Source organism: Magnolia sinica, chromosome 4 (assembly GCF_029962835.1).
Source record: "Magnolia sinica isolate HGM2019 chromosome 4, MsV1, whole genome shotgun sequence".
Classification (NCBI taxonomy): domain Eukaryota; kingdom Viridiplantae; phylum Streptophyta; class Magnoliopsida; order Magnoliales; family Magnoliaceae; genus Magnolia; species Magnolia sinica.
In genome coordinates, this window is record NC_080576.1 from 70,344,231 (window position 1) to 70,416,319 (window position 72,089).

The window sequence follows — 72,089 nt, forward strand, 5'->3', positions numbered from 1 at the left end:
ATGTTCAAATCACTTCCAGAAAATAATCTTTTGTGTAAACAAGTATGAATGAGTTCAATCCAAAGAAGCAAGGGTGAAAATTTGAAGGCCTAGGGCCAAAATAAATGAGTAATTAATCAAATAAGCTCTTCATCAATCACTTAAGAGCATAAGTTCATACATCAAGTTTTTTTAACATGCTTAGTAGGTTTTAACTTACTTTTCATAAAAATGCTATTATTTCATAATGTTAGCCATGCTCATCACTTTAGGATTAATTGAATAATCAAGTACTGATTTCGAACTTATCCCTTTTTTCTTCTTTTTCTAGTTTTTGATTTTATATTGACGGTCCTTTTTATTTATTCATTCTTTTTTGACTTTTCATTCTTTTCCAGTCTTTTCATCATTCATGACCTTTTTGTCGATCTTACTGTTTTTAACTGGTTCTTTTTATTTTTTTAAGGTGGATAAAATTCTTCAGACTTAATTCTCAACATTTTTTAATGATTCAAATACTAACAATCAAAAATTCTAATACAATTCACAGAAAGCAATTTAAATATGGCTTGTGACTTAGATTAACATGATATTCAAACTTCCTCTTAATTAATTAAATGCAAGAACTTAGACGATAGTCTACTCGGCTGATCAAAATCCAACAATTCAAAGTTCAATCTCCATCTTGTCATTATTCTCAAGGCATTTTTAATTAACAAACTATCATTTTATTAGCATATTTTTAATTTGTAAAATTGAAAAATTTTAGAATTTTTGTTCAAAGACTAAGAAAATATTGATTAGTTTACCTAATACACACCCCAATCTAAAATCTACATTGTCCTCAATGTAAAAGATATAAGCATGCAATGCACATAAGACAACGAAAAGAAAGGAGAAGTGATGGAAAGGTAGTACCTAAAGAAGGAGAATTGAAGCTTTTCCAAAGTTCTCAACATCAAATGTGTTAGCATGAAGACTAAACAAACTGAAAGCAAACTATCCTAATAATAAATTCTATGAAAGCAATAAACCTAACTACACATCCATCAGATTAAGAGGTCAATCCTGATACATAGGATCAATCAGAGGTATGAACATATCCTCTGAAACAAACTTCTCAATAAATGGCTTTAGACGATGTCCATTCACTTTTAAAACATTGCCATTTGTCAGATTCTTTATATTGATGGCCCCATGAGGATAGATATTAGTAACAGTCAAAAGGGCTGGTCCAACAAAATTGAAATTTTTCTGAAAAGGATGTGACCTAGAATTGTACAGAAGGACTTTTTAACCAGTTATGAATGATTTTCGAAGGATATTCCTGTCATAGAACTCATTCATCCCGTCCTTGTATATTCTCGAGTTCCTATAAGCATCGTTCCAAATTTCCTCAAGTTCATTTAGTTAAAGTTTGCACAACAAGCCAGCGTTGTATAAGTTAAAGTTTCAATTTTTGATAGCCTAGTAGGCTTTATGCTCTAACTCTACAAGCAAGTGGTAGGTTTCCCATAGACAGTATAAAGGGAGACATTCCAATAGGGGTCTTAAAAGCTGTACGGTAAGCCCAAAGAGCATCAATCAAATGGATTCACCAATCCTTATAGTCAAGGTTAACCATTTTTTCCATAATTTGTAGAGATTCCCTGTTGGAAATCTCAGCTTGCCTGCTTGTATGCGGGTGGTATGGAGTGCTCACCTTATAAGAGATGCCATATTTCTTCATTAAGTTCTCAAATGGCCTATTATAAAAGTGTGAACCTCCATCTCTAATGATGGCCCGAGGCGTTCCGAAGAGAGAAAGGATATTTTCTTTTAAGAATCTAATCACTATTTTGATGATCATTATTTAGGCTCGGGATCACTTCGACCTATTTAGTGATATAGTCTACTCCCAACAATATATAAACATTTCCAAATGATTGGGGGAATGGTCCCATGAAATTGATGCCCGAGCAATCGAATGCTTCAATAATAATAATTGAGTTTAGTGGCATCATATTTCGATGGGACAATCCTCCCAATTTTTTACAATGCTCACAAGCTTTGTAAAACTCATGAGTATCTGTGAACATAGTGGGCTAGTATAAGCCACATTGTATAATTTTGACCATATTTTTTTAGCAGAAAAGTGACCACCACAGGCCTGAGAGTGACAAAAGGAAATAGCACTCTGATGTTCATTATCTGGCACACATCTCTTTAGAATTTGGTCTGGGCAATATTTAAATAGATAAGGGTCATCCAAAAAAAACTTATGTACCTCAACGAAGATTTTTTTTCTTATCTTATGCAGTCCAATATGTCGGTGTAAAACATGTGGCAAGATAATTCGCAATGTTAGCAAACCAAGGTAATTAGGAGAGTTTAAACAATTGTTTGTCAAGGAACATATCATTTATCGGTGTCAGCTAAAGGGAATCAGGGAGGTTAAGTCTCGAAATATGGTCAGCCACCACATTCTCTACTCCCTTTTTTGCTCGTATTTCCATATCGAATTCTTGGAATAGAAGGATCCATCTTATCAAACAAGGCTTGGTATCCTTCTTAGAAAGAATATACTTCGTGCCGCATGATCAATGTAAATGATGATCTTGGATCCAATCAAGTAGGACCTAAATTTGTCTAAAGAGATCACTAGGGCAAAGAGTTCCTTCTCTATAGTAGAGTAGTTTAATTGGGCCGAATTCAGAGTTCTACTTGCATAATGAATCACATGGGGCTTCTTTTCTTTTCTCTAGCCTAATACCACCCCAATAGCATAGTTAGATGCATCGCACATAATCTCAAAATGTATGCTCCAATTGGGTGGCTGCATAATAGGTGCGGTAGTCAACATGCCTTTGAGCTTAGTGAAGTCTTCTTGACATTGCTTACTCCACTTGTATGGTGCATCCTTTTGAAGTAGATTACATAAAAGGGAAGAGAAGTGGCTATAGTCCTTTATGTATCGTCTATAAACTTCAGCGTGTCCTAGAAAGGATCGCACATCACGTACACTCTTGGGTGGAGGTAGGTTAGAGATAAGATCAATTTTTGCCTTATCTACCTTAATTCCCTTGGACGAAATTATATGTCCAAGCACAATTCACTTGGGAACCATGAAATGACATTTCTCCCAATTCAGAACTAAATTCTTTTCTCCGCATCGCTTCAGCACATTTTTAAAAAATTTCAAATTCTTTAAAAGGATGGACTAAAAATAGAGAAGTCATCCATGAAGACCTCTGAATATTGTCCAACCATGTTAGAAAATATACTCAACATGCATCGTTGAAAGGTGGCAGGGGCATTACATAGTCCGAATGGCATCCTTCGGTAAGCAAAGGTGCCATAGGTGCATGTTAACATTGTCTTCTCCTGATCTTCAAGAGATATCTCTATTTGATTGTAGCCTAAATACCCGTCAAGGAAGCAGTAGTAATAATGACCAGCTAGCCTTTTCAAAATTTGATCAATAAAGGACAAAGGAAAGTGGTCCTTCCTTGTGACGGTATTCAATTTTCAATAGTCAATGCACATTCTTCAACCAATATTAACTCTAGTTGACACGAGTTCATTGTCAGCATTGGCTACGATGGTGATTTCAGACTTCTCGGGAACCATCTAAGCTAGACTCACCCATCAACTATCGAATATAGGGTATATGATACATACATCCAGCAACTTAAGACTTCTCCCTTAACCACCTCTTTCATGTTTGGATTTAATTGACATTGTGGTTGTCGGGTGGTTTTTGCATCATCCTTTAGATGAATGCGGTGAGTACAAATCAAAGGATCAGTTCCCTTGAAATCCGCAATCGACAATCTAAGGGCTCCTTTATGATCAATGAGAGTAGAAATAAGTATACTCTCTTGTTCTTTGTCAAGGTGGGAAGAAATCACCACCAAGTATGTCTCATCTTGACCTAAGTAGACATATTTGAGATCAATGGGCAAGGGTTTTAGGTCAATCTTCGACACTTTGAGGCTAGACGGTAGAGGCACTACATTAGTTTGGGGTATGGTTTCAAATTATGGCCTCTACTGGTTAACTTCAAGTACATGCATAACATCTAGTAAGGTATCCATCTTGCTAACCGTGTCATCATCCAAATTGGGGGAGTGGGCCAAGCATGTCTCTAAAGGGTCCAAGAATAGAGTCATCAATGATCTATCTTCCGCGAAAGAAGCTATGAAGTTAATGTCGTGGATATTATGATCTTCTGACTGTTTGCCCATGTTGAAAAAGATATTGAGCTCCAACGTCATATTTCTAAAAGAAAATTTCATTACTCCATTCCTACAGTTGATGATAGCATTGGATGTAGTAAGGAATGGGCGACAAAGGATGACGAGAATCTGAGTGCTGACATCTATGATGGGTTGAGTATCTAGAATAATAAAATCTATTGGATAGTAGAATTTATTAACCTGGACCAACACATCCTCAATCATCCCACTCGGTACACAAATCGAACAATCAGCAAGTTGTAATGTGGTCCAAATGAGTTTTATTAATTCACCTAGACCCAATTGTTCATATACCGAGAAAGGAATCAAATTAACGTTTGATCTCAAGTTAAAAAGTGCATGCTCAATCTGGTGATTCCCGATTATACAGGTAATAGTTGGGTTATCAAGGTCTTTATATTTTTGTGGCACATCTTGCTTGAGGATGGCAGTCACCTTTTCTGTCAGAAAATTTTTCTTTTGAATACCCTATCATCTCTTGGTTGTACATAAATCTTTCAGAAAATTGGCATAAGAGGGGATTTGTTTCACAGCGTCCAGCAGAGGGATGTTGACTTCACTTGTTTCAGCACCTCTAGAATATCTCGTGAGTTAGCTAGAGGTTTTAGTGTAATCAACTGTTAGGGGAATGACGTAATCAGCTTACTAACTTTTTTCGGTTCTTTCTCCTGTGGGGCATTGCTTGGTCTATCATTCTCAGTTTCTTCTAGGTCCTTAGGCTTTTCAGCCCTCACCAAAATAGTTTTGTTAATGATCTTCTCACTCTTAAGAGTGGTGATAAACTTAGCCAACTCCATTTGACTTGAAGAGCTTGGGTCACTTATTTCATATTACGGTTTTGGGTTGGGGAGAGGCTAAGCCAGAAAGATCCCTTTTTACCCAATCGATTTTTTTTTCTCAAGCCCTTGTATGGCCTTTATAAGGTTTTAAAAGGCTTACAATATGCCCTGATTAAAAAGTTCTTGGTTTTGTATATATTTTAAGATCGGATCCTCTTGAGGTTTCCTTTAATCCAGAAATTGGTTAAGGATCCCTTGAGGAGTAGTGGTTTGTCCATTCCTCCAACTAAAATTTGGATGGTTCATCCAACTTGAGTTATATGTATTTGAGGTGGGTCCACTGAAAGGTCTTTGGTAGTTATTTACGACATTTGATTGCTCATTCAATACCTCTTGAAAAGCAGGAATTGTTGGAAAATTTTAAGTTATATGTATGTTGTAAGTACAAATACCACAAACAACTTCAACAACCTTGTCGTATTTGATAGGTACTGCCTTCTTAAGTTTCATGGCCTCAATTTGCCTTGTGAGATTCCCACTTTAACATTTATAACATCTTCCTCTTTCAAAAAATATATTTCGCCCCTCCTTTGATTGAGTAGGCTTAGAAGTGGTGTTAGGTCTTGGGGAGATGTCCTATGATTGTGCATTTTCAGCAAGTTTGTCAAAGTAATCCCACACATCATCGACATTCTTATTCATGAATTCCCTATTACATATTATGTCAACCAATTGGCGTATAGGAGATGTCAGTCCATCATAAAACAAGTTTGTTGTGCGCCATGTTTCAAATCCATGTTGTGGGCATGAATTGACAAGATCCTTAAACCTTTCCCAACATTGGAAGAAAGTCTCATCTTTCTTTTAGGTGAATTTCATGATTGACTTCCTTATGGTGTTCATCTTATGGTATAGGAAGAATTTCTTTATGAACTCCCTTGTCATGTCGTTCCCTATGCCAATGGATCGTGGACGTAGTGAGTGCAACCACATCTTAGCCTTCTCTTTTAAGGAGAAGGAAAAGAGTTTCAGCCTGATCGTGTCCTCAGACACGTTAGGAAAGTGTAAAGTGGCTATTATCTCATCAAAATCTTTCATGTGTAGGTATGGACTTTCAAATTCAAGTCCATGGAACTTTGGAAGGAGTTGGATCACTTCTGGTTTAATATCCATATTTCCTGCATTGTCGAGAAAAATCGTGCAGGAAGGTGTGCTCAGCCCCACCAATTTTAAATAATCTCATAGAGTACGAGGCAGGGGTGCATGATGCACCTCATTCTCATCTTGGGCTTCCTTAACTGAGTGTTGAGGTTGATATGCAGTCATCACTTTTATTGACTTAGAGAGTCTCAACTGGTGCTTAATCCTGTGATGGATAGGCAACCCTTTGACTAATTCTCCTTCACTCAAAAGACGTACAGTGTTATCACGAACCCACTTAGGTATGAAACACTCACGGCCTTCTAACAACTAAACAACTAAAACATTAAAAAAAAACTACAGAAAAAATAAAGCAAATAATAAATCTAGAAAAGATGAGACATTTTTACAATAAAATTACCATATAAGAGTTGCTATGTTAGGATCCTACAAAATAAAAAACAATGTTAGTTTCTAAAAATAATCTTAGAAAAATCCTAACCTAAAAACAAAAACTTAGCCATTATCCTAAACTAATTCCAAATACTAATTAATCTCAGAAAAACGTAGACGTAGTCCTCGGCAATGGCGCTAAAACCTTATTCACAACCCCAATTGTAGGGTCGCGATGTAGCAATAACTAGGTGAGACTGAGGTCGAATCCATAGGAACTAAACTTGTACATAATATGAAAATAACTGGAACTAGGACTGGAAAGAGACCTAAATTGAATTCTGGAATAGTTGAGAGAATTGTGAATAAAGTATCAATAATCAAAAGGAAACTAAAGCGCCAATGATCCACTTGTAACTATCAGGATGTTACCTTACTTGATTCAATAAACACAACTAGAATCAGAGTCCTATCCTATCCAATTGGAAGATGAAGCAATTAAATCAAATCTCTGAACTTTTCATTGATCTAGTCCTCAATGAAGGAGTATTGTGATGATTGTGTTTCGAACAAGAAATAAATGCATTCGATTTGGGAGATTATCTTAATCAAATGTAACAGAGAAAGAGTTCATCAAGAACGATCATCATATTATTAACACTAAGTTCATTTACATCTTAGGTTATCCCTTGATTCTAAGATAGATTATTCAGAATACAAAAAATTGACAAAGTTCAAATGTCCAAGCTGGATGTCAAATTCGGCAGCACTTTGACTCATGATTCGATCATCTCTTTTAAGAGGAACGTTGTGCGGATCTGACCAGCTGATTTCTCTCCTTGAAGCTTGAACAAAAGAGGATCTGGAGCTTAATCATTTCGGTAGCATTTTGGCTTAATTATCATTATAGATTACATGGCAACCTGGTTACGTGGACCCGCACAACCAACATGGTTTGCGCGGGTCTGCGCAAGCCACGGGCTTCTCTTTAGTCCTACCTTCGATCTTCTCTGTTGCTCTGCACTTCCTTTAAAATCTTCGATCCCCAAATGAGAGAGGGAGGGGGGTATTTATAGGCCTCCACACGTGTGAAATCTCGATCTTGGTGCCATGGGACCCACCTTTCATCAATCTTGATTATCCACAGAGAACAAGTTCTGAAGTCGGATGTACGAACCTGCACAACTAATATTTGAGTTGCGCAGACCCGTTCAATCAACATCGTTTGCGTGGACCCACGCAATCCTCCTGTAAAAATACTTATTCTTCTTCATTTTTTATTTCCCTCCCTTTATTTTTTACCTTTCAATCTTCTTTTCCTCAATTCTTTGTTCTCATTTTTATGCCTTAATAGATGCCCCCTTGATCCTTTCTTTGTTTCTCCAACAATCAAAGAATCAGGATCAATTTTACTCTGAAGAAAGGGATTTGCGCAGACCCGCACAACTGACGGCCATGTACCACACTCGGCCATACACACTATAAATACTGCAAACTTCATTCACTCTGCACTTGCTTCAGCTTGTAACAACCCTCTGCCTCTCCACCAAATCCCCGCGCAACCGACTCTAATTATGTGAACCCGCATAACAAGTCTCTTGTTTACGCAAGACTCCAGCTGTTGCACTGGCCCACACAGAGAACTTCATTTGTGTGACCATACGCAACCAATCTTGCTTCAGACTTCCTTGACTTAGAAACTTTCGAACTCTAGGACTCTTTTCGCCTTAGCATCCCTTGGACTTTGACACTCTTTTCGTAAATCCAATTCTTTCCACCATGCATCGCTCTCAAGCCGCTTTTCCAAAAAGAAAGAGTCATCCATCCTCTTCAAAATCCGAACAACCTCTTCACCACTTTTGGAAATATGTAGAAATTCACAAAGAAATTTTGGATCTTCATAACCCCTTTACTAGCGATCAAACTATTATTCCTATCAATCTGCAACGTCGTTGGTCAATTCTACATAGTGAACCTTTTGATCGTCAAAACATCTTTGTCTCTATAGACAATTGGGTCAGGAAAGAACCCAGAATCTTAACAGGATATTTAGAAGGAAACAGACACTACTAAAGAGCAGGCAGAATTCATAAGATGAGATTTTTACACCCATATCATGATCCTCAACAACCTTTCCCCATCCATTATTTTGAGATAGCTCAACAACTGTTCCTCTCTAAGAGATTGCCTTGGAACACGGGGAACTACTTAGCTATAGGACTCCCGTGTCTTCGTGATTTCTATAGTGCCTGGGCCTGTGCTGTTGTTCAGAAGCATACTGCCATTCTAGAGCAGATTCTCTTTCTGATTAAATCATAGCCACATCTGAACATTTTCATGCGGATGCTTCCATCTTCAGATGCTTTCTCAATCATTGGTCTCCGATTACCAATTCATTTCATCTTCCTTTGGGTGAAATGAGCATTACTCTATGGAATCTTCTTTGCATAGCGGGTCTTCCCGTCATGGGTAACGTTTTTTATGCATATGTGCCTTCTAATGGAGAACTTGCTCTAGCATTTGTGGGAGGAAATGCATCCAGAATTTCCAGAACCACCCTTGAACTTTTTAGTGCATTGGCCAGCTTCCCTCATCCTGATCGTGTTACTTCCCTCGAATGGTGGGCTTATTTTTCTCGAAAATTGTGGTATGTCATTCCCCTTTCGATTTCTATTTCCTTAATTTTAATATTAAATGATTTTAGCCTAATCATCATATCTTCATCTTGGCAGCTTTGCAGATCATAACCATCCAGAGCTCAAGGCCATTCGTAAGAACTTTAAGCACACTGCAGAATATAGTTCTTCTTGCGAACTAGCCGCCTTCTTAGCTTATTGGTTAAGCTTGCTGATATTCTCGGATTCTGATCAAATAGACATCATCAGACCTTCCTTCTTTGTGGTTGCAGGTGCAATGGAAGGTAAAAAAATATTTGTTAGCTGCTTCAGGTTTATGTTCCCTTTATCACGCATTCGAAAATGTCATTCTTGGTCCAAAGGATCCGGTCTCTAAATCTTTTCTTGCTTGCACTCCATGGCATTTCTTCATAAGCTAGCTAGGGGTATACTTCCCTTGGACATTTGCTGATTCTGGAAGAGCATATTCGAACCCTAACCGACTTCCTCTTCAACACTATCAATTGAGAGATGATTAAAAAATCAAATGGATGGGTCTCTAGAAAAATAGAAAGCAACGATCCCGTTGACTTTCATCAATTTCCATTGTTTAGATATCCTGAAGATGTAGAAGCCATTGATGATGATTCCATCTCATCTGGTGAACATTCTTTCCTTATTTCCATCAGATCCAGTACCCTTCCTTTGAGGGAGAATAGCGTATTCTGGCGTGAACCATATTATCCTAATAGGTTTGCTTGCCAATTCAGATTTGATCAAACTGTACCCAAGACTTGTGATATTGTTACTAGAGTAATGAAAAGTTCTGGCGTTGGGCCATATAGTTAGGCCCTAATATGGAAGAAAATCTTAAATGTTCACACTGGATCACATTTCCTCATTCTTGGTTACAATATCCAGTTAGTGCTTCTTACTGTTGGATGCGCTGGAGGGTCCATCAATATTACTTGGTAGACCAATGTTACCCAGTGAATCATGCTATATGGATCCCTCCTCCTCACCTGAAAGATTACCAAAAGGACCAAGGTATTGGCTATTTTAAAGAAATGGATCATGCCCCCTCTCCAAGCTAACTTTGCATAAGAATATCTTCAGACGATGACACTCATGAAGTAAAGCCTGTTGATGCCCTTGAAGGATGGATAGCTTTTGGCACTCCTTTAAAGGACACTCACAAATCACCTACAGAGAATGATGATTCCTTACAGTTTTACCCTAATATTACAAGATAATTCTCCTTTACTGTCAGAAAGGTAGAAAGTGGAAGGACATCGTTACCCACCTCAGAAAGATAAGCATATTGTTATTGAAGACTCGTCCTCTTTGGAAGGATAAGCATATTTTAAGACATTCGACTTAGTACAGAAAGTTTTGAGTATCAAACATTTTGATCAGACTTAATGTAATCATAGTCTATATTGTATGCTTATTTGTTCTAAAACATGAAATTTTCATGATTTTTGTCATTATATCAAACAATCGACATATTTGGGAACACTCCATATAGTCATGTATCCTTGTAGTATCTCAATGTCTTGAGATAGTTTTTTTTTATTATAAATTTTCTGGTAATGATTTATTGCAAGCATATTTATTTACCCACATATGAAATATTCTGAAAGCATTGTGAGATATCTTAATATTTAATGAAACATAACAAATAAAAATATCAACATATTATAATCATTAGTATAGAGTTTCCTATGTGATTTTGGTTTTAATAGGCGGTACTAGGTTTCAATTCAGTTAGATGATCACACACAGTTTAAGCTCTTGAGTAGTGGAGCAACCCAGTTTTTTAGAGTCTTGAGTAGTGGAGTTGGGTCTCATGTGATAGTCTCTGTAACTCTCATGAGTTCACTGAACTTCTCGCAACCTGGTGAGTTCACAAATCGCAATCCATCAAAGAGGCCTAGTGAAGCTACCGGGACCATGAACTCGGTTGGTTTTATGCACAAGGTTGATCGCTGTAACTTTTTAAAGTTCATGGGGCACACAAGGTGACCTTTGGGGTACCAAATCCAGGGCCGCCAGTCCATCGATGAGTAGGTTTAGGCCCTTCCTCATGAGTTACTACTAAAATCAAGCCAAGGATCTGGGGGTCCTTATGCACGGTTGGCCTATCTATGGACAATGGCCAAAGAGCGCACACTGCAGCCCGTGTTTTCTTCATCTACAAGGTCGAGCCCATTCATGGGAGGAAAATTTCATCCGTTCCCCGTGACGCTGCCGGAAAGCTATATAGACGACATGGGTATTATGCGTGATTAGCCATTGAGGACTTTTTGGCCTTTTAGGGATTTCAGTCCCTAACTTCATCCGCTGCCCGCATGGGTATGTGTACGATGGCCTTCATGGGCTTTTTAGGGCCACTGGCTTCTCACCGCTGCCCGAATGGTGATGGAGATAAGCTTTAAACGTAGTTGGCCGGATATATAGGGCTTGGCTATGTTGCTTTAAGAAGTAAGCTTTCATCACGTCATTAACTTTATATGTGGTTGGCTATATAGTTCGTTCCACTACCAGAACTGTTGAATCAATAATTGATATTTTGCCGTCGCAGACAATGTTCTGAGAACATTCATATTATGTTTAAAATAGTGTGTCAGCTTGGCGATGATAGCAATTTTGATAAAATGAGCTTATATGAGCAATTGATAATGACAGCGATAATTGCTAATTTTAGCGATAATCATCGATGATTGGAGAATTTGACGATAATCATCGATGTCGGCGACAATCATCAATGCTTAGTAGAAATCATCAATACTTGGGCAGCAATCATCAACGGTACCGATCATCAATGCTTCTGATACGTTTGAGAGGCTACTTCTGATACATTTGAGAGGCTGTACTTGAAAATTCATGCTTTTATTCATTCACATGAGGAGAGTAGATAACTTTGTCTTTCGCAGCCCTTTTGCCCTTCCACTTATCATGCCCCCTTTTGATGTAGAAGCATTATGACAATAATCTTTTAGATCAAAATCAGAACCTTCTTCAGGGATGATACTTCTTGATGAAGCGCGTATTGATTGGCATATTAACACCCCGGCCATCTTGATCAACCACTCTATATGCTCCATTTGAATATACTTCTTTTATAATGTATAACCCATCCCATTTAGGCTCAAACTTGCCCCTCGTTCTGCGGGTCACCACTATTGGTCTTTTCAACATTAGCACCATATCCCCTTTCTTGAAAAAGTGATATTTCACTTGTTTATCAAAGGCAGTCGATATTCTTGCTTGATACGACTGTAATCGCTGCTGAGCTGCCAAACGCTTCTCATTGAGTAAGTCCAATTCTTTCAGCCTTATCTTTGCATTTTCATCAACTATATTGATTGATGCACTACTATTCTGAGTGACGCGACTTGTGCTTCAATTGGAATGACCGCCTTTGCACCATAAACTAGCGAATAGGGTGTTGCACTTATCGCCATTTGGTGAGTAGTTCTATATGCCCCATAATGCCTCTTACAACCAGTCATCCCAGTCACGCTTATTTCCAGTCACCGTCTTCTTCGGTATCTTCACAATCATTTTATTAAACGCCTCTGCTAACCCATTTTCCCGTGGATAGTAAGGTGTTGAAAACGAATGGTAAATACCAAAATTTTGACACAACTTCTCCATGCCTCTATTCTTAAAGGGGGTACCATTATCGATAACAATTTTCTTTGGGATGCCATGGTGATATATTATCACATGTCGAATGAAATTGACTACATCTTTCTCTTTGACATTACGTAACGTGATCACTTCTATCCATTTAGAGAAATAGTCCTTGCTGCCAGAATATATTGTTTTCCCTTGGATGAAGGTGAATTTATGAGTCTAATGACATTGAGTCCCCAAGCGGTGAAAGGCCAAGAAGTAACCATTTGATGGAGAACTTCAGGGGGAACATGCACGACATCTCCGTGAATTTGACATTCATGGCACCTTTTTGCATAATCTATCGAATCTTTAAACATCATAGGCCAGTAATACCCCATTCGATGTACTCGATGAAATAAATTTTGTCCAGCCTGGTGTGCCCCACATTCTCCGAAATGAGCTTCTCGTAGCATTTGACCGGCTTCTTGTTTGTCAAGACAACGTAGCAGCATCCTATTGTAAGATTTTCTGTAAAGCACCTCACTACAAATGATGAATCTTCTTACTTGATGTTTGATTTGCTGCCTTTGCGCTGGATCTTCTGGCAAGATATCATATTTGAGGTAATCTACAAATGGCCATCTCCAATCATCCATTGTCACTTCTAAACATGATATAGGAAGTGTTTCAAAATTTTCATTGACAACTTCGGGAGAGGGTAGAAATCTTCTTTCTTCTATAGTCACTTAGAGCGGGCTTCGGTTTGAACAGGACAGGGCTGCAGCCAAACTAGTTAGAGCATCTGCCTTTGCATTTTTAGATCGAGGTATATATTTGATTTCAACATGGTAGAATTGCTCTAGCAACCGCGGGGCTTTTCTACAATATGGCAAGAGTTCTTGCTTTCTTATTTCAAACTCGGTCGTTAGCTGATTTATAATCAGCTTGGAATCTCCAAAAATCTACAACATCTTTATTTTCATCTCATGGGCGATTTTCATTCCAATGATGAGAGCTTGATATTCGGCTTCTTTATTCGTACAAGCGATGCCCAATGTAAAAGAATAGGGTAATAAATCACCCTGAGGTGTGATGAAAATAACTACTACCCCTGCTCCTGCCACTCGAGAAGCACCATCGAAATACATCTGCCATGGGCCTTGTGGTTTAGTCATCATTACTTGTTCATCGGGAAAATTGTCATAAACTGTCTCATTCTTTGTTACTAGATGTGCTGCCAAGAAATCTTCCACTGTTTGTCCTTTCACTACTTTTGCCGGCTCATAGGTAATTGTATATTCCAAAAGTTACAGCATCCATTTGGCCAATTTTCCTAACAACATCGGCCTTGCCATTAAAAACTTTATCGAATCTTTTCTTGAGATCGAAGTTGTGTCATTGGAGAGACAATAATCTCTCAATTTCTGTACTGCAAATATTAATGTCAAACACTCTTTCTCGATCAGAGAATAGTTACATTCCGCGCCCATCAGAGTTCGACTCAAATAATAAAGAGCAGTTTCTTTCTCATCTTCATTCACCTGTGCTAACAAGGCTCCCAGAGAGTTTTCAACCATAGATATGTACAAGTTAAGTGGTTTATCTTTTATAGGATTTGTCAATACCAGTGGCTGCTTCAACAATTCTTTTATTAAATCGAATGTGTTTTGACAGGCATTGTCCCACACGAATTTTGTTCCTTTCTTCATTAAATGGGAAAATGGCTAACATCTTCTTGCTAAATTTGAAATAAAGCGGCGTATATATGCTAGTTTCCCTTAAGCTCTTTAGTTCCTTTGATGTCTTCAGAGGCGGCATATCTTGAATGGCCTTGACTTTCCTTAGGTCGATTTCAATACCCCTGTGTCTGATGATAAAGCCAAGAAACTTTCCTAACAACACTCCAAAAGCACATTTGTCCGGGTTCATCTTTAGTTGCTTCTTTCTAAGCCAACAAAACATTGATGTTAAATGCTCGCGATGTTCCTGATGATTTCCCGATCTAACCACTAGGTCATCAACATAACATTCAATGTGCTTGTGCATCATATCTTGAAAGATATTCTACATCGCCCTTTGATATGTTGCCCCAACATTCTTAAGAAAACACGGAACAGCTGGGAATTGCTTGTTTCTTTTGGCATATGGCAATGGTACCATATAATTTGACTACAATATTTTCAACTTTTCCAACGATAGTAATGTTAAGGGCAGTTGCCCTGGCTGCCTTAGATGTCTTGGCACAAAATAGAACTTCTTCCTTGCTTCTGAAGTTTCGGATGATTCTGCCTTTTTGAAATCTCCTTTTATTGTTTTGCCACAAGCATTTTTCAGGATTTTGCTTTCATCATTCTCCTTTTCTTCCCCTCTGGCAAAACCGTCATAGTAACTAGCATCTGTGAAGAAGGCTTTGGCTTCTGTGTATGGTCTCGCATCGGCTGTTACCTTATACTGTATTCCATCCCTATAGTATTTGAAGCATTGATGAAGAGTGGAAGGTATAATAACGTACTGATGTATCCACAGCCTTCCCAGGAGAAGATTATATGTTGTGACTACATTGATCACGTGGCAAACAACATCGGTAGTTAAGTCTCGTATTTCCAATGTCACCATAATTTTGCTGAGTGCACGCTGCCCATCTTAATTAAAGCTTTGTATCATCATTCCACTAGGGCGCAGTTCGGAACGACAGTAACCTATTTTTTTCAACATTGTTAATGGTAACAGGTTTACTACAAATCCATTGTGGAGCATAATCCTTTTTACATCCTTACCGTGAATGTGGCCTACTATCATCAATGGCCTATTATATCCTACATCACAAGCTAGATCATCATCAGAGAAGGAGACTACTGGCATACAGTCTTCCCATTCTTTGCATCTTTCATGTTCCATTTCCACTAGCAATGTTTCTCTACCATTATGGTTGGATAACGCTTGAATTAAACTTTGCCTGAAATCTTCTGATAACTTTCATGCGTTGTAAATACTTAACTGAGCTGGTATACCCTTCAAATGATTCGCGACATCGTAAGCCACTTTCACTATTTCATTCTTCTCTTCTCTCTTGTCACATCATGTTGATCCTTAATGATCTTAGTTCTTGTCATACCGACTTTCTGCCTTGGGGGACTTGTCATCCTTTTTCCTGATCGTAGCGTAATCACCGCGACTTTCCTTGTCATCTAACAACTCTCTTTCTCTGTTATTTCATGAAAACTATCCCCAACTGTCAGTGCATTCACCATTGCCTTTGCATCTCTTTCTTTCTCTTTTCTAATCACTATTTCGCCCTTGTTTATCATTCTTTGTATTATGCATTTTAATGTATAGCAATTTTCTGTCGAATGCCCTACCAAATGATGGTAGCGGCAGGAATCTTTTTCTCTTGATTTTCCTACATCTTCATGGTGCTTGGACACGGGTAATTCTATTGTCCCAGCTTTCAACAACCAGTTCATCATATGAAGAGCAACTTCTTTATCAAATGCAAATCCTTCGTGAGAAGCAATCTGGGCCTTTTTCCCATGAATCTACTTCTAGGGCGGTTTGATTCTTCCTTTCGTTCTGTCCCTTTTTCTCTTGAATCCCTTATTTCCTGACTTCTTTTATCATGGTCCACAGTACTTGCAATTAACCTAGTGGATCCCCTTCTGGCCGTTTCATAGTGAAATGTTGGTATCTTTCGGGTCATCAGTTCTAGAGCATGGGCTTTAGTGGCTAGATCACGGAAAGTCCTAATATCGGTGCTAGAAAGACCGAATGCAATTCCCGTTTTCATGGAATTTAAACACATCTTGACCTATTTTTTTTTCTTTCGGTAACTTCCTGCACGAGGCCCCCAATGTCTATCATTTGTCTATAAACTTCTCCACTGATTCCTCTTCTCTTTGCCATATTGAAGCCAACTCTGTGATGCTAACATCACGCTCTGAAGAGAAGAAGTTTGACATAAAGGCATCCTGCATTTGTTCCCATGTGTGTATCGATCCCGAAGCCAGACTAATATACCATCGGAATGCTTTACTTGTCAAGGATGATCTGAACAAACGTAGGCAGTGTTGCGGTTTCATGGAGAAATTCCCCATGCTGGTAATAAAGTGCATCAAATGCTCTTCCGGTGACCCTTCCCCATTAAACTTTTGAAAATCCGGGTGCTTGAAGTTAACTGGGAATGGGACATCTTCTACTTCCCGTGGGTACAATGTTCTATATCTGAACCGACTGACATTTTCGTGTTCTCTTTCCACCCTGACAGCTTCCTCAACAACTTGTCATATTTCCTCTTGAGTTATAGTCCTTATTGCTAGAGCAGATCTGGGTGATCCTGTCCCCTTTGGCTGGAAACCTTCAGGTCAATATTCTTGTCTGTTAATTATGCCCGTCATCGAAGGAGCTGCTATTTGGGCTATGTTATGCGCAAGTGTTGCCAGAGCCTCTCTAAGATATCGCATTCTTCCATTAACATTCTTTGAGTCGGCGCCATTTCATTTATACGGTCCTCCGTGGTCGGCACAATCTCCTGATCTATTCCGTTCATGTGCACTGTAGCTTCCCCACTTTCTGATGAAGCTGTAGTTGGAGTGGGATAAGAGTACGTCGATGAAATGGGACTTACCAGGAGGGGAGTCCCGTTCAATTTTCCCATACTTCCGCTCCAGCTGATTGATTGCGATGATACAGAAGCAGGTGATCTCACGAGTAACACTTTTCCTTTTTGTTCTTTTGTCCATTGGGCTCTTGGAGCAATTAGAACCAAGAAGTCACGTGATGCTAATTGCAGAACCATATGCCCAGGATATATGGTAGGAGGGGCCAATTTAGGATTCTTTCTGGTAGCGTTCTGTGTTATCGATCCCCTGGTTCATGGTGAAGGCATACTCGTTCTAAAGCTTCTAGCATTTCGAGCCCTGCTTCTCCGACATGTCACGATAGTCCAATTCTCGCCATCTTCTAGTACTCGAGGTGAATTAGATACAACTCCAACCATTGATCGAGCTGAGTCATTTTTGCTTATAGGAAACTGAGTCTCGCACTTCGGTGGTTGGTCCAGTATAAATTCTACTCTGAATCCGGTTGTGGTGAAGTAAAAGTTCACCTTCATTGTTAGATTTGCCATTTGATCGTAATTCATAAATTTATCTTTTTACCTTTAAAATGAGACACAAAATTGTAATCATTATTTGGATAACAATATAATCTATTTAAGAAATGAAGGGGAGTATGTTTCCACTGAGAGTCGCCATTTTGGCGTCTTAGAATGAAAGTTCTATAACTATTTCAATGTTAACATTAAATAAGATAAATTCCCCAGTGGAGTCGCCATTTTGTTTCGAACAAGAAACAAATGCATTCGATTTGGGAGATTATCTTAATCAAATGTAACAGAGAGAGTTCATCAAGAACGATTATCATATTATTAACACTGAGTTCATTTACATCCTCGGTATCCCTTGATTCTAAGATAGATTATTTAGAATACAAAAAATTGACAAAGTTCAAATGTCCAAGCCAGATGTCAAATTCAGTAGCACTTCGATCTTTTAAGAGGAACATTGTGCGAATCTGATCAGCTGCTTTCTCTCCTTGAAGCTTGGACAGAGGGGGATCTGGAGCCTGATCATCTCACCAGCATTTCAGCTTAATCATCATCATAGACTGCATGGCAGTCTGGTTGTGCAGGCCCGGGTTCGCGCAAGCCACAGGCTTCTCTTCAGTCCTACCTTTGGTCTTCTCTGCTGCTCTGCACTTCCTCCAAAATCTTCGATCCCCCAAATGAGAGAGGGAGGGGGATATTTATAGGCCTCCGCATGTGTGAAACCTCAATCTTGGTGCCATGGGACCCACCTTTCATTAATCCTGATCGTCCACGGAGAACAAGTTCTGAACTCAGTTGTGCGGCGGACCCACGTAATCAACATCGTTTGCGTGGACCAGCACAAACCTCCTTTAAAAATACTTGTTCTTCTTCATTTTCTATTTCCCTTCATTTTTTACCTTTCAATCTTCTTTTCTTCCATTCTTTCTTCTCATTTTTATGCCTCAACAGATTGAAAGGGAATTCATGCATCTACCATGCCCAGGAGACGATGGTGAATCACAAGTTTTACCAACTCACAATCTCAAACTAGGAAACGAAGATATTCCAAACTATCACAGCTTCTATTGTAATTTGAGTCATAATAAATCATAGAAAACTGAAAATATTCCTTAAATTTAAACTAGAAATCAATGAAGTTCAATGTAAACAAGAATCAAAGCAAGATAAACATCCCAACACACTACAAGCTTCACCTCTTAGCCCTACCTAAAAGATTTAGTTCACCATAGACATGATTAAAACCAAATCTCTTAAACAAAACATGAAAAATAAATTAGGGAAGAAGAAAAACTCTTTGGTGGCTTCTCCACTCTTTTGCTATGCTCCTTGTAACCTTTCCAAACCCTAGAAGATGTTTTAATAGGGACTCCTATTTATAGTTGTGGAACTCCAGCTTTCACACCGAGTTAGAAAAATCCACAAACTGCCTCAAATTTGTGCACTCCACGTAAAATCTGCGTAACGCCTTCAATGCATCGAATAGCCTTTGATTGCACATTCAATGCCATCGAAAATAATCTAGAACTGTCCAGCATGTTTAGTTTGAAAAATTCTGAAATTCTCAATTGATCGAACTAGCTTCGATTGCAACTTTAATAGCACTTCGATTGAATCAAAGTCTGTTTTGGAATTACTTCAGAACTATGTTTTTCTGAAACCGAAATTTCAGAATATCTTTTTAAGGACAATTTTCAAGATTCCTTTTCTTCACTTCAAAGCTTCGATTCTCTTCATTCCTCACTTAGTTTTCTTAGATCTTTGGCATGTGAATTCATCATTAATGACTTCCAAATCTCTAATTCTTCATTATCTTCTTTTGGGCTCTAAATCCATCCTTTTAAGCACATATTTATTATAACCTTCTGAATCACCTCGCATGACAAAAACATATATAATTAAATCAAATTATCAATTAAATGCCCGAAAAACTAATGTAATTAAAGGGTTAAATATGCAATATTTGAGTCTCAACAGAAACTGCGTATAATTTTTGAACTACTGTTCAGAAAAGTAAAGTAGTGCAAATGCAAAAGCCTTAAATGTATTAACTTGTGCTCTATCGCCAGATTAAATCAAAAGAATCATTTTGTGCGATACAGCTAAACAAGCATGAGATATTCTCGAAGACACATGAACTACTACTGTATAAAAATGTAAAATCCAAATCCTCACAATTAGATTTGAGAAAATTCGTATGGAAGAAAATGAGTCATTTATGAACTTCTATACGAAACTAAGCAACATAGTAAGTTCCATATAGGGTCTTGGAGATAAAATCCCTGAAAAGTTTGCGCAAAAATACTACGATTACTTCCTGATAGGTTTAATTCAAAGGTTACTACTATACAGGAATTAAGGGATACAGATACTATGAGTGTTGAGGAGTTAGTTGGTTCTCTTCAAACTTAGGAGCTGAATTTCAAAGCTCCTAAAATAAAGTCCATTGCTCTTAAATCTTCTAAATCTATTCCAAAGGTTTCTAATGTAAATTATGGTTTTGAAGAAAACGAAGATCATATGGCTATGTTGGCAAATTTTTTTATAGAATTTTCAAAAATGAGAAAAGAACAGATTTTTAAAAACCATTTGATAAAAGAAAAGGAAATTCAAAATTTTGAAAATCTAAAACAAAAAATACTCAATGTTTCAACTGTTCTGAATATGGGCATTTGGCTTCTAAATGTCCTAGGAAGGATAAATTTAAAAGAAAAGTCATGATAACTACTTGGGAAGAATCATCAGAGTTTGAAACTAATTCTGAAATTGATGAATCAGACCTGGAAAATGAAAACGATTTGAAATGCTTTATGTTTATAACCAGAATCACTTCTTCAGATAACTGTGATATATCTTATTACAAAACTCCAAGAAGTGATTATGAAAATGAAGAAGATCTTCAAGATGCATATAATGCCCTATTTTAGAAAATTCAAAAAGAAAATTATGTTAAACTTAAATTATGTTAAATTGCAGCTAAATTGCAGCTAAATTGAAAATTCAAAAAGAAAATTATGTAAAACTTAAATTAGAACTTGAAAAAGCTATTTTAGAAAAATCTCATTTTTCCGATTGTTTTGAAAAGACTAAATTAGATTTGAGTTTTAAGTCTTATGAATTACAAAAATTTAAATCCGTAAATGAGAAACTAAAACTTGAAGTTTCTTCCCTTCAGAGTTCAAAGGACACTTGAAAATATACCCTTGGTGACCAGAAACTTGAAAAACTATTAACCTCATCCAGGCAATGTGGTGACAAGTGTGGACTAGGTTATATTAAAAATAACTTTGAAATTTAAGAATTCTGCTCCTATCTTTGTAAAAAGAAAATCTTGGAACTCTAAAGCAGAGACTCTAAAAGATTCAAACTATAAGAGAAATGACTTCAAAAATTCAAAATCTTTTCAAACCTCTAATAAGAAAAATAGTGCCAACTAATATAAACATCAAATGAGTAATAACAAAAATCCTTCTTTAGCTAAAAAATTGTGGACTTGCTTAAAGAGCTATTGAAATCCAACTCTGGTAAGACTGGAGTATTTAGAAAAAGGAGAAATCCTAACTCCTAAACACAGCCTAAAGTAAGAGATCCTCCTAAACCTAGAACCGTAATGAAATGGGTTACAAAGGTTAAGTGTCTTGTAATCCACATAGATTTCAAAGCAAGTAGTCATTCAAAATAGTACCTGGATAGTGGATGTTCGAGACACATGATAGGTGATAAGGATATACTCTCAAACATCAACCAAATAAATGACGGCTCAGTTACATTCGGAGATGGAAGCAACTGTAAGATTATTGGCCAATATAATGTACAACTTCCTAACTTACCTCTCTTTGAAAGTGTTTTATATATTGAAGGATTAAAACATAATCTTCTAAGCATATCTCAGATCTGTGATACTAAACATAATATAAAATTTTCAGATCATGGATGTGAGATAATAAATGAGAAAGGAATTTTTTTTAAGCGGGATAAAATGTAATAACACAAAAAAATTTCTCACACAAGTAGGTACATGAGTGCCCGTTCACATGCATAATCTAGTATAATTTTTCCTTTTTTTTTTTCTAATTAGAGAAAACACTCAAAGACATATGCTCATGTACATAGACTTATATACATATCATAGTTATCATCAAGCCCTCATAGATCATAATATACTCGATCAAACCAACTATTGAAATAACTATACATCACTTGGTGAAGATATTTATCCATTCACATCGTCTTTGGACCGTTCGATCATAGTAAACTAGCCATAGGATCATCATATCCATCCATGTATACACCCAACCAGGGTTCTCATCTATTCATCTCATCTGTTAACTGAGTCCAAGCTTAACCCACCATCAGAATACCGATATAATAATATTGCTCCCAAGTACATATATGCATCCACCCTTCTACACATCCTGAGCTTACATATCATTTCATACTTATTTTATCATCCATCTAAACTATTGGAATTACTCTTCGTAGACCAATTAAGCTATCTAACCATTCGATTATGACATGGGTTATTGCATCATCATAAAATTGATAATGATATAAGTGGAACCATTTATATCCGATCATCCATGATTCTGAACCTCTCATCCTTACCCTTATACAACATCATCATGCATCATCATAAAATCAACAAAGATCAAATATGAACCATTTATAGCTGATCATCCACGATTATGAATCTTTCATCCTTACCCTAATAAATTAAAGAGCATTTTACACGGTTAAAGGTCAAGTCTAATGGCTAAAAACACGCTATTAATCACCTAAAGTTTCCTATGTTGTACATAATGCTACCCTACACCATTCATAAGAAAACCTATTTGTTAAAGTTGGATCGCAATGAAACTTTATCAATATCGATCCAACCCACATGAACCATACATTATTAATCTTAGAGTCTAACTCAAAAGATCTACCGTGCATCAAAATTTCCATCATATTCATTGGATGACATGTTAAAAAATTAGACAGAGATTATCATCTCAATCCGCGGTTGATCCCCGACAAATCCATCGATTTATATTTCGTACCTAAACATGTCTAGACCTATTTTCAAAGTCCCCAAACCATATAGGAAGAATCATGTGGTTCTCCTTAACACCTTTAACACCTTGATTTATAAGGTCTGTCCATACGTTGGCACCTTAACACCTTTAAGAAACTTGCGAACCCTCTCAAAGTTCAAATCATGTGGTTCTCCTTAGACAGGAAACATAAGGATCCGAGCTAGCAACATCAAGAATTAGATTTCCACTATCGTAACAAACTTCAATCTTAAGGTGTTCTTAATGAGTGGCAGCTTCGATTTGACTGGGATGCCAGCTATATGTTCCTGGAGTCAGCTTCTCCTGCTTGTTCAAATTAAGTGGTGTTGATTTTCCCTATCTCCGGTGGAGTGCCTACACGCAACTTTAAAGATAAACGACTTTGTTCGTCACTCCCGTAACCCACGCGTGCGTGCCCCCTTGATTCACCTTCTTTCGAATTCTCTTTCTCAGATGTATGCTAGAGATGAGTAGCTACAAACTTTGAGTTTGGTGGAAGAGACCCAGGGCTCTCTCTTATCTATGGGATTTCATTTCGATTCCTACGGTAGAAATGAAATCTCATGAGGGTGCTCTGCCTTTTGGTGAAATTTTCCTATTATAATTAGGCTTCCTAACTTAAAGCTCAAGTTTCTTAAATCACGCGCATTGTATGCCCGTTTACACGTGTGCATATGGGCCACCAATCATGAGAGATGGTAATGGTGCGTCCATGTCTAGGTAGATCAGATCTTATCAATGTTTTGGATCCCTAGATATGGGCCCTATTGTCGTAGTTGATATCCCGCTGTGTATTGTCTTGCATCAGTCAACACGAACATATCAGATACATGGTGGCCAATACAGTATAAGGAAACCGATCTTCAGCCCTTTCCAAACACGTAAAGAAGCACTGTTACCGTAACATAATGAGAAAGAAGAGATTCGAATAGTGGAACAGGGCTGCATAAACAGAGGTACGAGTGCAGAATCTTACGCCGTATTGCATTATTCCTCCTCTCTCCATATATACACAGAGAATACTTCTTAGGTGAGAATTCGTCAGCACCTTTACACACTTATCATGCGCACAAAAAGTAAATGGTCCATGTAATGCGGTACTCATGAACCCTAAGGACTCAACTTTTAGTCTGATATGCAAATCAAGGGAGGAAATTATTTCCCTTTGCAATGACCTACTGGTGCTTTGGAGAATATGTCTTGGGAGTTTCAAGGGGTGACACATCACATGTACCATTGAGATTTTGTACCCATGACATGTGTGCAAAGGTGTTGAAGAGTTCTCGCCTAAGAAGGAGAAATTTAGGACTGTGGACCCCACCTTTTAGCCAGCCGTTTTTATGAAAGAAGACAAACCTTGTTTTGCAACTTGGACCTCCACGTGCGGATACTGAATTTCGGGATGAAAATACCCCTCCTTTTACGGAAACGGATCGGGTACTCCACCTGCCACCAGCCAACGGCAGATGGTCAGTGGTCTGTGGGCCCCAACATGATGTATGCTCTTCATCCATGCCGTCCATATATTTTTCCAGATCATTTTATGATACGAGACCAAAAATGAGTTATATCCTCATCTCAAATGTACCACATTACAGGAAACAATGTTGAATGAGCATTGACCATTAAAAACTTTTAGGGGCCCCACTGTGATGTTTGTGAGAAATCCTCCCTGTCTAAGTTCCTTCATAGGGTCACAAAGACCTGGATGAAGAGGAAAAAAATAATTTTCATAATGATCCAAAATTTCTGTAACCCCTAAAAGGGTTTCAATGGTAGACGTTCAATTCCCCACTGCCTTTTACAGTGTGGTCTACTTGATAGTTAGATCTATCTTATTTTTCGTCTCAAGCCTTAATATGATCTCTCCAAATAGATGGATGGTTTGGATATAATACAGACCTCATGATGGGACCCACAAAAGCAACACAGCAAAAAAAAAAAAAGACTGTTGCGGTGCAGCCTGGCTGCGGTTATAAATCCGTAGCTATAGTGTATCAAAAATTTCAGGATTTTTAGGCAAACACGCTGGACAGTTAATGGACCTTTTCGATAATATCGAAAGGTCGTCGATATATCGACGCCACCTATTGCTACGGTTATAATCCGTAGCCATAGGACTACGGTAATTACTCGAAATTAGTTATCGATACTATTGATCATGTCTCGATATTATCGATGACTTATGCTCGATATTATCGAACATATGTCGATAATATCAAAAATTTATCCATTTTTCAAGTTTTGTTGCTGGCCAATTTGGCATTCATCTTCGATATTATCGAAATATAGTCGATATTATCGACAATCTATGGCTACGGTTATAATCCGTAGCCATAGGTCTGTGGTCATTTTCTCCTTTCTTTTCCCCACAAGTACTATTACTTTATCAACTTTCTTCTTCACACCTGATGCAAAAATAAATAAATAAAGTAAAACCAAAAAAAAAAAGAAAGAAAGAAACAAAACATTAAGACACTGTAGAGAATGTAACCTTAAAAGGCAACGTAACCTTGAAAAAAATCTAAAAAATAAGGGAAGACTTGCCTATGAATGAGTGAATGAGAAATAAAACTATAAAAGAAAAGGGAATAAATGAAATGATCTTAATTGTTGAATCTTGATCTTCAATGGTTGAACGCTTCAACTTTAAACTTTAAATTTAAAGCTCGATCTTGGATACTCGAATGATGAATCTTCATCTTGGATGGTATTCTTGAATCTTGAATGGTCTTGGAAATGTTCAAATTTGTAAATGGGAAATGAAAAGTAATAGGGAGAAACTTGAAATAGTTGTAGAGAGATTAGAGTAAGAGAGAAAGAATGAGAGCTTTAGAGTCAAGAATAATGAAAATGGAGGGGATATGAGTGCCTATTTATAAGCAAAAGTGTCCCACATTGCAAAAAAAAATAAAAAAGATTGCTCCCAATGGTCATATTTCTGACTTTTGAGAAATATGTGATTGCATATGCAATATGCCATCACGTACTCACATATGTGATTGCATATTAGTTGCATATCAAAGTATGTCATGGCGTACTTGCTGAGATTGCATATGCCATGATGGTATTTGAGATCTGATCCATAGTATGCGCATATGTGATTGCATTTGACAATAATGGTTTTTCATTTTATAATGTCTAGAACAATTCCATTATTCTTGTCTTGTCAATCAAGTCCTTGTTAGAATTGGGTAAATTTTAATATAATTTCATTGTTTGTGCCTAAAATGAGTAGGGCAAACTGGAAATTCAGCGGGGTAACCTGGAAAATGAGTGGGGCAAACTGGAAATTGAGTAGGGCAAACATGAAATTCAGTGGGACAAACATTAAATCGAGCGAGCATTGCATGGATATTGAATGAGAAAACTGTAAATTGAGTGAGCATAGGATAATATTGAGTTAGGCAAACATTAAATTCAGCGATCCTAGCATTATATTTATCGAGGCAAACATTAAATTGACCTTATCTATCATGAAATTAAGATGGGCAAACATTAAATTGAGCGATCCTAGCATGAAATTGAGCAGGGCAAACACGAATTTTAGCAGGCCAAACTAGAAATTGAGTGGGGCAAACTAGAAATTGAATAGGGCAAACATGAATTTCAGTGGGGCATATAAGAAATTGAGCGGGGCAAACACGAATTTCAGCAGGGCAAACAAGAAATTCAGCGAGGCAAACTAGAAATTCAGGGGGGCAAACATGAAATTGAGCGGGGCAAACTAAAAATTGAGCAGGGTAAACTAGAAATTGAGTGGGGCAAACATGAAATTGAGCGGGGCAAACTATAAATTCAGTGGGGCAAACATGAAATTGAGCGGGGCAAACATGAAATTGAGCGGGGCAAACTAGAAATTGAGCAAGGCAAACATGAAATTGAGCAGGGCAAACATGAAATTGAGTAGGGCAAACTATAAATTCAGCGGGGCAAACATGAAATTCAGCGGGGCAAACTAGAAATTGAGCAGGGCAACCTAGAAATTGAGTAGGAAGTAGTGGATCATGTAACTTTCTACAACACCAAATCTGAACTCGATGCTAGTTAAAAATCTATCCATGGTTGAGTCTCACATGACATTTGTAAATTTGGGTCCACCTCCCTACTCAAAATTAGTGCTTACTTATATCATTGATACATCCTATTGAAGATATTGTTCATTGATGTGTTGATAAATAAATATCAAATAAGGAACTGTATAGTTGCACAATTGGAACATCTGAAATTCAAAGGAATGACAAAAACAACTGATTTACTAATCATGGTACTTTTTCCATATTGCTTCAACATGTTGTCATCCACTTGTTTGAGCAGGTTAAACAGGAAATTGAGCGAGGCAAACTAGAAATTGAGCAGGGCAAACTGAAAATTCAGCGGGGCAAACATGAAATTCAGCGGTTTTATTTATATTAAAAAAAACTGGAAATTCAGCGAGGGTAACATGAATTTCAATGAATTTGAAATACAATTGAACTAGCCTAACACATAATTGAAATGTAATTGAACTACCTTAACATGAATTTCAATGAACTTGAAATGCGATTGAACTAGCCAAACATCAAATTTTGAGGTCATTACTTGGGGAATTCAACCAATCATGAACCAGGAATTACAACGAGAAAAAAAAGAAGAAAAAGAAGCTAGCTATCAAGTGGACCACACTGTAAAAGGCAGTGGAGGATTGAACGTCTACTATTGAAACCCTTTTAGGGGTCATATAAGTTTTGGATCATTATGAAATTTGTTTTTCCTCTTCATCCAGGTCTTTGTGACCTTATGAATAGATTGGATGGAAAATATATGTTATGGTGGGCCCTATAAAATTTTTAACGGTGAAAATCAATTTTCCCACTGCTCTTTGTGGTGTGGTCCAATTGATCTTTGGATATGATTCTTTTAAAAAAAAAAAATAATGCCCCCAAATGATCTCAAAATATGGATAAACAATTGACAAAATGCAACTGAGAATAGATCTTTCAGCTACAAACTTTAGAAGAAAAAATCTGATCGTTATATAACCTTTCAAGCCTTGACTTGTAAGATCTTTATCGACATTAAGATCTCTTTCATAAATAAAGGATATGACAGAAAATGAATGTCCAACAGTCTAAAAAATGAACTATGACACTATAATAAAAGCTAAACTGATAGTGTGAGTGTACCATTTGCATCTATCAAAGAAAAAATAGAAAACAACATGTAAATCTGTTGTAGACTGAGGCCGAATCCCATAGAAGACTAGAAATATAGAAGACCTTAAATTTAGAATGTAGAAATGGAAAACATGACTCAATTTGCTTGTCCCTAGCAACCAAAAGAATTATCCCATATCAAAAACCAAACAAACCCAATATGAAACAACATTTCTAAAACACGCCCACCGAAGAAATCAGATTTAGAATCAACAACCAAAACAGATGGCTTTTGACATTGACCCTCACTCAAACCGTCCCATCCCCGCAAACCTGCTGAATTTCTAGTTCGCCCCACTAAATTTCTAGTTCGCCCCGCTCAAATGCAAGTTTCCCTCGCTGAATTTCTTGTTTGCCTCACTGAATTTCTAGTTTGTCTCGCTCAAATGCAAGTTTTCCCCGTTGAATTTCTTGTTTGCCTCGTTGAATTTCTAGTTTGCCCCGCTGAATTTCAAGTTTGCCCCGCTCAAATTCAAGTTTCCCTCACTGAATTTCTAGTTTGCCCCGCTGAATTTCTAGTTTGCCCCGCTCAATTTCATGTTTCCCCCGCTGATTTTCTAGGTTACCCCGCTGATTTTTTAGTTTGCCCCTCCGAATTCATAATTTGCCCCTCTGAATTTCATGTTCGTCCCGCTCATTTTTCAGTTTTTTCCGCTGAATTTTCTGTTTCCCCTGCTGAATTTCATGTTTGCCTCATTCAATATCTAGGTTCCCTCCCTCAATGTCTAGGTTCTCTCCCACATATGAGGTTTTGGTGTATACATAATCCGATGAACATGATGTATTACCAATAAAACATCATTGTGGGGTGTAGTAAGCGTAATCGGATTGCGTATTGAGTTAGTCAGTATGCTCCCATTGTACTAAGTAAACTCAGATGTATTGTAAATAAAACATCATGTATGTAGTATATCCACAGCGTCCATCCATTCTTCCATCTACTTTTAGCGGTTTAGTCCCTAATTGAAGCATATCAAAAGATCAAGTGGATCATACCATGAGAAACAATGGGCATAATGATTTCCACCGTTGAAACCATAGTGAGCCCAACAATGATGTTTGTTCGTTATCACATCTATATAAATTAGCCAACCTAATCACTATTTGTGAACAAAAAAAGAGTCTATATTCTTTAGCACACATAAAAATATCATGATCAAGTATACCTTTCAAATGATGCAAAATCCTTTTCCCTACTTGTAGATGAATCTAACTTAGAAATTTCATGTGTTAGTTAAGTAATTCCACAATATACAAGATGTTTAGGCTAGTATGAGTCAAGTATTGAAAACTTCTAATCAACAACTTGAAGCCTTTTAGGATCTATTAGATTTTTTTTCTTGTCCTTGCTCTAGAGGTTGATGTTCGAGCTAGGGGTAAGGAGCCAATGCATTCTCTACTTTTCTTTGGACTTGAAAGGTTCTCAATTTCATGTTCGCCCCGCTCAATTTCCAGTTTGCCCCGCTGAATTCCTAGTTTGCCCCGCTCAATTTCATGTTCGCCCCACTCAATTTTCAGTTTGCCCCGCTCCTTTATGTTAGCCGAGATCTTGTCTTAATTCCTGTGAAAATCCTTCCAAAGAATAAAGATTCCTAAATAATACACTTGAGAAAAGAACAATTAGGTATTTTTTAACTAAGACATACAAGGAAACTTAATATTTTACTAATATAGTGAGGAACTCATTTACTTGTTAATGAAATAACATGTTCATGTCCACCAATTAATTGACATGAAAAAATCAAGTGCCAAAATGAATGATATTGAGAAAGACTTGTGCTAACATATTTTACTTAATAAACTAATAGGGAATGGTTATGAACCTCTAGATTTCTTGACACCCAATACATCTCTCCATTAAAATCACTATTCGCCATCTTATTTGCTAATGATCGCGGCCCTTTGGTTGCAATTTTTTTTTTTTGTGCGACATTGGAACATCTTTTGTGCACTTTTACCTCCTACGTTCTTGTTACTTTCTTGTATGCATCAACTAATGCTTTTGGTCTTTGGGATATCTGACCACAGAAATTATGAACTAAGTAAACTGAAATTTAATTAGAGAAATGGTCCAGTGCTCCCACAACTCTACAAATTATGTGCTCCCAATTGCATAGGGCTACCTAGACAGACCAATCAAACGATTTTGATAGTCCCTTTGACCCATAAGTCATTTTTCAGCAATGATCCAGAATAAGAAAGAAAGAATTCCTTGGGATATTAGTCTAGGATCCTAGATTTAACAGATATAATGAGTAATCACAAATTAAACTAATGAAAATTTTGGGTGTACCTACTGATTTTTTCCAAGAATTCCTTAGGATATTAGTCTAGGACCCTAGATTTAGGAGGAACTGAAATTCATGGAGAAAAAGAAAAACAGATGGTCTATTAATCCAATTAGTGTGGTTTCTTTTGCTATGCTCCATCTAATTAAAAGGGCCCATGACTGGGACAATCTGGATTGATTTCCATAGTCCATGTGTGTCATGTGTAGCTCCCAAAAATCATAATTCACAAAAGGCACTTTCTTTCTTCTTTTTTTTAAAAAACTAATGTGGATATCAAGTCAAAAAAATAAAAATAGCATAAATCGCAAAACAGTTAAACACCTTGAAAATCTCCTGCACAGTCTCATAGTATAAACCAGTTTTAGCCCATCCACCAGTAAATAGCACACTGTTCACCAGATTGAGCTTCTGCAGTAGATGAACATTATATGTCAAAGTTGAAATTCATGCCATCTATTTATCATAAAAACAAGTGCAAATAAAAGGAGAAGCCAACCAGCATCTTCAAATAATAACTATTTAATAAAAGAACATTCAAGAACCTAAGATGTGGTTGCACACACAACTAAATTGGATTTCAATAGTGAGGTAATCAAATTGCAACAACCTCCATTAGTATTTGTATGAGGAAGTAGCCCCCAAACTGCAATTATGCCCTGTTCAACACTGTGGATGTGTGAATGTTGAATCTGTCAGAGTATTGTACAATTCCGTTTCTCGATAGTTTTGGTTTCCTTTTTCCTGCAGGCTAAAGGAATTTCTGGGAGGTTTGCGATCCATTTCCGGACAGAGCCAAAGGCCTCCACTTGCTTGTCTGTTAAGGTGTCAAATACAACAGTCAACATATATAGATAAAAGGGAATGAGTTCCCAATAGAAGAAGCTCAGCTAATTTTGTTCAGAATTTTCGATTATTTGAAATTTCTTAATTTATTTATTTTTAATTAAGATTCTCAATTAATACGAAAATTCTCAAAAAGAAAAAAAATGCTAATGAGGCATATTCTGAATCATTAGAGCAATTTGAGCAGAGGAAAAAGTGTTGGGCTGAGCATTAGACTATCAGCGGTAGTCCGCCTTTAAGGAATTGCACTAATTCTATTCTTAAGGTCTGTAAATACGACTGCAGTAAGACAGAATCTCATGCAAATGCTGATGAGGCATATTCTGAAGCATGTGAATCTGCACCTGATACATCATGCACAGGTTGCAAAGATGAAGCAAGTGGGAACGGCCTATCTATGGAAAAGTTAGGAGGGGATGATTGTGTTGTTCTTTCTGCTGATCTTCCTGAGTCCTTTGAAGGTCCAGAAAAACTTTCACCATCGTATGATGAGGACAGAAGTTCTCGAAGGAATTCAAATGGCTACAAAGATGTGAGGGAGAAGGAGAAAATGACCATAGACCTATAGCTACGGATTATAACCATGGCCGTAGATTGTCGATAATGTCGACCATAGTTCCATAATATCGAAAATGAATGCCAAATTGCCCAGCAAAAAATCTCAAAAAATGGAAGAATTTTCGATATTATCGACATATGTTCGATAGTATCGAGCATAAGTCATCGATAATATCGAGATATGATCGATAGTATCGATAACTAACGTTGAATAATGACCGTAGACCTATTACTACGGATTATAACCGTAGCAATAGGTACCGTAGATGATATATCGATATTATCTACAACATGTCGATATATCGATAAGTCGATATATCGATAATATCTAGATATATCGACATTTTATGAAAATACGGCAAATCTTACTGGACAATTGTCATTCAGATTCGATATTATCAACATATCGTCGATATTATCGATGACTTGCGTTGATAATATCGATGATATGTCGATAATATCTACGTTTGCATATTTTGTAATTTTATTTTTTGTTGTGTTTTTTATTTTTTATTTTTTTAAGGTTAGCTTGTTGTATACACCCATGTCAGTACACACCCTCCATGTTAGCCATCCCCACTAGGAATCGATACGAAGATGAATAAATTTCATCTTTGTTGGGAGTATTTGAAATTTTATTAAGGTGAGACGTTGGAGTTACGTGTTCTTGAATTTGCTGTGTGAATAATAGTACAGTACCTTGTTTGCTTTTAGTGCTTGTATTTTTTAGCAATCAACCAAGGAAAACGTACCTAAATAAGACTTTAATTTCACTATTAAACCATGGAGGTGTCCCTAAGGAATAATTTATGGATCTTCTGAGGAATACTTTGAATGATGCTCGAAATGTTCGTTCCAATAAGCACATTGCATTGAGAGGTATGTTTCAAACTTAAGACCTATTAGATGTGTTGTTGAAAGTGAGTTTAAATGCACATGCAACTGCCATAAGTTTCTACCATCATAGATTTCTTAAAATTTAATTACTTCCATAGAAATCTGATGTAGTTTTTCCATATTGCTTCAACATGTTGTCATCTAATTGTTCCAGGTGAATAACCTAAAACGTGTACTTTGGGCAATATGTTCTTTAAAAACATATTTGTTCCATGCTTTATTTCTACTCTTAATATTCTTGTTATTCTACTGATGCTTCTCTGGTTGTCCTTATCGTTCAAACATAGCACAAGAGAATTTCAACATTTTCTCAACATAGACCAGAAAAAGTATCCTGTGTAAACTAACATAAAAGTAGCAAACAGTGCTTCTACACTACACATATGAAACAGCATGTTAACACTATACATATGGATAGAATTGTTAATGTTCTGTAGCAATTCTCTCACAAGAAGATCCAAGTACAACATGGAAGCTCAGTTTTTCCATCTAATGCATGTGGTCTAATGTAAGATTCTGATATTAGCAGCAGCAGTAGCAGCAGCAGTGAGTGATACTGCAACTTTTTTCTTTCTTTCTATTTAGATAACTTATACTATACATACAGATGAAAAATCTACAGATGGAAAAATGGGGACCATTTTTTTTCGAAGGGTAAGAAAAAATCCTAATAAAGACAAGTTTTTCTGAATTGTATTATATATGAATGGATGACATGAGGTGCTAAAAAATACCTTTTTGATAAAGTTTGGCCAGTAACTCCTAGACTCCAAGGTCTTCAAAAATAACATTAACAGTTAGGTGTACAGCTTCCTGTCACCAAGAAACCAACAAAAGATACAACAATGGGGCCTGCAACCTTGAAGATGGAAAAGTCATTCCATAACTTCTTTGAATGTTTCAATGTGACTTTCAAACTCAACATTCTAATTAGAAAAATAGAAACCACATTGGTGTGCTAGAGAAACATATATTGTGAAATCTAGTTTGACCGTGAAGTGATTGAAAAGCAAATCAACACTGTTTCCTGTGGTATGATTCACTTGATCTTTTGATATGCTTCAATTTGGGGCTAAACTGCTAAAATTAGATGGAAGAACGGATGGACGCCTTGGATATACTATATACATTCAATGTGGGTTCATTTGAGTTTACTTAGTATAACGGGTGCATACTGGCTAACTCAGTACGCAATCCGATTATGCTTGCTACGCCCCATAATGATGTTTTATTTGTAATACATTATGTTCATCGGATTATGTATACACCAAAACCTCATATGTGGGAGGGTACTTAGACATTGAGGGAGGGAACCTAGACATTGAACGAGGCAAACATGAAATTGAATGGGGCAAACATGAAATTCAGCGGGGGAAACATTAAATTCAGCGGGGAAAACATGAAATTGATCAGGGCAAACTTAATTTTCAAGGGGGAAAACATGAAATTCAGCAGGGCAAATCATGAAATTCAATAGGGAAAACATGAAATTCAGCGGGAAAACTGCAAATTGAGCGGGGCAAACATGAAATTCAACGAGAAAAACTGAAAAATGAGCGGGGGAAACATGAAATTTAGCGGGGGAAACATGAAATTCAATGGGGCAAACTAAAAAATCAGCGGGGCAACCTAGAAAATCAGTGGGGCAAACATGAAATTGAGTGGGCAAACTAGAAATTGAGCGGGGTAAATATGAAATTGAGCAGGGGAAACATGAAATCAGCGGGGCAAACTCAAAAATCAGCGGGGCAAACTAGAAAATCATTATGCCCACTGTTTCCAGTGGTATGATCCAGTTGATATTTTGATATGCTTCAATTTGGGGCTCAACCTCTTATATTAGATGGAAAAATCGATGGACGGAGTAGATATACTCGTTGGCCCCGCTCAATTTCATGTTTGCCCCGCTCAATTTTCAGTTTACCCTGCTCAATTTCGTGTTTGCCCAGCTCAATTTCATGTTTCCCCCGCTCAATTTCATGTTTGCCTCACTCAATTTCTAGTTTGCCCCGCTCAATTTCTCAATGGCCCTGCTCAATACCCCGCTCAATTTCATGTTTGCCCCGCTTAATTTCTACTTTGCCCCGCTCAATTTCTAATTTGCCCTGCTCAATTTTCATGTTCGCCCCACTCAAAGGAGATCAAAGTTACATGGGCCCCACAATTTTGTATTTATTATATCCACAACGTTCATCCATATTTCGAGATCATTTGGGAGCATTATATATATATAAAAAATAATCATATCTAAAGATCAACTGGACCACACTACAAAGAGTAGCAGGAAAATTGATTTTCATCGTTAAAAATTTTGTAGGGCCCACCATAACAAAAATTGAGCGGGGCAAACTGAAAATTGGGTGGGGCAAACATGAAATTGAGCGGGCAAACATGAAATTGAGCGGGGTAAACTGAAAATTGAGTGAGGCAAACTTGAAATTAAGCGGGGCAAACTAGAAATTGAGCGGGGCAAACATGAAATTGAGCGGGGCAAACTAAAAATTGAGCGAAGCTAACATAAAATTGATCGCGAAGTAAATGAAATGAATGAAATTGACCACGAAGTGAATGAAATAGATTTTCAACCATCGACCTGATGGAATCTTGAAAAATAACTGGGTTGGTTGGCTAAAGTAGCTTCTCCTACCCCAAAATCATATAGGGTACGTCAGGTAACTAATTCTGGTTTAGAAGATATTCTTGTTAAATGAATAAAGAAAGAAATGAAAAAAAGAGAGAAAAAAATTTTATATGCTTATATATACATATTTATATAAATGTGTATTAGAGAATATTGTAGGTAGAATAAAGTTCTTCATGTAAAAAAATAAAAATAAAAAAATAAAATAAAAAATAAAAATAAACATAAATTTTGCATAGACTAGCTACGGTTATAATCCGTAGCTATAGGTCCTTCGATATATCGAAAGGCTTTCGATATTATCGAAAAAGTCCAGAACTGTCCAGCGAGTTTGCCAAAAAAATTGTAATTTTCGATACACTATAGCTACGGATTATAACCGTAGCTATACTGCACGGCCGCTGCAGTCTATGGCTTTTTATTTTTTTAATGTTGTGTTGCTTATGTGGGTCCCATCATGAGGTCTGTGTTATATCCAAACCGTCCATCTATTTGGCGTACTCATATTAAGTCTTGAGATGAAAAATAAGATAGATCTAACTATCAAGTGGACCACACTCTAAAAGGCAGTGGGGAATTGAACGTCTACCATTGAAACCCTTTTAGGGGTTACAAAAGTTTTGGATCATTATGAAAGTTGTTTTTCCTCTTCATCCAGGTCTTTGTGACCATATGAATGAACTTAGACGGGGAGGATTTCTCACAAACATCACAGTGGGCCCCCTAAAGGTTTCTAATGGTTGACGCTCATTCAACACTGTTTCCTGTAATGTGGTACACTTGAGATTTGGATATACCTCATTTTTGGTCTCATACCATAAAATGATCTGGAAAAGTATATGGATGGCATGGATGAAAATCATACATCATAGTGGGGCCCACAGATCACTGACCATTCGCCATTGGCTGGTGGCAGGCGGAGTACCCAATCCGTTTCCGTGAAAGGAGGGGTATTTTCATCCTGAAATTTGGTCTCAGCACGTGCAGGTCTAAGTTGCAAAACAAAGTTTGTCTTCTTTCATAAAAATAACTGGCTAAAAGGTGGGGTCCACAGTCCTAAATTTCTCCTTAAGAAGGTGCGTAAGTGAGTTATCCTCCACATATAGAGAAATTTATGCATACCTTTCCACACATATCATGGGCATAAAATCCAAACAGTCCACTTAATGCATCTTCGCACGAGACGTATAGGGCCTAAATTTTAGGCAGATCCAAAGCTTTAGTGGGCCATAGAGGAGAGAGGAAAATCAAGGTAAGAAATTGTTTTCCTTTCCTATGGTCCATTGGAGTTTTTGATCAGACTAAAAGTTGGGCCATAGAGGTTTCATAGGGTGCCACGTCACATGAACCATTTGGATTTTGTGCTTATGGCACATGTGTAAAAGTACACAAAAATTCTCACCCAAAAAAGTGAGTGGTGATCATCCTAGAGAGGAGTGCTCAGCCACCACCAATTATCACAAGTTCTCACAGGAACCTTCTGAGAACTCATTTCCAGAGTTATATGAGCTCAAAATATGAACAGCCTACTAAAACCCTCAGAGCTCAACTTTTACTCTGATCTAAAACTTTAATATATGAAAATTTAATAAAAACATTTCTAAGATATGCTTAACTAATGTAAAACGTATCACAAATACATTCCTAGCATGGTTGGACTAAAAGAAGGTGGACCACAAAATGATCATAATTTTTTATTCGAGTATCGTTACGGTGTACCAGACCAAGTATCAAGAACCAAAGCAGCATGAGAACACGAGGACGAGTTCTTTTGAAGTGAAGGGGACTGATGTAGAGTAGGTCGTGAACACTTTCATGTCTAAGACGGATCAGAGAAGGCTCGATCAGAGGCAAAAGTCATCAAGACCGTCAGAACCTTAAAACAGGCACATCTCGCAAACCGGAATGAGTTACTCGACATACCATATATGAATTTGGGGTAGGACGAGCTACTTTAGCTTTAAAAAAACCTATATAAGTCGTGTTGCCCACGCCGAATTTGTGAGATTCCATCATATCGATGGTCCAATTCCATGTTTATTTCCGTTTTTACTATTTTTAGTAAGTTTTGGTTTGATTGTAACTCTTCATCTGTTGGGTTTTAGGAGTTTTGTCCAACATGAAAGTGTTTAGAAAAATTAGGAGAATAATGTGGTTAAGCCACATAGGACACTATAAATAGAAAATTTACTATTTATAGTAAGTTACGAATTTTAGAGAGTTTTAGTTATAGTTTAATTCCTAAACTTCTTAGTTGTAGACTTGTTTATCAATCATCAACAAATTTATTTCAAATATTTTAGAATTATTTTTGTTTCTTTTCCTCGTGGATTCAAGAAGTCTCTGTGAGGAGTCCAAGGAATCTCCGTGGATTCGGAGTAGTTATCCTTAAGGAAGACAGTGATCGACCTCATCACGTTTATCCCTGCGTCAATTTGGTATCAGAATTATGAATTAAAGTAACAACTGTTTCTATCACATCTTCTAAGAAGTTTCAGAATTAAACTACAACTAAAACTCACTAAAATTCGTAACTTACTATAAATAGTAAATTTACTATTTATAGTAAGTGTCCTCGCTTTGATACCAATTTGATGCAGGACAATTAACCACTTGCTCTAAAAGCTCGAATTGATAGCGAATGACAAATTAATCCCTTTATCTCATAGCCTAGGCCCCAAATCCATGGGTTAGGTCTTCGGCCGAACACTCCTTGTGGGCCCTAAATCCATGGATTCCTCCCTACACGAGCCACCTGCCTCACACGGGCCCCCAAATCCATGGGTTATGCAGGTCACCCACCTCGAGTGTGCCCCTGCATCCCACAGGCCACCCCACTTGAACTCGGTATGAAAATTCCTCCGCATTAATCATCTCCGGTGAGGAGTTTTGAACACAAGGCCAACCTGGCTTTGATACCAATTTGATTGAGGACAATTAACCACTTTCTTTAAAAGCTCGAACTGTTAGAGTATGGTGAATTAATCCCTTTATCTCATAGCCTAGGCCCTAAATCCATGTGTTAGGTCCTTAACCGAACCCTCCTCGTGGGCCCCAAATCCATGAGTTCATTGATGTAGAGTTGGTTGGGGACACTTTCATGTCTAAGACGGATCAGAGAAGGCCCGATCAGAGGCAAAAGTCATCAAGACCGTCAGAACCTTAAAATAAGCATATCTCACAAACCGAAATGAGTTACTCGACGTACTATATATAATTTTGGGGTAGGACGAGCTTCTTTAGCCAACCAAACTGGAACAGCCGGGTTTCCCATGCCAAATTTGTGAGATTTCATCATATTGACGATCGAATTCCATATTTATTTCCATTTTTACTATTTTTAGTAAGTTTTGGTTTGATTGTAACTCTTCATCCGCCGGGCTTTAGGAGTTGTGTCCAACATGGAAAGTGTTTAGAAAAATTAGGAGAATAATGTGGTTTAGCCACATAGGACACTTACTATAAATAGATCTTTACTATTTATAGTAAGTTATGAATTTTAGGAAATTTTAGTTATAGTTTAATTCCTAAACTTCTTAAAAGTCTTATTATCCCTATTTAAAGGGTTGTAGACTCGTTTATCAATCATCAATAAATTTATTTCTATTTTTTTTCTCGTAGATTCAAGAAATCTCTATAAGGAGTCCGGAGAAGCTCCGTGGATTTAGAGTAGTTATCCTTGAGGAAGACGGTGATCGACCTCATCACGTTCATCCTTGCGTGAATTGGTATCAGAGTAAGTACTACCCTCGGGCCAATGGCAAACAACGAAGGTATGAACCAAATTCCTGTGGATGGTGATTCAGGAATTCGTTATCTTTTGGAAAGAATTGAAGCTTTCCACCGGGAGAATCAATTGACTATGCAAGTATTGCAGGCAACCCTTAACCATATCGCGGATGAGCTAATTTTGCCCCGAGCTCAAAGTGATAGTCAACCGCCCGTGGTCACTGTACAATAAAATCTCGATTTCTACAAAGCACCATCAGATGATGGTAAATTGCAAGTCACCACTTTGATCGTAAGGAAACCATTATACATGTCAAAAGTAGAAATAGATTTACAATGAGACAACATCTTTCGAACGAGGTGCACTGTAAGTCAAAAAGTCTGTAATGTGATCATCAATGTCATGTCAAGAGCAGTGATAATCTCGTGTCGAAAATAATAGTGAAAAAGCTTCAACTAAAAACAGAAAAGCATTAATCTCTGTACATGATTGGATAGATCAAGGAGGTCAATAAAATAGTGGTAACAGAACAATGCATTATCTCGTTTTCAATTGGTAAAAATTATAAGGATCAAGTACTTAGTGACGTAGTCAATATGGAAGTTTGTCATACGTTACTTGGTCGACTATGGAAAAATAATATTGATGCTATTGCTACGCATGGAGGTTGGGATAAATTATTTATATTTACTAAAGACGGTAGAAAGATTGGCCTTATGCCTATGGAAACAGAGAATCAACCCAATAATTCTAAAGTTGAGGAACAGTCTCTCATACCCAAATAGGATTTCGTAAAACAATCTGAGAAAACAGAAGATAGAGATGCATTAATAGATAAGGAAAAATATATGGAGCCTATGAACATTCAAGAGGATTTGGAACTAATGTTATAGGAGTTCAAGACAGTTGTGCTTGATGAAATCCTGATGTAACGTCTCGGAAAAATCCATACAAAGACCGAAGTACCACCTCAGGTAGAATCACCTAAGGATCATATCTTGTCGTAATTAAGGCGAAAAGTGGTTAAGTGCTAAACTAAATAATCAGTGAATTTAGCTCGAACCACCATTTTCACAAATGACAAGACCTAAAACCATTAATAGCACTGACTCAATACTACATAAAGACCTAGGCGAAATCCCAAGAACCTGTCACTCTCGAGAGTACATTGAAACTCCGTATCGGACGTAGACCTCACATCGAGAATCCGATGACCGCAAAACTATACAGTTATGTCCGTCCTACTGGGCTTAACAACCATCTTGGGAATCGACCCCAAATAGTATCTAGAAATACATAACTTGAGCTCTGAGTAAAATGTGTGAGAAACGCAAATATCTTTAGAAAATGTAATAAAACTTAAGTGAATTAGGTCGTTCGCTCACACGCAAAATTGAGGATTTTGGACCGTAAGTTTCTAACCAAACTTCAACCATGGGAAAAGAAAATTTTCCTGCTCATAACCGTATACTTATGGCCTCGATCGAGCAAGTTCGACCGTTGATCTAACACAGGTCCTCCACGGCCGATCGGCCTATCTAATCGCACCGAAATCACATCCTGGCATAGATTCATTGTCAGGGAACTTACCCTATGACGTAGGAGAGTTGTGGGCCTCCCTATGTGCCATGTTTGTCAAAAACAGTCATCCTTTGGATATAACCTAAGTATACCAGGGCCATGGGGCCATTTGCATTACTTCTGGTCCTATATATAGCCCTTAAACCACCTCATCTCTCTCCCATACGAATTTCTCCAAACCTTATGAGGGAAGAGAGAAAAGAAGGAAATGGAGGAAGGAGAGAAGAGAAATCTTTAGAGATTGTTGCAGTGGTTCTCTGTAAGACCCGTATCCTAGACCGTATCGTTCCGTATGCCTCCACAGTCTAATTTCAACGACCCACAATCTGTAATCAGCATTTGTACGCGACCTAGAGTCACGTCCTTTCAATCTGAGTCAGCTCGACCCAAGACTTGTACCAGAGCGACTGCGTCGTCGCTGTAGTTCCAATGCCACATCTCACGCGCCGAAGCGATACCTGGGCTAGGAGATGTGGGCCCGAGTTCAATTCGAGGAAAACACTGAGCGTTGCAATTTTCAAGAGAATCTCTACCCTTAACATCACATCAATCCATTAATCAAGTCTAAGTACACAATCTTACCTAGCCATCCCTTTTTCACCAATAAGGCATGACACCCATTCATTTTTCACCCAAAAGTCAACATGCACCATGCTCCCTCATCCCATCACCCCATCCATCACCACTCCTCTCTCTCTCTCATTCTCACTCTCATTCTCCCAAGCAACCACACCATGAGAGACATCCATGCTATCTCCAAGGGAGGGGAGCTTGGTGTGGCCCAACTCTCTATCTTCCATCTCCACCGTCCAATCACCATCATCCTCCATTCAAGTGGTAGCCGAGGAGCTTAGTGTGCCATTGATCCAAGAAGAAGCAAGAAAGGTGGGTGTTCATTTCATTGGATTTTGATGTAAGGTCCACATGATTTGGGATCCATTGATGTATGCATCGTATAGGGAGGGCTCATAGTGGTGGGGTCCTTCCCTCTCTCTCTCTCTCTCTCTCTCTCTATTTTTTTTTATGATGATGATGATTGTATGGTCCACTTGATCCATGCCATCCGTAAACCCACACCATGATGTACATGGGTCATCTGGACCGTCCGGATCATGGTCCCACATGATGGATGTGTTGAATCTTCATCACCCGTTCAGCTTGGGAAGGACCATAGGCCTGGGCGCTGGTCTCCTTTTCTTTTATTTATTTTATTTATTTTTATTCTTTATATATATATATATATATATATATATATATATGCGGTGGGCCCCACGTGGGACCCACCTAATGTGGAAATCGGATTAGCCGTTGTGCCTTAGCAGCTACAGAGCTGCTGTAAGTAACATCACCAAGCTTTATGGGTCACATCCGCCATCTGCACCGTCCATTCACACCAAGGGGAGCTCTGTGGGGGCAACCGTAATGTATGGGCTCCATCTGCACCGTCCGTGCAGTGGACCACACCATTCAGTTCACATGTGTGGTTTTGATCCACACCACTTGGTCCAGATCTGGACACTGGACCCCACCAAATGCATACGTTGTATATTCACGCTGTCTATCCAGCTGGGGCCTACACGTGATGCTTATAACCATGTAGACCATACACGTGGACCCACTTGTATTGATGTGCAGAACCCAGACCGTCCATCCGTTTTCATACAGACGATCCGTCTGATGGACGGTGGCCAGTACATGCAGCAGGCAGCTGCAGACGTCAGCAGGCCAGGTCCCCGACCATGAGGTATGGTGTACATCCCGCCGTTCATATCATGGTGGGTACCTATCATGATGTGTGTGATATCCACACCATCCATCTAACGGTGGATCCCATTCATGTGGGACGCACCTTGATGTTTATATGCAATCCACCCCGTCCATGCAGGGGACGTGGGGCCCACCTTGATAATGTGTTGAGTACAGCATGTGTGACAACCGTGGGTATCTATAAAATCCTAGCCGTCCTCTGTACGGTGGGCCTGCAGCAAGCAGCTGCTGTGCTGCGTCAGATAGTTCCATGGGTCTGACCTGAGGTACGTGTTATATCCAACCGTCCTCACCTGGGTCCACTTTGCACGTGTGACACGTGCAGGTGGTGGGACCCATCTTGATGTATATGTTTTATCTGCACCGTCCAGGGTGATGGACAGTGCTGTGAACTCCACTTTGATGCATATATTATATTCAAACCGTCGATCCTTTTGATGCGTGTGGGCCCACCCACACGTGCTGCACGTGTGAGTTAGACCCACTTTGCATATTTGTATTTTTCATCCAGGCCGTTCGTCCATATCGGGACGGTGGACGCTAGATGCATTCCCAATTCATGTATCTTATATTATAAGATAATATATTATAATATTATAATATAGTATAATATATATTATAATATTATGATATGGTGGCCACACGTGGGACCCACCTGCTATATATGACGCCAGCAGGATCTGTGGGTCCGTGTGATATCCACACCGTCCATATGGACAATGCAGGTGTGGGATGCACCATGATGCGTGGGTTTAATCCCTACTGTCCATCCTTTTGAGGACGTGGGCCACACCACGATGTATGTGTTTCTCCATCCGCCCATCTGTCTTGGGATGTGGAGCCCATCCCACACGTGTGGGTGGGACCCACGTTGATGTACATATTTTCACCCGTCCAGATCTACTAGACGGTGGCCCCACCTTGATGTAAATATTTTATATCCACGTAGTCCAACTATTTTGATGGGACCCACTTTGGATGTATGTGTTCCATACAAGCAGTCCATCTGCTTTGCTAGCATGGGACCACCATAATGTATTTATTTCATCCATACCGTCCAGATTGTGCTGGATGGTGTTGGACAATATTTAGACGGTGCTGATTTAAATAGACAATGTTTGGATAGTGCTGAATATCATTAGTGGGCCACGTGCCCCATAGAATGATAGTGTGCGGTAATACACATGTTACACCTACAACTATTGAAATGGTATTGGTGCAGCCCACGTGATGAGCCCCACCTTGATATATTTGTGGTCGTCCATGAGGCCCGCCTTGATGTATTTATGGCCCATCCATGAGGCCCACCTCGATGAATTTGTAGCCCATCCATGAGGCCCGACGTGTTGTATATGTGCGACCCACTAGTGCGGCCCACTTAATGTTTATATGGCCCATGTGGTGTATTTGAGGGCCTACCTATTATGTATTTATAGCCTTTGTTAAGGTCTAATATGATGTTTTTTTATGGCCCACCTCGATATATTTGAGGCCCACCTGTGATGTATAATTGAGGTCCACCTATGATATATATTTGAGGCCCACTTGTTGGCTATTTGAGGCCCACCTACTATGTATTTACGACCCATATGTCATAGCCTATTATGATGTATTTGAGGACCATGGGTCGTGGCCCATAGTGATGTATATTAGGCCCGTATATTCGGCCCATTGTGATGTATATTAGACTACTGTATGTTCAGCCCTATTTGGGCCACTCCTTGGGAGCAATGTTTGTTGAATGTCCACATTAATGGGCAATGATGGTTAAATGTCCACATTGTGACCTTCCTTTAGGCTGATTGTACAGGCCGATTCTGATTGTCGAGGCCGATTCCGATTTGTCCAGGCCGATTACCATGATCGATTGTCGATTCCGATTATCGATCGATTCCGATTATCATGACTGATTGCCGATTCTAATTCACGTGATTGATTTGTCGATTCTGATTATCGATCGATTCCGATTGTCGTGATCGATTGCCGATTAGCGATCGAGGCCGATTATCATGACCAATTGCCGATTCCGATTGACATTACCGATTTATCAATTCTTATTATCGATCAATTTTGATTATCGTGGCCGATTGCCGATTAGCGATCGAGGCTGATTATCATGACCGATTGCCGATTTCGATTGACGTGACCGATTTGCCGATTCTCATTATCGATCGATTCCAATTGTCGTGGCCGATTGCTGATTAGTGATCAAGGCTGATTATCATGACCAATTGCCGATTCCGATTGACGTGACCGATTTGTCGATTCTGATTATTGATCGATCCCGATTGTCGTGGCCGATTGCCAATTCTGATTAATGTGACCGATTTGCCGATTCCTATTATCGATCGATTCCGATTATCATGACTGATTGCCCATTCCGATTGATGTGAGCGATTTGCCGATTCTGATTATTGATCGATTCCAATTGTCGTGACCGATTGCCGATTCTAATTGTCAATGCCGATTCCGATTGTCGATTGTTGAGGACGATTGTATAGGTCGATTGTATAGGCCAATTCTGATTGTCGAAGCCTAATGTGATGTATATGTGGTCCGTATTTAAGGCCCATTCTGATGTGTATTCAGCCCGTGTTTAAGGCCCAATGTGATGTATATTAGGCCTATGTGATGAGGCCCATTGTGGTGCATTTGAGGATCAGGCGATGGAGCCCATTGTGATGTATCTTAGACCCATCTGAGAGGCCCACCATGATATCTTGAGTAAGACACATGGTGTTGTATATTAGGCCCTTGTACAAAGCCATGGGTCCACTATATGTTAGGATCTATGTGGGTCATTCCTTGGGGGCAATGTTGGTTAAATGTCCACATTGTCGAGGTCAATTGTCGATGCCGGTTATTGATACCGATTATGAGTATGTGACAGTATAACATCATGATACATGCCCATATGCATCATCTGCATGTTTGTTATGAGATGTGGTTAATCATTGCATATGTCATTAACCATGTTGTTATGAGACTCCCTGATAGGCGAAGGTTATCTTACATGAGCACACGATATGCGCATGATTGATGCATGAATAGATTATATGACTCATGCATCATGCATTATGATTATTGTACGCCCTAGCGACATAAGGGTCGTAGCCTCCACAGGCATATCGTGGATGACCAGACGGGACACCGAAAATTTATTCTAACATCGGACTATCATATATGCCCTAGGTGAAAGTCCCTAACCCTCTTGGTACCAGAGGATGCCCTAACGTCAAGACCGAATGAATACATGAGCGCCCGAGTGCCGAATACTAGGAGGCTGCATCTCTCACTGTGTCGTGGTCGGTTGGGAGGGGGTGTGGCCTTACCCTCCCGAGGGTAGGGGGCATAGCTAGGCTGAGTTTGACCAGCTTGTAAATGGGTCTACTATCGACATGCCGGATAGATATTGGCAGACTATTTGCCAAGCGGATAGTGAGGTTTCTTATGCTTACTTGGACTGTGTTGCTGGGAGAGGAGTAGTGCCATTTGGAGTGCACTAAACCCCGGTGATGATTCCAAAGATGAGCTGTATTGATATGTGGACTTATTGAGCAGGAGTTGCATACTTATTTATTCATTCATTCACTATTCACCTGAGCTGGTGGTGTGCAACTATTTGTTACGTGTACCTTCGTAATGGCCAGGATTTCGGTTGGGCACGCGACTAACCTGAGAATAGGAGTTTACCACATCGAGTCTGAATATCCAAATTTAGGTATGAGACTGGTTTGGATAGAAGTCCCTTGTAACGGAACCCATAGCCTGCGATACACCTACTATCATCCCGACTTCACACTCCAGCATGGTCATTCCATTCGCACGCATATTGCATTATGCCCGTGGCATATGGCATTTTGGGTTACTATGTTTCTGCATAACTTAGATATGGCTGACAGTATTCGTGAACTTATCATGAATTGTATAATGCATTGCATCCTTGGTATCTGATATTTGACTCTTTATGACTCCTCATTTACATATCCGATCTGTATTGCATACTCTGATGTTGTGTGACTCATAGACTTGTCAGTATTTCTGCTTACTCTGATATCTTATGATTCGTAATCTTACCGGTACTTCCGATATTGTATGATTATGACATTATATTGAATACTTGGTACTTGCCTTATGCACACACTTACACCACCATCTAAGCTTTTTATAAGCTTATGCACGATAGATGTGTGCAGGTGATATTAGGTTGCAGTAGTATGGAGCTTGGAGCATGTAGCTTACTACTGGAGCTTTGATTTTGACATATGTATTTTCTTTTTAGTATTGTACTCAAATGATTATATTAGTGGATATGTGGTGATAATGTTGTTCTTGTGATTTGGGTATACTTGTGGTTATGCTTCTTATGAGACAATTCATGTTGAAAATCCTCTTTGTAAGATCCCAGGATCGGAATCTACTGTATGAGTGCTGGGAGCCGAGAATGGGGTACTATGGAGGCTGTCGGCACCAGATTCAGCGATCGAGATTCCTGTGAATCCGATTTCCGGGTTTGGGTAGTGACATTCTCTCCCACTACTCTATGTATTGATTTACCTCCCCACTTCGCTACACAATCGTTTTTCGCTACGATTTGGGTTTGAAAACCTAACCCTAGTATCGTTGTAAAGATCCAGATTGAGTAATTGACAAACTAGCTAACCTATTTCATGATTTAGGTACCCGTTGTTCCGTTTTTGGGAACGTAGAATTTAAACCGTGTCTGAATCGAGTATTTTGACAAAAGGTGCGGACAATAAATGTTTAGGATATGGTTTTCAATGTTTTCAATGTCAGCTAAAGATTTGTGTCTGACTTGATTGATGTCATATTGTCTAGATACGCCGCTTTTGATACGTTATACATGTGTGAACTACGTTGAACAAAAATATACATCTCATGTGTTTAGTGAAATGTTTAAATGAACATGTAAATATGATTTGTGCTTGCCATGATTTCTGATCTAGGATTCATCCTTGTCATATGCATGATGATCTCTCTGTATAAGCAATTGCTAAAATGTATGGTGTAACTAACCTAGTCTATGTATTTGGTGAAGTGTAACTTAAGTGTTTGATAAATTGTCTGAATGAGGAAATGTTGATGATTTGTATTTATTAAGTGTATTAAGATAGAATTCTCAATTACCTTAATCATATGTATAGTTTCTTTCATGTAATCATATTTGTCGATACGCAACTTATGGATAAAATGCAAGTATTTGGTGACATGTTCAATGTGTTTTATGAAATGCTCAAATGAGGGATTTATTTGGATTGTTTGTTAAATGTTAATATGATTATCACATGTGTCTACCTATTGCATTTGAGTAAGATTGGGGATACAACGTAGCCTAGGCAATCGGTAACAATCCATATACAGGTGGCTGAATTAGTCTCGCCACATTTGGTACTCGATGAATCCGTGTCGCACGACAATTGTCGACAGTGGTTAGGCCACAAAGGGTGCTTATGCGCTCCATGTTGATTAAGTCAACAGGTGCTCGTACCAATCGAACTTACCAAACAAACTGATTGACTTATTGTGTGTTTACCATGTATGGACATCACTGCTTAAATCTAAGGTACCACTTACCAATGTAAAAGACCATTTTAACTATGGTACCCCGATCCGCTAAGACTCATGAGCCGGGCATGGTGGTATGGGACACCGTGGTCAAGCTGTCGGCCTACACTGGGGTGACGAGCCTCCCCATAGTGACCAGTGAGTAACCCAGACTCATGAGCCGGGCATGGTGGTATGAGACACCGTATTCGACCTATTGGCCTACGCTGAGGTAACGAGCCTCTCCGCAGTGACTGCAAGTATAAACTTTGAACTTGCCTATCGACTTCTTTTCATTAGAGGTAATACCCTACAACTTGAGTATCTTATGTGCTTAACTAGGATTGGCGACCCTAGATGGATCCTTCGGTTTGGGTTAATGATATAAAGGGAGGTACCTTAGCTTCTCGAACCTATTGTATGAATAAGCTTAATTAAGTACTCGGCTAACACGGCCATGCATCGCATTGCATTAGTTAGGATGTGCTTTTGGCAAGGAAGGTGCACTTTAAAGAGTGTTGTTATATGCGAACTTGGTTGTCAGAGTCGCTTGTGAGGGAGTTTTATGTGAGGGAATACATCATTACCTGCATGCCATTCCTACATTAACATGAGTAGATAGGAAGTGATTGTTATATTGCTTTATCATTACTGCTGCTTGATTGACTTGATAACGTGTTAACCGTTACCTTATAGTACTACTGAGTTGATCACTTACTCCCACCCTGGGACGATGTTGTAAAACACCAACCAAACTCCGTTGTAGATGTAAGTGATGGGGAAGTCTATGCAGCAGAGTTGGACTTCATAAATGAGGAGGAAGAATTCTCCTACGTTCAGCTCTCAGGCTGGTCTATCTAGATCTCGTGCTGATTTGATGGGATTACAGGGACATGGATTAGTTGGACACTTTACATTTTGATATTTTATCTATTTTGAAACAATACATGTATATATTCAGCCTGGTTACATAATCTTACTCTAGATGTTGTGAAACACTTGTTTAAATATATATGTTTCAGTCTTCCGCTTACTTAATTTAATTATATCTGGAGTATGATATGCTGTTTTGGTATAATCTCACTCATGTTTAACTCATTAATATGGATGAAATGTAAACATCATTATCCATGTTGCATAAGTGATGTGCTAGATCTCGGGAGTTGAGCTTTACTCGACCCTCAAAATTCAGGGCGTTACAAGTTGGTATCAGAGCATGATTTGGATTAAACCGGACCTGGGTTATAGGTAACACGATGCACTCTGACGTACTTTAACTTAGGAAGAGGGCGATGGAATCTAGAAACCACATTAGGATCCCAACTTTCACCAATAGGTGAAACAAAATGTTGTAGGTTAGTTCCCAGCAAATACCTAAGGGACTTGAATCACTTGCAGTGACCCAAATCACCTCTAGGCCACCAGTCGATGAGTTTAAATCATTAATTGACAAATTCCAAACCAAAAATTGACCCAAAAAGGTGCGAATATGTGCGCATACAGTTAGAAAAATGGACCATGTGGACTTAAAGACCCAAAGCACAAAATACTGTGGGGCCCAGGGGGCCCCACGTATCAAATCATGACCCCCAGGGGGAGGGGGTGGCCACCGCCGGACACCCCAGGGGGGCGTGGCGGCACCGCCTGGACGGCGGCGCACCACTCGCCTCCACAGCGGGGCTGCGCAGCGGCACCGCGGCAGTGGCGGCGCACCGCCGACCGACCGCCCATGTGTGGCCACTCCCACGTGTGGGACATCCCACTTAACCCCCTCTTTGCCCCCTTTGCTCATTTCATCCTATTCCTACCCCAAAAACACCCCTAAACCCACTAACAAATCTCATTCTCTCTCAAATCATCTTCCCTATACATTCACATCTCCCATTTCTTCCATATGCTACACTCATCTACCACCATTTCCCTAAAACCTATCTCTTACAACTCTCCATCTACTTTACTTCCACTCATTTGGGCACAAAACTAACATTTTTGTGTCTCAAAACCTTCACACCTTCAAGTCCACTCCATTCTCCAAACTTTCCTATCTCAATGGCCCTCTTTGAGCTCGTCACTGCCATTTTCTCTATCTCAACATTCCTTTCCCTTATGGGAAAGAAGAGAGTGGCCCTGGATGAGGCTGGGCCTAGCTGTCCAAGCCGTTCTAAGAAGAAGACAGATGCCGAGACAAGTGCAAGCGCCGAGCGAAGGTCGAAGTGACCCTTGAATCCCGCTAGAAAGGTCTCTACCGGCAAGCGCCGAACTTGGTAAGTTCCGTGATCGCAAAGTTGTATTTGAAGCTCATGTTGACGAGAAGTTATTTGGATTATATCCAGTAATTGATCTTCTCCTGGAGAATTGGTGGGGTCTCATATTCGAAGGGAAGGCTCATAGAAGTGAAGGCACCGTACGAGCCTGCTATACTCACATACGGAACGCAACTCTAGAGCCCCTCTGGTTTACTATTCCATTAGGGAGGCATGAAGCCAGAGTAGACGTGGATGTTATGGCCCATATCATGGGAATAAAGCGTGGTGTGGTGCATGCTAGTGAAACTCATCTCGCTAGTTGACGAGAAAGAGATCGCCGACTGGTTCATTGGAGGCACGAAAATAGCCTCGCATCGACACGTATGACAGCAGACTTCCGCCTGCTCCACCACATATGCACGTATAATGTATATCTTAGGTGGAGTAACCACACAGAATGCACTCGATTTGTGGTGGACTTCTTGTACAGAGTTGGATAAGGAGAAAAAGTATGCCTGCCTACTCTCGCCTTGCCTCAAATAATTAAGACCGCACGATTTACTCGAGGGGACTCATCCCTCCCATTCGGCCGACTCATCTGCAAGATCGCCGACAACTCGACTTCAGACTTCATATGGATAATCTTACGCCTATCCACTTCAGCAGTGAAACTACACTCAACAATATGGGCATAGGCCCCAGGCAACGCCAAGCAAGGCTTGATGAGTACGGGGATGAGATAGAAGAAGACTGAAGAAGAGGAAGTAAAGAGGAGGATGGCAATGAAGAAGAGGATATCAATGAAGAAGAGGATGACAGTGAAGAAGAGGAAGGCAGTGAGGAAGAAGAGTGGAAAAAGAAGAGGAGGCCCAAGACTCAGATGGGGGACCTCCTACTACACATGAAGACCGCCATGATCGGGCCGCCCTAGAAGCTCGCATGGCCAAGATTGAAGAAAACTAGGCCCATTCGAAACAAAAGTTTGAAGATAATTAGGCCTATCTAAAACAAAAGTTCAAGAGAAAGTCTAGCACCCTAAAGGCCCTCCTTTGTTGTATGCAAGATAGGGTGCGCCTCCGCCTTCGCCAAAGTCGAAGGACTAGTCACATACTTGTGGTTGTTTTCCTGTTTTCTTTGTGATAGCCTTGGTTAGGCTTAGTTTGAGTGTTGGTTAAGTAAGTGTTACAACTTTTTAGTAATTAGCTCACATGCATTCTCTGTCATAATTCATGTAATACTACACCATATGTATTATGACAAATTTTGGTTAAATGACATACATGAAGCTTCTTTTGATTTTGAAATGTGTAGATGTTTGGAAAAAAGTGGATGATATTAACCTAATCTTACACGCATTGTACCCTATGTTGTATATAGGGAATGCATCCTAAAACCACTCAAAATATGGCACGTCTCCCACTTGGAGGATCGATTGACGGGGCACCTCCCCCAAGCGATAGCCACACGGACCCTAGTTTAGGCCCGGGTATTGAGACAATGCTGGATTCATAGCCACCCACTGGCCCCACAAATGGGCCAACACTGAGTGCACCACCGGTTCTGGGTTAGAACCGTGCGTCTTCATCGACACCACACATGCCTCAGGCGGCCTCTCCCCGTGATAGGTTGGAGTAAATGATGCTCTTGATGCAGCAACAACAACAGTTTTTGGCCACTATAGCAGGGGCGATCGCACAAAACATGAATGCGGCCCCGTCAATGCCACCTGTAAGCCTACTGGGGCTATGCCTGCAAGTGGCCTATTTGAGCGCTTTCAGCGCCTCCGTCCTCTCACTTTCGTGGGTACTCATAGATCCTAGGAGGCTGAGTATTGGTTGGATCGTATATCCAAAATGTTAAAGCCATAACACTGTACAAGGCAGAGCAAGTTGAGCTTGTTACCTATATGTTTGAACAGGAAACTAGTCTTTGGTGGGATAGCATCCTACGAACCGTTCCCGCAGGATTCGTGTGGACGTGGGATGAGTTCAAAAATCATTTTCATGGGAAGTACTTTCCCCTCACTTATTGTAATGAAAAGGAGGGTGAATTTCTCTGCCTCCGACAGGGAGGAATGACCATAGAAGAATACGAGAACCGTTTCACGGAGCTGCCCAGATACGCTTCATTGATCCTAGCAAATGAACCAATGAGAATGCGGCGATTTTCAAAAGGATTGCAGGCTGATATCCGCACCAAGATGTGTTACGCTAGCATTCCCAACTACGCTGACCTAGTGAACATGTCCCTGCAAGCTGAGCAGGATGGTGAAAGAGTGTCTCCGACACGTGTGCCAATGGGCCAGAGGCCTCGACCTGAATTACAAAACTGGCCGTTTCTCGGCAAGAGGCCACAAGTGAATTCGCCCCCCAAACAAATGGCTCTGCCGACCCAGCAGAAGCGATCTGATCTTTGGTGCGTCTATTGTAACAAGACGGGCCATACAGAACCCTTTTGTTTTACCAAGATGATGGACAACGACTTTAGGCCGCCTTAGAAGATCAACTACCAGCCACCACTAGTTATTTCGGCTCCACCTCTACGATCTGCGCCACCGGCACAGTCATTCAACCGATCTCCCGTACCTTGATATAAGCTACCTCAACGACCTATGGCAGCGTAACCTAATCGTCCTCAACAAGCTCGAGTACATGCCCCCGCAGCCGAAGGGTCTGAATCTACGGTTGCAATACCGCTAGCCTTTGAAGTCACTGCCCACATTCAAGGTACACCAGTTTTTTTATTGGTGGACACCGGGTCCACTATATCAATGATAACATACTCTACAGTCAAGCGATTAGGGCTGAGCACTACCCCTATGGTTGAAGTGAGAGTCATCATAGCAACAGGAACCTTCACAAACGCCACTAAGCATTGTAAGAGTTGCCCGATAGACTTAGGGAGCAGAGTGGTGTGCATTGACCTGATTGTCACCACGATATATCATTACGACGTCATCCATAGTATGGATTGGCTCACCAAAATGAAGGCAGAGATTGACTGTGAAACCAGATTGGTGACAGCCTATGGGCCCGAGGGCATGACCTTCACTTTCCCAGTTCAGGTCAGTTAGCCCTACCGCATTAATTGTTACGCTTCCCTATTGGAAAATTGTGGTGGTCTGTCACTTGAGGACACACCTGTAGTCTAAGATTTCATGGACGTATTCAGAACGATACCTGGACTACCTCCTCAGCGTGAAATCGATTTTACCATCGACGTTATGCCTATCATAACGTCTATTCTTTGCTGACGTACCGTATGCCTCTGTGTGAAATGAAGGAACTGAGGAAGTAGATTGATGATTTGTTAGATTCGGGTTTTATACGGTTGAGCGTATCTGTCATGCCCCAAACTTGAAAACCGGGTTCACAAAATTCTCAATCACCGAATCCGGTGCTGATAGCCTCCATAGTACCCCATTCTTGGCTCCCAAAGTTCATATGCTAGATCCCAATCCTGGGATCCTATAAGGAGGATTTTCAACATGAATTTGTCTCATAAGAAGCATAACCTCAAGAATATCCAGATCACAAGAACAACATCATCATCACATATCTACTAATATAATCATTGAGTACACTGCTGAAAGGGAAATACAATATAGAAATATCAAAGAAAACTCCAGAGGCTCAATCGTATGCTCCTACCTCAGCTCGGCTGCATCATAATGTCACCTGCACGCATCTATCGTGCATAAGCTTATAAAAAGCTTAGAGGATCGTGTAAGTGTGTGAGTAGTATATGCGTGCTCATAATGTAATATCAGAGTAAACGGAGGTACTGATAAGTCCACGAACCATACAATATCAGAGTAAGTAGAAATACTAACAAGTCCATGAGTCATACAATATCAGAGTACGCAATACAAATCAGTTATGCAAATGAGGAGTTCAAGAGAGCCAAATATTAGATGTCGAGGGTACAATGCAATATGTAAATCCTGCTGAATCCATCTAAGCCATATAAGTGCAGAAACAATAACCCAAAATGTCATATGCCTGCAGATGTAATGCAATATGCGATGCGAATGAAATGACTAAGCTGGAGTGTGAAGTTGAGATGATATTACGTAGTATCATAGGCTACGGTTTCCACCACAAGGGACTTCTATCCAAACCAGTCCCATACCTAAATTTGGATTGTCAGACTCAATGTAATAAACTCCTGATCTCAGGTTAGTCATGCACCCCAACCGAAATTCTGGCCATTGCGAAGGCACATGTAACAAATAGTTACGCACCACCAGCCCAAGTTGATAGTGAATGAATGAGTATGCAACTCCTGCCTAATAAGTCCACATATCAGTACTGTTCATCTCTAGAATCATCACTGCGGTCTAGTACATTCTACATGCAAATCACCTTCCACTGACGTGCGACCATGCAAGTGGAAGAGACCTCACTATCTGCCTGGCTAGTAGTCAGCCAATATCTACCCGGCACATCGATAGCGGACCCATTCAGGAGCTGGTCAACTCAGCCTAGTTATGCCCCCCACTCTCTGGCGAGTAAGGCCATACCCCCGCCCAATCGACCACGACACAGTGGGAGATGCAGCATCCTAGTATTCGACACTCGGGCACTCATGTATCTACTTGGTCTCGACGTTAGGACGTCATCTGGTACCAAGAGAGTTTAGGGATTTTCACCCAGGGCTATCAATGGCGGCCCAATGCTTGAACCGATTTCTAGTGTCCCATTTGGCCATCCACGATATGCCTGTGGAGGCTACGGTCCTGACGTCGCTAGGGCATACAATAATCACAATTCACAATGCAAGATGCATGAGTCATACAATCCAGTCATGTATCAATCCTGCGCATACTATGCGCTCATGTGAGATAACATCTGCCTATCAGGGAATCCATAACAACCTGCCCAATGACATATGTAATGGTTAACCACATCTCATAATAAATATGTAGATGATGCGTATTGGCATGTATCATGATGCTATGCTGTCACATACTCATAATCGGTATCGACAATTGAACTCAACAATGTGGTCATTTAACTAACATTGCCCCCAAGGAATGACTCACATAAAGCCAAACATATAGTGGACCCATGGCCTCACACAAGGGCCAAATATACAACACCATGGGCCTCACTCAAGAGCTTAATATACATCACGATGGACCTTTCACATGGGCTTAACATATATCACAATGGGCTCCATTGCCTAGCCCTCAAATGTATCACAATGGGCCTCATCACATAGGCCTCATATACATCACATTGGGCCTTAAACTCGGGCTAAATACACATCACAATGGGCCTCAATTACGGCGGGCCGCATATATATCACATTGGGTCTCAAACACGGGCCGAATGCACATCACAATAGACCTAACATACATCACAGTGGGCTCCATCGCCTAGCCCTCCAATGCATCACAATGGGCCTCATCACATAGGCCTCATATATATCACATTGGGCCTTAAACAATCGGCCTCGATATCCGGCCTCGACCATCGGAATCAGAATCGGCCTCAATAATCGGCCTTGACAATCGAAATCGGAATCGGCAATCAGAATCGGTATCAACAATCGGAATCGACCTTGATAATCAGCCTCAACAATCGGAATCAGAATCAGCCTCAACAATCGAAATTGAAATCGGTCTCAACAATCAGCCTTAACAATCGGAATCGAAATCGGCCTCAACAATCGGCCTCGACAATCGGAATCGGTATCGACAATTAGAATTGGCCTTGATAATCGGCCTCAATAATCGGAATCAGAATCGGCCTGAATAATTGGCCTCGACAATCAGAATCTGGATCGGCCTCAACAATTGGCCTTGACAATCGGAATAGTATCGACAATCGAAATCAGTATTGACAATTGGAATTGTCCTTGGTAATTGGTCTCGACAATCGAAATTGGAATTGGCATCAACAATCGAAATCGAAATCAGCCTCAACAATTGGAATTGAAATTAACCTTGACAATCGAAATCGAAATCGATAATCAGAATCGGCCTTAACAATCGGAATCGAAATCGGCTTGAATAATCGACCTCGACAATCGGAATCAGGATCGGCCTCGACAATCGAAATCGAAATTAGCGTCAACAATCAGAATCAGAATCGAAATCAGCCTCAACAATCAGCATCGACAATCAAAATCAAAATCGGCCTCTACAATTAGAATCGGTATCGACAATCGGAATCAGCCTCGATAATCGGAATCGGTCACGACAATCGGAATCGGCCTTGATAATCGACCTCGACAATCGAAATCGGTATCGACAATCGGAATTGGTATCGACAACGTAATCAGCCTTGATAATTGGCCTCAACAATCAGAATCAAAATCAGCCTAAACAATCGACCTCGATAATCGGAATCGAAATCGGCAATCAGCAATCGGAATCAACCTCGATAATCGACCTTGACAATTGGAATCAAAATCAGCCTGAATAATCGGCCTTGATAATCAGAATCAGGATCAGCCTCAACAATCTGCCTCGACAATCGGAATCAGCCTCGACAATCAAAATCAGAATCAGCCTCAACAATCGAAATTGAAATCGACCTCAACAATCAGAATCAAAATCGGCTCAACAATCAGAATCGATGTCGACATTTAGAATCTGTATCCACAATCAAAATTGGTATCCACAATCGAAATCGGCCTCGATAATCAGAATCGGTCACGACAATCGGAATCGGTATCCATAATTAGAATCGGCCTTGATAATCGAAATCGGTCATAACAATCGGAATCAGCCTCGACAATCGAAATCAGTATCGACAATCGAAATCAGTATCGACAATTGGAATCACCTTCGATAATAAGAATTGGTCATGAAAATCAAAATCAACCTTGACAATCGGAATCGAAATCGGCCTCAATAATCAAAATCGATCTCGACGCAAGGCGGGGTCCATAGATGGAAGGCCGATGATGGATCAAGCAATATCAATGAGGCCCAATAATTTAGGTTAACCCACTAGAGAATGATGAGAATGAGCTTAACCAGGCCTAAGGGAAGGTCACAATATAGACATTTTACCCATCAATGTGGATATTCAAACAACATTGCTCCCAGGGAGTGGCCCACATAGGGCCAAATATATAATGGGCCCATGGCCTTACACAAAAGCCTAATATACATCACAATGGGCCTCATTAAATGGGCTACAAAATCATCACAATGGCCACGCCATATGGGCCGGAAATACATCTCATTGGGCCTCGTCACATGGGTCAGAAGTACATTTCAATGGGCCACGACCCATGGGCCTCAAATATACAATAGGCAAGCCCTACACATGGGCCTCAATACATCACAGGTGGGCCCTACACATGGCCTCAAATATACATCATGATGGGCCTCATGGATGGACCGCACCAATGGGCCTCAAGTGGGCTTGGACCACACCATAAATCATTTTAATAGTTATAGGTGTAACATGTGTATCACAGTACACTATCATTCTATGGGGCACGTGGCACTCTAATGATGATCAGCACAGGCCAAACATTACCTATGTATATCAGCACAGTCCAAACATTATCCATGTAAATTATCACCATCCAAACACTGTCTATGTAAATCAGCACCGTCCAAATATATCCAGCACCATCCAAACATTGTCCAACACCGTCCAGCATAATCTAGATGGTGTAGATGAAATAAATACATCATGGTGGTGTCCATATACGTGGCCCATCAGAGATTTAAATCTGCTTCATTTTTAGTCTCAAGCTTAAGACGAGCTCGTAAAATGAATGGACGGTGTGGATGATATCATACAACAAGGTGGGTCCCGCCTGTCTAGGATGGACGGATGGGTGGAATACAAAACATATATCAAGGTGGGTCCCATCCCACATGTACAGCACGTGTGGGTGGGCCCCACACAAGCTGGAATAGGATAGACGGTAGGTTACAAAACATACATTACAGTGGGGTCCACGAAGATTACTGACATCAACTGACAAGCAATATAGCTGGTGTGAGGTTCCCTGGCCCAACCGCATCCACCGTCCATGGGTTGGACGTTGCGAATGCGATGCATTAATCAAGGTGGGGTCCATGGATGGTTTGGACCCACACACATCATTAAGTGGGCCTCACGTGCTGGTGGAAGAATGGGCACCATGGATACAAACCACATGCATCATGATGCGCTCCACCTACAGTGTCTGTGCGATGGATGGTATAGATAAAATGGTGCATCGTGATGGTGTCCACCATCTTAGCCAATGGACGGCTGGAAGAAACCATACATCATGTTGGGGTTACACGTGCTGGATGCAGCACCGTGCTATACACAGATAGTGTGGATGAGATCTACACCTCGGATCAGCCCCACATAACTTGACGTCAATACAACATCTATATCACTGGAGTGAGGTACACCAGTCGTTCGATCCCCACCATCCAAGACTGTCTGGATGGTGTGGATGAAATAGATACATCATGCGGTGGCCCCTGCACAGTAGATGAACAGTGTGGATGCTGCACACATGTAACGAGTGGGGCTACAAATGGACGGGCGGTGTGGACGCTTTCACCTATAGTAGCAACATAGCTGGTGTACGGTAGCCAGCCAATATGCTTACATTCAAAGTAGGCCACGTGTGGAATGGGCTCCCACCGTGGATGATACACATACACCATTGTGTGTCGCACTGTCCAAGTTGCTGGATGGTGTGGATACACCACATACATCAAAGTGGGCCCAACGTGATGGATTGTGTGGATATATCACACACATCAGGTGGGCCACACGGCATCAAAGGGAGAGAGAGAGAGAGAGAGGGAGAGAGAGACGGTGAGGAGGGGAGGGACCCCGCCACTATGGGCCCTCCCTATATAATACATACATTAAGATGGATCCCATCATAAGTGGGCCATCAAATTTGAAAATTAACAGTAGATCACCTACCTTTGATCTTCTTGGACTCCTCCTTCCATTGATGCGATCTAGAGCTCCAAGGGGTGAATTTTAATGGTTGAGATCAGCTTTGAAGGGTTGGATTGAGTGGTAGGAAGTGGGCCACACAAAGCTCTCTCACGGAGCTTACTTGGACGTGGGTTGCTCTCATGGAGATTGGGAGAAAATGAGAGAGAGATGAGAGAGAGAGGTGATGTGAGTGATGGAGTGATGGGGAGAGGGATGGGTGAAGTGATGGAAAGTTGACTTTTGGGGATGGGTAGTTGTACTTGGAGATGGGTGTGAGTGATGAGAGTGATGTGATGTGTACTTGACATTTGATGTGATAGATTCTCTTAATATTGTAACGCGCGGTATTTTCCTTGAAATAAATGTAGGCCCACATCTCCTGGCCTAGGTATCACCTCGGCACGCGAGATGTGGCATTAGAACCACAGTGATGGCACGGTTGCTAAGGTATAAATCTTGGGTTGAGCTGACTCTTGAATGCGGGATACGACTCAAGATCATACACAAAAGCTGATAACAAATAGCGGGTCACCGAAATTCGACTGGAAGGACCATGAAAGCTTATGGAACGGTGTGGGCCAGGATACGGGTCTTACGGTATCTCCTTGGGGAGCACCAGTGTTGTTTGTGAAAAAGAAAGACGGATCACTGCGTGTATTGATTATCACAGACTAAATCACGTCACGGTCAAGAATAAGTATCCTCTGCCCAGGATAGATGACCTGTTTGATCAGTTGAAAGGGGTGCAATATTTCTCTAAGATAGACTTGCAGTCCGGGTATCATCAGTTGCGTGTCAGGAATGGAGACATGCAGAAAACAGCATTTAGAACCATCTTCGGGCACTACGAGTTCCTCATGATGTCGTTTGGACTTACAAATGCGCCAACCATATTCATGGATCTCATAAACTAGGTATTTTGGTTGTATCTGTACCGATTCATCATCATGTTTATAGATGACATTTTGATATACTCCAAGAGTCGGAAGGACCACGAAGAACATTTACAATCAGTCTTTGATACTCTCAGGAAGAACTAGTTATTTGCACAGTACTGGAAATGCGGCTTCTAGAAGGTAGAAGTCAAGTTCCTGGGACACGTAGTTTCCAAGGAAGGAATCACCATGGACCTTGCCAAGGTGACCATGATACAGGACTGGGAGCAGCTTGACTCAGTTACAGAAGTGAGGAGTTTCCTTGGACTTGCCGGCTATTATCGCCGATTCATTAAGGATTTCTCCAAGATAGCCCAATCGTTGTCGCAACTCACTCGGAAAGATCTTAAGTTTGTTTGGAACGAGAAAGCAAAAACAGCCTTTCCGAAATTAAAGGACAAGCTAACGTCCGCACCAGTGCTTGTACTGTCAGAGCAAGGGGTCAAATATACTATATACATCGACGCGTCTTGAGCCAGTTTGGGATGTGTACTTATGCAGAAAGATAGGGTGATCGCCTATACCTCACGACAGTTGAGGAAATACAAAGAAAATTACCTCACTCACGACCTGGAATTGGCAGCAATCATCTTCACATTAAAGCTTTAGTGACACTACCTTTACGAAGAGGATTTCGAGCACTTTTGCGACCACAAAAGCCTCAAGTACATCTTTACACAGAGGGACCTGAATATGAGGCAACATCGTTGGATGGAGACCTTAAAAGACTTCAAGTTTGAGGTCTCCTACCATCTTGGTAAGGCCAACCTTGTGGCCAATGCATTGAGTTGCAAGAAAACTATAGAATTTACAACCCCACTGATGATAGAAGAGTGGAATATGGTCGAATTCATGTGAGATTTTGAACTGAAGCTGACACTGGAGGAGCCATTCGAAAGTGTCGCACACTTCCACTTACAACCACTTATTGATGACCGAATCATTGTGGCTCAGAAGGAAGATGAGCTACTGGTGGAAATGAGAGAGCAAGTGAGCAACAGTGAAGAATCCAAATAGATGATTAGCTTAGATGGAGGTTTACGATATCGTGGCTGCTTATGCGTCTCGAACTGTCACGACCTGAGGAGAGAAGTCTTAGAGGCCACCCATAATTCAAAGATGGCGATGCATCCAAGCAGTCCAAAGATGTATCGAGACATAAAGCATTCGTATTGGTGGGACAACATGAAGGCCCAGATAGCAGATTATGTATCCCGTTGTCTCACGTGCCAGGAAGTCAACCCCCAAATTTACTTCAGCCCATGCCCATAGCTGAATGGAAGTGGTATTTCAAATCTATGGATTTCATTTCTAGGTTACCAAAGACGAGAAAGGGGCATGACTCCATTTGGGTGATTGTGGACTGGTTAACGAAATCGGCCCATTTCCTCCTGATTAAAATTTCTAACTCAGCAGATGATCTAGCCAAGCTGTACATCAAGGAGATAGTACGACTGCATGGAGTTTCTATGGAGATTGTGTTAGACCTAGACACACGATTCACGTCCATTTTTTGGACTCGAATTCAAAAAGCAATGGGAGTGAAACTGAAGTTCAGTACCCCGTTCCACCCATAGACCGATAGGCAGACAGAACGGGTAAATCGGATACTTAAAGACATGTTGCGAGCGTGCGTGCTTGATTTCAAGGACAATTGGGATGACTCTCTCCCCTATGCCAAATTTTCTTATAACAATAGCTTGCAAGCAAGCATCAGTATGGCTCTTTACGAAGCCCTGTATAGATGCCCATGTCGAGCACCACATTGTTAGGTAGAAGTTGGCGAGAAGAGCTTGGTTGGCCTAGACTTGATTTAGGCAACCTCAGAAAAGATCGATATTATCAGGCGTCGACTTATTAAAGCCCAGAGTAGACAGAAGAGTTACGCCGATACAAGACAATGACAACTAGAATTTGAAGTTGGGGACCATGTATTCCTGAAAGTTTTCCCAATAAAGGGAATCCTTCATTTTGGCAAGAAAAGGAAACTCACGTCGAGATTCATTGGCCCATTCCAGATTCTAAATCGAGTGGGTGTGGTAGCTTACCGTCTCGCCTTACCCACACCACTTGCAGGCATTTACAACGTGTTTCACGTATAGATGCTGAAGAAATATGTTCATGACTCTACGCATATTATCAAATGGGAACAAGTACAGCTAAGTGAAGATGCTACCTATGTATTGCGACCAACACGTGTTCTAGATAGGAAGGAATAAGTGCTACATAGCAAAGTGATCCCGCTCGTGAAAGTGTTGTGGACACACCACACTGAGGAAGAGGCTACTTGGGAAATGGAAGCTGAAGTCCATAAGAACTACCCTCAGATCCTCGAGGAGTATGAGAAGGTACTAATTTCGGGGATGAAATTTTTCTTTAAGGGGGGTAGATTGTAACGTCTCGAAAAAATTTGTATAAAGACCCGAGTACCACCTCAGGTAGAATCACCTATGGATCGTATCCTATCGTAATTAAAGCGAAAAGTGGTTAAGTGCTAAACTAAATAATCGGTGGATTTAGCTCGAACCACCATTTCCACAAATGACAAGACCTAAAACTATTAATACTATTGACTCAATACTACATAAAGACCTAGGTGAAATCCCAAGAGCCTATCGCTCTCGGGAGTACATTGAAACTTCGTATCGGACCTAAACTACACGTCGAGAATCCAATGACCGCGAAACTATAGGGTTATGTCCGCCTTACTGGGCTTGACAACCATCGTGGGAATTGAGCCCAGATAGTATCCAGAAACACACAACTTGAGCCCTGAGTAAAGTGTGTGAGAAACGCAAATATCTTTAGAAAATGTAATAAAACTTAAGTGAATTGGGCCATTCGCTCAGAAGCAAAATTGAGGATTTCGGACCGTTAGTTTTTGACCAAATTTTACCCATGAGAAAAGGAAATTTCTCTTCTCATATCTGTATACTTGTGGCCCCGATCGAGCAAGTTCGACTGTTGATCTGACATAGGTTTTCCACGGTCGATTGGCCTATCTAATCGCACCAAAATCACATCCTGGCATAGATCCATTGCCAGGAAACTTACCCTATGACGTAGGTGAGTTGTGGGCTTCCCTATGTGCCCTGTTTGTCAAAAACAGTCGCCCTTTGGATATAACCTAAGTATACCAGGGCCATGGGGCCATTTGCATCACTTCTGGGCCTATATATAGCCTTTAAACTACCCCATCTCTCCCATACAAATTTCTCCAAACCCTAGGAGAGGGAAGAGAGAAAAGAAGGGAAAAGACGAAGGAGAGAAGAGAAATCTTTAGAGATTGCTGCAGTGGTTCTCTCCCACTACTCCACGTACTGATTCACCTCCCCACTTCACTACATAATCGTTTTCGGCTATGATTTGGGTAAGAAAACCTAACTCTAGTATCGTTGTAAAGATCCAGATTGAGTAATCGATAAACTATTTAACCTATTTCATGATTTAGGTACCCGTCGTTCCGTTTTCGAGAACGTAGAATTCGAACTGCGTCCGAATCTAGTATTCCGACAAAAGGTGTAGACTATAAACGTTTAGGTTATGGTTTTCAATGCTTTCAATGTCAGCCAATGATTTGTGTCTGACTTGATTGCTACCATATTATCTAGATACGCCGATTTCGATACGATATACATCTGTGAACTACGTTGTACAAAAATATGTATCTCATGTGTTTGGTGAAATATTTGAATGAACATGTAAATATGATTTGTGCTTGCCATGCTTTCTGATCTAGGATTCATCCTTGTCATATGCATGATGATCTCTCTATATAAGGAATTACTAAAATGTATGGTGTAACAAACCTAGTCTATATATTTGGTGAAGTGTAACTTAAGTGTTTGATAACTTGTCTGAATGAGGAAATGCTGATGATTTGTATCTATTAAGTGTATTAAGATAGAATTCTCAATTACCTTAATCATATGTATAGTTTCTTTCATGTAATCATATTTGCCGCTACGCAATTTACAGATAAAATGCAAGTGTTTGGTGACATGTTCAATGTGTTTGATGAAATGCTCAAATGAGGAATTTATTTGGACTATTTGTTAAATATTGATATGATTATCACATGTGTCTACCTATTGCATCTGAGTAAGATTGGGGCTACAACGCAGCTCAGGCAATCGATAACAATCTGTGTACAAGTGGCTGAATTAGTCTCGCCACATTGGGTAACTCGATGAATTCATGTCGCACGACGATTATCGACAGTGGTTAGGCCACAAGGGGTGATTATGTGTTCCATGTCGATTAAGTCAATGTGTGCTCGTACTAATCGAGCTTACTAAATAAATCGATTGGCCATTGTGTGTTTACTATGTATGGACATCACTGCTTGAATCTAAGGTACCACTACCAATGTAAAAGCGCGTTTCAACCATGGTACCCCGATCCACTAAGACTCATGAGCCGAGCATGGTGGTATGGGACACCGTGGTCGAGCTGTCAACCTACGCTGGGGTGACGAGCCTCCCCGTAGTCACCAGTAAGTAACCTAGACTCATGAGCCGGGCATGGTAATATGAGACACCGTGTTCGAGCTGTCGGCCTACGCTGAGGTGATAAGCCTCCCTGTAGTGACCGCGAGTATAAACTTTGAACTTTTCTATCGACTGCTTTTCATTAGGAGTGATGCCCTATAACTTGCCTATCGTATGTGGTTAACTAGGATTGACGACCCTAGATGGATCCTTTGGTTTGGGTTAATGATATAAAGGGAGGTACCTTAGCTTCCCGAACCTATTGTATGAATAAGCTTGATTAAGTACTCGGCTAACATGGTCATGCTCGCATTGCATTAGTTAAGATGCACTTTTAGCGAGGAAGGTGCACTTTAGGGAGTGTTGTCATATGCAAATTTGGTTGTCAGAGTCACTTGTGAGGGAGCTTTGTGCGAGGGCATACATCATTACCTGCATGTCATTCCTACATTAACAAGAGTAGCTAGGAAGTAATTGTTGTATTGCTTTATCATTACTGCTTGATTGACTTGATAACATGTTACCCTTTCCCTTATAGTACCACTGAGTTGATCACTCACTCCCACCCTGGGATGGTGTTTTAAAACACCAACCAGATTCTGTTAGAGATGCAAGTGATGGGGAAGTCTATGCAGTGGAGTTGGACTTCATAGATAAGGAGGAAGAATTCTCCTACATTCTGCTCTCAGGTGGGTCTATGTAGACCTCATGCTCATTAGACGGGATTACATGGACATTTGATTAGTTGGACACTTTACACTTTGATATTTTGTCTATTTTGAAATAATACATGTATATATTTAGCCCTGTTACATAATCATACTCTAAAGGTTGTGAAACACTTACCTGTTTAAATATATATGTTCTAGTCTTTCACTTGCTTAATTTAATTATATCTGGAGTATGATATATTGTTTTGGTATAATCTCACTCATGTTTAAGTCATTAATATGGACGAAATCTGAACATCATTATCTATGTTGTATAAGTGATGTGTTGGATCTCAAGAGTAGAGCTTTGCTCGACCCTCGAAATTTAGGGCGTTACACCCTAATAGATTGCCTCCCATATAAGATATAAATCACATTGAACTCGTCTCAAGTGTAAGTCTGCCTAATTGCCCACATTATTAGAAAGAATGTGAGATCTTGAAGGCAAAAGTGAAGGAGCAGATCGATACTAGTCAAGTCAAGGAAAGCATGAGTACATGTATTGTGTCAGCTTAAGAGTCTAATGCCAAGTACAAGAAAAAGGGCTAATAAACATCAATGCCAGAAGTTATCTCAGAATCATGAGCCAAGTTTGTAAGTAACTCGAGGACTAGTTTTTTTTCCAAGTGGAGGGGTCTGATGTAGAACGTGTCACGGATACATTCCTATCATGGTTGGACCAAAAGAAGGTGTACCATAAATTGATCATAACTTTTAATATGGGTATCATTACGGCGCACCAGATCAAGTATTAAGAACTGAAGCAGCACGAGAACTCAAGGATGAGTTCTTTTGAAGTGGAGGGGACTGATGTAGAGCAGGTCACAGACACTTTTTGAAAAGGAGAGCTTAAGAAGTCCTAGAGGGGAAGTGAATAGGACTATACCAAATAATCGAACTAAGTGCTAAATATGTAAATAAATCAAAGTTCTCAATTGCCTAAGTATTGAAACGTTGATTCCAATAATTCATAGGCAACATTCACCTAAAATTTAGGCAGGAAAACCTTATTTTACAAATTTCTTTAAAATCAAAACCTCAAATTTTGCAATAGTAAATAAAAATAAGATATTACATTCATTCACCACTTTGGCTGAAATTTAAATACAGCCATTCACCACATAAAAAGTAAAAGCATTCACCACATAACAAAGAGAATTATAGTGGTTCGGTGTTTTAAAAATTGTCTAATAACAACCACACATACTCCAATCTTAAAATTACTCTCCACGTAATTTTGGCTTTCACTATAAAAAAAGCTTTTCCCAGGGTCACATTAAAACCTAATACAATTCTTGTGATTTTACCAGGCTATCACAATCAAACTCCTAACTGAGATTTTCAGGCTATCTCAGGCAAAACCTACACTGAGATTTTCTGACTATCTCAGAAAAAATAAAATAAAGATTAGAAGGTATACTTATCTTCACGTAGAAGACGTATTAGAAGCTTGTGACCAAAAAACCACTTTTTTGAATGTAGATTGTTCCTTGTTTAGTCAGATAAAAAGGGTTCAGGGTTCTATTAATTTTAATTAAGTTCAATCCAATGGCTACTTGAATCAATTCTCTTAAACCTCTAAAGAAGAGTATGGTTTACTCTCTTTAGAATCAGAATGGAAAGATCTGAGATTAAGGAAATTAAAAAAAGCTATATGAATTAAATTATAAATACCATTCAATAGCTTGCTAATAACTTGAGCTTTTCTATCTCTCACAGAAGGATTTTGATAATTAACTTAGATATTTCGAATTGAGAGAGGAACTCAATTTATAGGCAAAGAAGTTGAATCTTTGATTAGCCTGAGTAGACAGGATTCAGTTTAATGGACTTCAAATCATGCGGAATAAGATCTATCCAAACTCTGAGTAGCCTGATGACTAGTTCGACTAGTCAAATTTGGTCTTCGACTGGTCGAAGTTTCGAAAATCCAAAATGCGGTAGTAGCTGGACTTAGAGTCTAATTTTCTCAGACTGGTCGAAGGTCAAGCTTCGACTGGTCAAACAAAAAATTTGACTAGTCGAATTTGCAACCAAAATTAGTTTTCACTTTGACTTGAACTTAGACTGGATGAGAAAACTTAAACTAGTTGAACTAAACCTTAAGCTGGTCGAATTCCAAGAAAAAACAAGTATAAAAACCCAATTTTAAATGTTTTTGAAAGCACCTAGTCCTAAGGTCTTTCTAGGGTTTTACACTACCTGAGGTATATGAAATATCTGAACTTCTTTGACTTGAACTCGATTACGGACTTCATCTTGACTTTTGAGCTTAATCTATTCTTGAAAATCAGTTGATCTTTAGCTTGATCTTCTCTTGAGAACGTACCAGTCTTGTGCTTAATCTTCTCTTGATCTTAAGCTTGATCTTTTCTCGATTATGGACTAGTCTTGAAGATCTCTTGTCAAGTTGTTTTGGCTTTACGAAATTTGACAACTAAAGTGTGTTTTAATCATTTTCGCACTTACAATCTCTCCCTTTGTCAATTTCGTGACAAAACAATTATCATTACAGATATAAAAATAAATAAAAAAAACTTTAAGTCTTATAATCCAAAAAAAATCTTGTAGTAGGAGCTTCTTGAAGGTTATGAAGCTCAATTGGTGAAATCTTGTAATAAGAGCTTCTTGAAGGTTATGAAGCTCAATTGGTACTTCCCCTCAAATAGCACTTCCCCTGTACTGTTAAACATAGTATTCCATACATAGATATATATATAGCATTCCATAGCATTCATGCATTCTCCATTTTCACTAGTATAGTTATAACCCTCTCCCTTTTTGTGACAACTTGACAAATGAAGAATGATATAAACAACAAGTAAGCAATGATAGACTTTGAATATTAAGAAGAAGCATATGAGATAACTATGATATAGGTTAAGTAGAAATAAGCATATGAAATAGCAAATATTAGGAAAGCATATGAAATTTAAATTTTAAAAGGGTTAAGGAAGTGTACAGGGAAATCATCTAGGTCAAGTGTAAACTTAAACTTTACTATCAAAATAAGTTTAACCAGGAGATAATCAATCTCAATCTGACCTAGAAGAAGACAGAGTAGGCATCGATAGGTCAAGTTGATTCAAACTTTGGCTGATGCGATGGAAGTACTTCTTCATGTACTTCATTGAAGACTTGCGGGTTTGAACCAAATTTTCATGCGATACATTCAACGCTTCAACCTTCTCCTCCAGTGATTTGAGACACTCATCAACCTAGGAGGGCTAGTAGTCGGAATCATCTGGATCATCTGATTCTTCCAATTCATTGAGAATGTCATTCATGGTTGTGTCTTCAGGTTGTTGTGCTTCCTCCTCTTCTTCATTTTGACCAGGAAGAGGTTTTATGTTCATCTTATTTAAATTAGTGTTATCGAATAGGAGTTTGAATTCCTGTGCCCCAGTCGATGAGATTTTAACATTATAATGCAATATATGGAAAGTCATAAAATATGTAAAAGGAATCGAACTATGCTTGGGATGTAAACAATATTGAATAATGATGTAGCAAATTAACGATGGAAGACAAACACGCATAGTCGACACAACTGAATGAAAAACTCTAACCATAAAGGGAGTAAGATCAGTCTTATTCCCTGATCGAGGATAGACATTGGAAATAAAAATTCTATGCAAAACTCTAAACTTAGGGAGCATTTGGTTTGCAGGGAGGGCATTACCTGACCTCTATTTGGCATTAAAGTTACACAACTTACATGTTATCACTTGCTTTTTAGTATGTGACATTTTTTCAGTTAATGTGGCAATAGGTATGTCGTCGTCTACAATATTGATTTCCATCAATGCCGAAATAACTTACGGTGTAACTAGGAATGTCCCTTCAATGAATTTAATCGTGAATATCAAGTTATCAAGGGAGACATCATAGATTGATGCATACATTCCTTGCACAATGGAGTGGTATGCCATTCCACCCCATCCCAGAATGTGTTCCCAACTGATTTCAGTGAGAATGGGAACTATAGCAAAAGAAGAAATATGATCAACATTGACTGATCTTTCGATGATAATATCCTTAGTACAGAAATCCCGAACGTGCTCTAAATCCTCTTCTGGGGCCCGTAGGGTTCTCACAACAATAGGAGTAGAGCTAGTTGATGAGCTAGCATGATTTTACTTGCCGTTTTCTTTGATCGATACTCTATACTAGTTTGCATAAGATAGAAATCAAAGAAAGTAAAAAAGAATGAGACTAGATCAGATTTTGAAGAAAACCCACCCCAAGTAGGGTTTCGAATGAAGAATACAATACCCAAAAGAGATTTGTTAGCAATAAATTACTAAATACTAGAAGAAAATTGAAAGAAAAACACTTACTAACAAGAATGGATGATGAGTTAGTCGAATGGAGCACCGGCTAATCGAGGAAGAAAATGAGAAATGAAAAGAAAAGTTAATTTTTCCCCTTTTTAGGTGAAATTATGCAATCTTCAATTGGTCGAGTATGTACTTCGACTAGTCAAAAAATCATAAAATTTGATTTTTTGACTTATTTATTTTAAAATTTATCATTATTAACATTTTATGCATTTAATAAAAATAAACATAAATAAACAATGCATAAAAAGAAACAAGATAATTATTTAACAAAGCACAAACCAAAATCATGCTTTAAGTTAGAAAATCTGGTTCTGTCAAGTGGCTTGGTCAGTATGTCAGCATGTCAACAAGCTGCTTCTAAGTTTGAATGTATTCAAACATGATAGACTTGTCTTCAACCAATTCTTAAATATAATGGTATCGTATATTGATATGTTTCATACGAGAATGTTGGATTGAATTTTTTGAAATATTAATTGCACTTGAATTATCGCAGTACAAAGTCATTGTATCTTGCATAATTCCATAATTAACTAGTATTCTTTTCATCCAAATTAGCTGAGTGCAAACATTTCCTACTGTAATGTCTTCAGATTCGACAGTAGAGAGAGATACTGAATTTTATTGCTTACTGAGCCAAGATAATAAGCAGTTTCCTATGTAGAAACATCCACCACTAGTAGATTTTCTATCATCAATATTTTTTGCCTAGTCTACATCAGTATATCCGGCAATTTCTGTAGACCTAGTATGCAGATACCATAGTCTTAAGTTCGTAGAACTTGCGACATATCTGATTATCCGTTTAACAACAGTTATGTGTGATTCTTTAGGATTAGATTGATATCTAGCACGTATTCCGACACTAAAAGCAATATCAGGTCTACTAGTAGTTAAGTACAGAAGACTACCAATCATGCTTCAGTATAGACGAGAGTCTACACTTTTACCTGGTTCATCCTTTGAGAGTTTAAGAGTCATACTCATTGGAGTATCGAAATTTTTTCCATTCTTAAAACTAAACTTTTTTACAAGGTTCAAAGCATATTTGATCTATGAGATGAACATTCCATCTTTAAGTTATTTAACTAGCAATCCAAGGAAATAGTTTATGTCGCTGACCATACTCATTTCAAACTTAGATTTCATTAGATTTACAAACTCAATAGATAAGTTAGTGCACGTAGATCCATAGATGATATCGCCAACATAGATCTGAACTATCAGAATATGATCGTTATATTTCTTAACAAATAAGGTTTTATCAACACTGCCCATAATAAAATTATGATTAAGTAAAAATTTACTTAATTTTTCATACTATGCTCCGGGAGCTTGTTTTAAACCATAAAGAGCCTTTTTAAGACGGTACACGTGATTTGAAAGTTTAAGATCTTTAAAACCCTTTGGTTGTTCAACATATACTTCTTCATCCAAATTACCATTTAAAAATACACTTTTAACATCCATTTGATAAAATTTGATTTTTTTTATGGCATGCAATCGAAATAAATAATCTTATGGATTCAAGACGCGCAACTAGTGTAAAGGTTTCATTGTAATCAATACCTTTTTATTTAAGTATACCCTTGTACAACCAGTCGTGCCTTATTTCTGATAATATTCTCTATTTCATCAGTTTTATTTTTAAAAATCCATTTGGTTCCAATCACATGTTTATCAATAGGTTTAGAAACCAAGTACCATACATCATTTATAATAAATTGATTCAATTCTTCTTGCATGGCATTTATCTAACTTTCAGCAGCAAGTGCTTCATTTATATTGGCCAGTTCAATTTGGGATGTGAAGCAAACATAATTGCATATATTTTCTAGTTGTCTTCTTGTTTGAACGCCAGTGCGAGGGTTAATCAGAATTTGATTAGTCGGGTGGTCTTTGACTAATCTTTCTCAATATTGTCTGATTTAGATGAAGAGTTAGGAATATTAATCACATTAACATCATCATATCATCATTATTGGGATTGGGTGTGATCTATTAATCATCTAGCACAACATTTATAGATTCTTAAATCACCCCAGTTCTTTTGTTAAGAACTCGGTATGCCCGGCTATTTAAAGCATAAACTAAAAATATTCCCTCATCGCTCTTAGCTTCAAATTTTTTCAAAATTTCTCAGTCACGTAATATAAAGTATTTGCTTCAAAAAGTTTAAAAATATTTAACTGTGGGCTTTTTATTAAATCATAATTCATAAGCTGTTTTATTTTTAGCTTTTCTAATATAAACGATTTATAATATAGCATGCAGTACTAACAGCTTGAGCCCATAAATTTTTTGGTAGATTCATGTTATTTAGCATTACACTAGCCATTTCTTGTAGAATTCTATTTTTTTCTTTCAACATTCCGTTTTGTTGAGGTGTTTTTAAAGCAGAGAATTCATATGATATACCATGATTATTGCAGTACTTCTCAAAATTA